The sequence below is a fragment of the Lacerta agilis genome, chromosome 6 (genome assembly GCF_009819535.1).
Source record: "Lacerta agilis isolate rLacAgi1 chromosome 6, rLacAgi1.pri, whole genome shotgun sequence".
In the NCBI taxonomy this organism is placed as follows: Eukaryota; Metazoa; Chordata; class Lepidosauria; order Squamata; family Lacertidae; genus Lacerta; species Lacerta agilis.
The window spans coordinates 24,184,421-24,256,509 of NC_046317.1; the positions used below are offsets into that span (position 1 = coordinate 24,184,421).

Below are 72,089 nucleotides of genomic sequence, written 5' to 3' on the forward strand. Positions count from 1 at the left end.
TGCTTTCCTACTGCTAGAGCTGAGCATGCTTGTCTGATGTTTATTGTTCACTGCTTATTGCAGAGAAGAAATAACATATAGCAGGGAACCAAATTTACATGATAAGTTGATTACGCTGCTCAGGAGTGAGCTTTTCGGTTTTGTTATTTCAGAAGCATCTCTCTCAAAATGAAGGATTTTGAACTAGATTTAATCTCTCTCTCTCTCTCTCTCTCTCTCTCTCTCTCTCTCTCTCTCTCTCTCTCTGGCAACGTTTCATGTCCAAAGAACTGGCGTTTAATCTCTGTTTAACTGAAATTTAGTCGGCAGTGTTGACACCTCTGCATCTGAGCACTGGGAATTCTTTGTGGGATGCAATCCTTTTCACTCTACTTAATATCCCATCTTGGTCTCTAAGGGAAAATAATTGAGTTTAGGCTAGTTTTAAATAGCGATAAGGACAGGGAACACAGATGGGTATTTCATTGATTAACACTAACACTGGCCTAAGGCCTCAGTGTCAGGCATTAGATTAGGACATTACAGAGAGAATGACAGAGTTTTGGCACTTTCTTCCTCCTCAATAACATTCTTTCACATATTAGGTTTATCCCACCCTAGGTAGCTACTTTATCATGCAGAAGGCCTTAATCCACTGATCTGACTCTATGTGCTCTCACTTTGATGCCGCCTCTGTTTACAAGAGTAATACAGCCAGTGTCAGACAAAGTACTCGTGACAAGAACAACTGAATAAGGCTTTTAGATGCACAGTGGCTTGACCTAAAAAAAAGGGGGGAAGATGAAGAAGGAGAAGGAGAAGACGGAGGAGGGGGGGACCTGAAGTTTTCTCTCTTTTTTTGTTTTTTTAAAAAATGAAGTTATGTTGTTTGCATCGTGAAGAAACAGACACCAGTTTTTTCATCAATAAGACTCAGCTTTGCTGATCTTCTTGTACGGCACTTTATTTCTTTCTTCACCTTTGACCTTCCTTTCAGTGCCTCCTCAAGGCATTGCAAACGTAAGCCTTGTGGTCTTCTTTCAGAAGTAGAAATGCTGCTATCCCCTCCGGTGAATTTAAGGCAGCTGTTGGAGTCAGCGACAAGGTTGGCTTCGGAATCGGGCGGCTGGCTGGGAAAGAGATTATGGGTCAGTCCCCAGTGCCGGGAGACAAAAGATTCAAGCAGTTCAGGATTTTTTGGATATCCGAAAAAGATTTCATGATATTTGTAAAGATCTAACAGTGTATTGCAGGTTTCATGTGGCCTTAACAGCTTATAGCAAGTAAAACTCTAGGCAGTCAGTAAGTGGTGTTTTAGCTACGCCCCCCCCCCCGCACCACCATATCTTTTTTGGATAATGCAATTCCTTAAAACTGTGCGGCTCACTTGGAGAACAGGTGGCTTTTGGACCTCGCAGGAATTACACATGGCTTCAGAGCCAAAACATGGTTTTAACTCTTTTTCCTAGGCAATCCATCCATCCATCCATCCATCCATCCATCCATCCATCCATCGGGCTTGGTTAGGGCTACAGTCAATGAAGATGTGGCCCCAGTGGCACAGCATCCCCTTGTGCAGTAGAACTTCCCCCCTTCTCCTCCCCCCAACCTGCCCCCCCCTCAATCAGTTCTGGGGATTCCTCCAAACCTCTGGAGCAGAATTGGAGTGGTGAAGCAGGTGCAACCAAGGGAGGGGGCGATGGGAGAGGGAGGGGAAGTTCCGTCGCATGAGTGGTAGCTGTTCTGCATATGCAGTGACTTCACCGGATTCAACCTCATCACCATTCTAAATGGAAAATGCTGGCCTGCGTTCAGAAACGTCAAAAAAGCACATCTCAAGTTTTGTTTCGGCTCTCAATCAAAGCCATGTGCAACTGGGCCACACTCCCACCTACATTCCTCATGAAAACAGAGGCGTTCTATTGCTTTAGAAGAATGTCCCTATTTTCATGTAGAATGTGATGCACATGCATGTCCAAATGAAACTTTTTCCTGTGTATCTCTGATCACACACTTAATGATTAAGGACAGTGCTCTTTTTCTGGGGGGGACTCAGGGGTAAGCGTACCCCTAAACAGTTTGTGAATCTAACGGTAGAAGAAAGGTTTTTTTTTTTTTTTTTTAAATAGTTTCTTCTCTAGCACAGTGAATTGTCAGTTCCATTGCTACCCCCAATGGCGGCCTCATTTCCTGTCACGGTGTTTCCTGAGTCTCAGATGGAAGCGAGCGTTTAATGTGTGAAGGAGGAGTTGGAATCTAGCACAGTGATTGGTCAGTTTCGTTGTTACCACCTCCGATGGTGGCTTCATTTCCTGAGTCTCGGACAACCTCATGCCAATGTGGTAGTTACTGTGAGCTGTCAGCTGTATAATATGAGGCAATGTATGTTCTTTGTACTTTTGTCCATTTACTGCATTTATTTTTCCCAATTTGAACTATAAAATGGTGATTTTCTTGAGTCAAAATGTGAGTACCCCTAAATATTTTTACAAAGGAATTTAATGGACTGCAGTTTAGGCTCTACAACAAACACAAATTGATTCCAGGTTAAAGAAGGTGTAATTGTGGAAGCGTGTGCCTTCCTATCTTCCTAGGGAGAAGCAATGCAAACAGAGGCACCATGACTTTAAAAGCTCCACAGCATTGAGCTGAGTTAGTCATTCTCTTTATCTGATGCATTCTTTCTGCCAGAGAGAAATATTTGCAGTTGGGTACTCATGATGCCCAAAGCAGGGTGAAACTGCTTAGGAGTCTTTCCTGACTAGAGGGAGAAATGAACAAACCAGGGAAACATATTCAAAGCATTCACTGATTCAGGTCCTGAGACCAAGAGCAGGAGGTGTGGGGGGCATCTTACTACAAGCTTTTCTACTTTTAGGTTTGCTAACTTAAGGTCAGTGTTGACACATTTAATCCCAGCAAATCATAGGTTTCGTGAGTTTCTAAAGATTTTGGCCGCACAGTATTTAATTTGCTCTCCCACGCATACTTAATTGCAGGTGTGTGAGAACCACAAAGCTTGGTTGAGTAAAGGAAATGGGATTCTGTTCCCACTTGGAAGAGAAATATGGAACAGGCATTACAAGCTGTGAAGGATCCTTGTCTCCCCAAGTCCCCAAGCAAAGGGACTTAAGTCATCCTCTCTAAGTTAGAACTTTGCCTCCCATGATTTGGAAGATGATGGAAGGGATGTGGAGCTAATATTCCCACTGTCCCCCTTGCATTTTTACCTTACCCTAATTGTTATGCCTTAAGAGGATGTTGGAATCCAAAGAAGAGGTCCAGTCTCGAGATTCCCATGTAACTGCTTTCTTTTGATTCCTTCTGAGCAACAGGTTAGACCTCTTCTTTTTTAACTGCTTTTCATCTATCCTTTATCTCCTTTGATAGTTTAAATCTTGGCTTGAAACTGGTTGGAAGATGAAGAATGGAGACATGGTGGCCAACTTTGGGGGAAGGGAGTCTCACACTTTACACAGGAGGCAGTCTTCCACCACCACTACCATCACCCCGAAGGACTTAGGTTTGGGATCTCTAGCTCTCCCAGGGAATGAAGATCAGGTTGGTAAAAGCTTGAAAGGACCTGGTTGTGCTTTGAAGTGCTAAGATAAGGACAGATAGAAGCTCATTTGTGCTGGTCCGGGGAGCAATAAGACTCATTTGGATGCAGAGCTTCATGAGGTCATGTGATACCATCTGGCTCAGGATATGACTGTCCCTGGAGAATGGAATGGTTAGAGCCATTTGGTTACATATCTAACCCATCTTTTTATAAAACACTCAGGATGGGGTGTTGTTTGAACACTGAACATCTGAACACGGGCCATTGCCCCTGCTGTGATTGACAACAGAAGATGAAAATCCACATACCACACTTGCAGACATATCCCACCCCACCCCCAATTTTAGCCATTCCGGTGAAATGGACTATCTGAAAGCCCTATGAGAAAGGAGTTTGAAGAGGTGGTATAATGCCTACAGCCTTTGCTTTGCATTGGAAGGAGCAACAAGCTACCATATTGGAGAATGTTAAAGAGGTTTTCCTACTGGGTTTGAAGCATGGCTCATGTGCTAAAACAACCCTGTTGCTGATCTGGAAAGCAATGCAAATTTGACATGGGTAGCTATGCTGCATATATGCAAGTTTATCCAACTTGGCAGGACCTAGAGTAAGTTGTGGTGGTGCAATTTTGGCCCAAATGTATATCACATGCACTGAATAATAAGAGATAGGGCATGGAACAAAAAAATTCAGTTGCTTATATCACTGATCTGGTTTGCACATAACTCTAAACCATGGCTTATTAAACCATGGTTTATTAAAACCTGTGTTAGCATTATAGCATTACCCATGCCAGTATCTTAACTGTGGTTTGTTGACTTGAAGATTTCTTGTTAATCAAGGTTTATAAAACTTACAAACCTGGTTTATAAAACTTAGTCAACATTAACCATAGCTTAGCATTATGTGCAAACCTTGCTCAAAAAAGCTGTAGAGATAAGTGGCAAAATATCCTAACCACCCTCAAGGCTCAGCTACTCTTGCTGGTGCTTTTAAGTATTCTGTGATGTCATAAACCAAGGCTTGAGTGATTGTCCTGTCAGATGCCTCAACTTTAACTGTGCATTATTAACTAAAGTTAACTTTAACCACGGTTTACTGTTATGTGTGAACCAGCCAATGTGCTAAACTTTAATCAGAGTACTATTCTTGGTCTTAATCAGGCCCTCATAGTAAATGATTGTTTTTCTTTTTCTTTAAAGCTCTCACCTTACTTCTTAGAAGTGCTGTTGTCTGACATCAATTCTAAAAATAGCAGAAATGTCGGGATTTTCCATTTTTGCCTACCTGGCATGCATTAACATGTGGGTCAAATTGGTTTTTTTTGGGGGGGGCAGATCATGGAGAAAGTTTACAGAATAAAAAAACAGAAAAGGCTACGATCCTAATGCAAATGGATGCCAGGGCTGATGGAATGGTTTGAGAATTGGGCTGACAGCTCCTTAATCTGATTGTATGTGCCTGTATAATTTGGACAAATTGGAGAACAATGTACCTGTATCTTAAAGTAGAAGAGCTGTTTTTGAAATTATAGTCCCCCTTTCGTGGTTTGCGATATGTTCCCTGCAACTGAATTAAGCTCTAGGAAATCCCCGGGGCCTCTGTGCAGTGCTGACCAGTTAAATTCCCGGCAAGGGTACGATTTTAACAAACTCTTTTTTGATGCCTTTTGGCAATTGGCAGATGTTCTCTATATCGAGGGATAAGCTGGGACTATGACTTAGGCCACTTGCAAAGGGTGTGGGACACTCCCCTGTGGGTATCTTTAAAAGGCCATAAGCTTGAGTAGCAAAAATGAAAAGGACCAGGGCTGGTGTTAATTACTCAGAAACCACACAGAAAGTGCTCGCTGTCACGGAGTTGAGAGGTTGTGCATCTCTTCTTCCACAGATAAAAGACCTGGTATGAAAACATTTTGCAGTGGACAATGAAGACGGGATTAGCATAATCTTTTGCAGGATCCCCAGTAAGCTATCCAAGAGTGAGCTGCTTTTTTCTCATTGCTTTCCCCTTCTCCCCCTCCACCCGCCTTCTTCTCTAATATCTGGATTTAAGGAACGGCATTGTAAAGAATAGACTTTGTCCTGTTTGAAGCAGAACTGTTGTGTTTTCCCGCCTTCATCTGATCATCCCAGTTGCTCGTATGCTACTTTTCAAGGTGCCAACAAAGGAGGGAAAATGAAGTGTCAGTTCATTGACAGAACCATAGTCTTCTCCCCCCCCCCTCCTGTCCCTTTTTTGGGGGTCTTAATCCAGACTTATCAGGTCTCTCTCATCCCCATCTATTATTTCTTCTAAGGAAGAATTGAACAAGTCACTGGGGGGGGGGGGGAGCAAGCCTTTGTGAACTTAGAAATTCATTTCCAGAAGTCTTCTTCCACCTCAAAATAAATTTCGTTACCTTGTGGTAAATTAAATATGTAGTACAAATTGGTACAAATTTATCCAACCTTAAAGAAATCAGCCCTGAGTGCTCACTGGAAGGGCAGATCCTGAAGTTGAGGCTCCAATACTTTGGCCACCTCATGAGAAGAGAAGACTCCCTGGAAAAGACCCTGATGTTGGGAAAGATGGAGGGCACAAGGAGAAGGGGACGACAGAGGATGAGATGTTTGGACAGTGTTCTCGAAGCGACTGGCATGAGTTTGGCCAAACTGCGGGAGGCAGTGGAGGATAGAGGTGGCTGGCATGCTCTGGTCCATGGGGTCACGAAGAGTCGGCCACGACTAAATGACTGAACAACAACAAATTGGTATGACATATATGGGATATGTGGGGTGTGTAAAGGTGAAAAATGGTGGTCTTTTGCTCCAAACAATTTGCACATTGTATTGTCCTCACCATCATATGGATCTCCTCAGTGACTGAGATTTTGTGGAGAGGCCTTGTTCCGTGTTCCTCCTTTTACTCCGGTTAGAACAGGGGTCCCCAAACTAAGGCCCGGGTGCAGGATGTGGCCCAATCACCTTCTAAATCCGGCCCACAGACAGTCTGGGAATCAGTGTGTTTTTACATGAGTAGAATGTGTCATTTTATTTAAAATGCATCTCTGGGTTATTTGTGTGGCATAAGAATTCATTCATTCCCCCCCCCCCTAAATATAGTCTGGCCCACCAAATGGTCTGAGGGACAGTGAACCGGCCCCCTGCTGAAAAAGTTTGCTGACCCCTGGGTTAAAAGAACTGAAGGCACCAAGCACAGTTTTTCTTGCTTGGCACCCACTTTTGGGTACTCCTTCACCCCCTCAGCAGAGTGGTTCCTTCTTCATACGGTTTTCACTTTCTGTTTGCAGAGACGTAGAAAGCAACCTTATAGGTAAAAGGTAAAGGTAAAGGATCCCTGGACAGTTAAATCCAGTCAAAGGCGACTATCGGGTGTGGCGCTCATTTTTCTTTTCAGGCCAAGGGAGTCGGCATTTGTCCACAGACAGCTTTCCGGGTCATGTGGCCAGCATGACTAAACTGCTTCTGGCGCAATGGAACACCATGATGGAAACCAGAGCATACGTGCTTTCGAACTGCAAGGTTGGCAAGAGCTGGGACAGAGCAATGGGAACTCACACTATCGCACAGATTTGACCCGCCGACCTTCTGTAGTTTAGACCACAGCATCACCTGTGTCAGTGATGCTCAGATACAGAGGCTCAGTAGTTTAGACCACAGCATCACCTGTGTCATTATACCTGATGGCAAAGGCACTCAGAAAATGCAGACAGAATCAAAGAGAAAATAAATCCTAACTGAAGACAAGTGAAGGGAAAAACAGTGCATAATTAGAGGAGAAAGGAACAGAGAGGCTTTGTCATTCTTAGTTCAGGCCTTGTACACAGCAGGCAGACATTCAACCAAATACACAGAGGAAAACTCCATCAGAACTGCATAGCCAATATGGGCATGTGCTACCTCAGCTTGTCTGGTTGCTAAGCAACATTTCCACCCACCCCACTCATGGCCGTTGGCTTCAAGACTAACAGAAATAACCCTTAAGCAGGGGCGTAGCAAAGGGGGGGGCAGTCCGCCCCAGGTTCCATAATGGAGGGGGTGACAAATTATGAAGGAAATGTTTTTTGAAAAAAGATAATTTATGATTTTTTTTTTTGGAAAATGCCTGCTCCGAAGGTCTTATCTTACTATACTAGGGATTATATAGCTATATATGAAATTTCATGCATATCGGTTAATATCTTGACCCTCCTCCACCAAAATAGCTGTTCACTTGGCTGTTTTCCTATAAAGGCTGAAATTTCCGTTCAGAGAACACTTTACTGTTCCCAACCCTAACCCTGTGGAAAGCCATCTAATTAGACTTTAATTTGATTTTGAGATGTTTTTAGGGGGTAATTTAATTATTGTTTGATTTTATACCAATGTTATGTATCTGATGTTAGCCACCCTGAGCCCGACTTTGGCCGGGGAGGGTGGGATATAAATAAAAGATTTTTTTTATTATTACTTGTTATTATTCCTTTGTAAGAAAATATGAAATAATGTAAAACCATTTTTTGCAGAGGGAGGGGATCAATGGGGGGGGGGTTGACAAGAAATTTTCTGCACCAGGTACCACCTGACCTTCCCATGCCCGGGGGGGTGACAATTTTTTTTTGCCCCCGGGTACCAATTTACCTTGCTACGCCCCTCCCCTTAAGTTAAAAAGGTAAAGGGACACCTGACCATCAGGTCCAGTCCTGTCCGACTCTGGGGTTGCGGCGCTCATCTCGCTCTATAGGCCAAAGGAGCCGGCATTTGTCCGCAGATAGCTTCCGGGTCATGTGGCCGCTTCTGGCGAACCAGAGCAGCACATGGAAACACCGTTACCTTCCTGCTGGAGCGGTCCCTATTTATCTACATGCACTTTGACGTGCTTTCGAATTGCTAGGTGGGCAGGAGCTGGAACCAAGCAACGGGAGCTCACCTCGTGGCAGGGATTCGAACCGCCGACCTTCTGATCAGCAAGCCCTAGACTCTGTGGTTTAACCCACAGCGCCACCTGGGTCCCCAACCCTTAAGTTACAAAGTGTGATATCCCTGCTGCTGCACTTCCGACAAGGCTATGTCAGACCATTGGTCCATGTAGCTTAGTATTGTCTACAGTGTCTGGTAGTGGTTCTCCAGAGTTTCAGGCAAGGGTGTTTCTTCCAATTCTACCTAGAGATGCCAGGGTTTGAACCTGGGATCTTTGGCATGAAAAAAAACCAAAAGTGTTCTACCACAGATCTGTGGGCCCCTTCTAGCATTTGCTGGGCTTGATGGTACTGTGTTGTGGTGAATGTTTTGACTGGTTTTTAGTTTGTTGGGTTGAAAAGTTTATTTTTCTATTACTTTGGGCATTTTTAACAGACAGGATATGCAACTCATATGCTGCCCATGTTCTCAATTTCATAGTTATAATCTCCAACCTTGTTGCACAGTTATTTGGGAAAAGGAAGTACGTTTTCTTCCACCTAGATGTTTAGAAACGCGTCCTGTGAATGGCAAGGCTGGTGTTGGCCCTGAAAGTGATAATAGTGGGAGGTGGGGAAGTACCCAACCTTACAGAGGACCATCCTCTATTGGAAGTCACCTTCATTGGAAGTCATCTTTCCATTGTCATAGCTCAGTTGGTAGAGCATGAGATCCTTAATCTCAGGGTTGTGGGTTTGAGCTCCACGTTGGGCAAAAGAGTGCTGCATTGCAGGGGATTGGCCTAGATGACCCCCATGGTCCCTTCCAACTCAACAATTCTATGATTTTATTACCTACTTGAAATCTGGTTTAAGGATGAAGAACCTTAAGAAGGGAAGAGCAAGGACTCTGAAGTTGCCCATTAGCACAGATGGTATACTGGCACACATCTCACCTGGTCATTCTTTCACACTATGGTGAGATGTGCAAATACCGGTACCTCTGTTTAAATTATAGTAACCGTGAATGTGTGTTATGCACACACAACACACATTAAAGTATGCAAATTATGTTAAATAAATAATAAATACAAGCATTACACAAAGCAATAACCCTCTTTATCTTTGGCTAAGTATGGGATTACATCTATTCCCCCCCTCATATTATACTTAAACACTGTTAAGTGATGAATGTGCAGTTTTCCTCGTATTCCATCATGTGTTCCCATCCTTAGTGTTTTCTCCATGCCTATTTCTGCCACTGCTCCTGCTATCTGCGTGTAGTGTGGCTGGGCAGGGGACCAGCAAAGTCCATAACTTGAAATGGTTAGATTGGCACATCCATCTAAAACAACATTGTTGATGCTCTCTTAAGGCTACTGAAGGAACGTCTCCACCCCCATCGTTGAGCCCGGATAATGAGGTCCAGCTCCAGGGGCCTTCTGGTGGTTCTCTCACTGTGAGGTTACAGGGAACCAGGCAGAGGGCCTTCTTGGTAGTGGCACCCACCCTGTGGAACGCCCGCCCTGTGGAACGCCCTCCCATCAGAAATAAACAACTACCTGACTTTTAGAAAACATCTGAAAGCAGCCCTGTTTAGGGAAGTTTTAAATGTTTGATATTTTGCAATGAAGGAACCGCCAGAAGGCCCTTGGTGCCAGACCTCCAGGCCTGGGCTGAACGATGGTGGGTGGAGACACTCCTTCAGGTATACTGGGCCGAGGCCATTTAGGGCCTTTGAATTGTGCTCGGAAACTTACTGGGAGACATTGTAGCCCATTATCCCTCATGCCAACTGAAGCTGATTGGGCATTGCGGTTCAGCAGAATCTGGAGGTCACCATGTTGGCATCTCCTGCCTTAACCATTCTTATGGATGTCGCCACATCAGCACCAGCCCATGGAGAAACAGAAGCCTGGATCAGGTCCTCGACGGATGCTGCTTTTTGCAACTTCTGCCATCGCGCGAGATGCTTCCCCTGGCCGCTGCAGTGGCCGCGAAATGACAGGCTACGAAAATGTCTCTAACATCTGGACAGGCCACATTACAAAAGTATGCAACGGTGAGCCCGAGGGCGGCTGTGTGGAGAAAAAGCTGCTCCTACAGGAGAGTGACAATTGGCCCTGGGTCAAAAGGGTAAAAGCTCTGGAGGCAGCTCTGTAGAACAATTCAAAGGGGTTGAAGCGGGGGGGGGGGGAGGGACCCCCACCCATCCTTGCTGGAAGCTGTTTTGCATTTATCAATTTGGAACAGCCTCCTTTATTAACATTTTAAACAAGCCATCTTTTTTTTCAGCTGGGGGGAGGAGGGGGAAGCCCTATATGGTTCAGTTATCTTGCTCCCAAAGAACCTGGATGTTTAGATCTGGTGTTTTGCTTTTGTATTTAAAAAGTGGGCGAACACTGCTATATTCCTGGTGCAGTTTAATGTGGCTCTCTCTGGGCTGACACAATGGCTAATGCTCTATTTTGTTAGGCACTTTGATCCTGAGTGGCCTGTTTTAAGTCTTGCTACTACCGGTTAAGCTAGCGCTTTGTTACCGCAGGGATAACTGGAGGATTCTGAAAGTTGGGCAGCTCCCTCCCCAAGATCAAAATACAAAAATAGGTCTGGGGTCAAGGAACTGTATAGACCCCCAGAAGCTTTCCAGTCTTACAGCTGGAGATTGTCTCTTATGTATATATAAATCGTCATTAGGATTCTGACAAAGAAGTACAGGATGAGATTGCTGCAGGGCAACTCTTTGAATCTTATTTCTGTTTTTTTTTTTAATTTATTTTTTTAAAAAACACTTCTGGCTGGCTCACAGAAGACAAGGCAACTTCAAGGAAGGCATTAAAATCATTTAAAGGTTTTTTTGTTTTTTAAAGTGGTCTTCCAGACTCTATAGTTGCATTTTATCTGATGCATTTTCTTGTATTGTAATTATTTTGGCTTGTTCTTAACTTGCAAGCCATATAGGGAAACCTATCACTTTTATAAATGAAGAAAAATATCGTAAATCGATTGATGGGCAGCTGAAGCATTGGGATGAATAGTTTGGAATTAAGGCAAAGACCTTTGAGCGTGACGGTGTGGTGCAAAGGATTGGAGACCTCCTACCATTTTGTTTTTTTTAAAGGACTATAAAGGAAAATCCTTGGAGAGTATCACATGATAATTTACAAAACGCCGCACAAAGGAGAACAGAACTATTGTTACAGGAAGGTACTGTAAAAAATTATACAGCTCGCTGTCATAGTCTGGTCTGAAAGAACATGTCTGGAACTGCATCCAGCCTCTCAAAATAGATAGATAGATAGATAGATAGATAGATAGATAGATAGATAGATAGATAGATAAAGACTTGACTACAAGGGAGTTTAGGGTCAAGGTGCAAATGTAAATGTGTTTGTTAATTTGTGCAAAATTAGCCTTTCCATTTTGGAAAGGTGAGCAGAAAGTGGGCTGCAGTTCAGAATGAGAATCAGTGGCAGTTATGAGATCAGTTTTGATGAAGCCAAATCAGCCCTGTTGGAACTGTTCAGTTTAGCAATATGAAATTTAGGCTTTGTGGTTTCTTTCCCAGTCATTCTCTTTCCTATATCTAACCTTCTTCGGGCATCTAAAGCAGAAGGTCTCAAATAATGTTCCACAACCCCTCTCTCTCTCTCTCTCTATTTTTTTTGGGGGGGGGGGAGGTGTTGTCCATAGGAAAGTTGTAGAACAGTTTGTAGCTGGTCCTGCATTTGTAGCTGGTCCTGCATTTGATTTCAACAATGCATACCCTCCAGTATTTCTCTGATGAAATAGGGATGTCCTATATAATAATAATAATAATAATAATAATAATAATAATAATAAATATTTGTTTGTTTGTTTGTTTGTTTGTTTATACCCCACCCAACTGTGTTGCCCCACCCACTCTGGGTGGCTTCCAACATATATAAAAACATAATTAAACATTAAACATTATAAAAAAGCTTCCCTATACAGGATTGCCTTCAGAAGGCTTGGGGGTTGGATAACTCCATACACTCCAACATTTCTCCAATGAAAATAGGGACATCCTAAGGAAAAGGGGGACATGTGCTCTCCCCACTGCTTTTTTCTTTATACACAAATGACTGCACTTCAACTGACCCATCGGTTAAGATCTTGAAATTTGCGGATGATACGACAGTCATTGGGCTTATCCGGGAGGACGATGAATCTGCATATAGGCGGATCTTGTATTGTGGTGTAGCAGGAATAACTTGGTGCTAAATGCCCAAAGGACGGTGGAAATGATAATCGATTTTAGAAAGCACCCTCCCATCTCGCTGCCACTTTCCATTCTTGGTAACATGGTTGTAGTGGTAGAGTCCTTTAAATTCCTGGGCTCTATAATTTCTCAAAACTTAAATTGGTCAGGCAACATCAATACTATTATTAAAAAGGTCCACCAGAGATTGTATTTCTTGTGACAACTAAGAAAATTTAAGTTGCCCCAGGAATTGTTGATCCAATTTTACAGAGGTACCATTGAAACTGTTCTCTGTAATTCTATTACTGCCTGGTATGGCACAGCCTCTAAGCTGGATAAGAAGAGACTCCAACGAGCAGTAAGAATTGCAGAGAGGGTAATTGTTGTTAGTTTGCCTCCAATAGAGACACTTTATGCTGCTCGAGCCAGGAAGAGAGCAGAGAGAATTGTCGCAGATCCTTTGCATCCTGGACATTACCTGTTTGATTTACTTCCATCCGGATGTCGTTAACAGGACTCTATACACCAAAACGTCTAGGCGCAGGAATAGTTTTTTTCCTTGTGCCATCAAACTGTTGAATTTGTAGTTGTGTGCGGAAGGGAGGTCAGTTGGTGGTATGGGGTTCCTTTGTTGTGCTGTTGTATCGTGAGGGGAATAGTGTTTTTATGAGGTATGTTTTCTTTACATTGCAATGTAGTTGAAGTAAAATTCAAAGTATGATAGATACATGGCCAATAAAATTATTCCTTATTCCTTATTCCAGGGTCAAATCAGAAACCAGGTGGCTCCTGTAAATCTGGGACTGTCCCTGGAAAATAGGGGCGCTTGGAGGGTTTTCCACTTTCTATGTTGTTGGTTTTGTGTTGCTGCAAACCATTATATTATTTTTCGTTAAGCCCATGGGCTACATAGAGCATGATTGCTGCCTTTACATTTCTTCTAAAAGGTTGTATAGTTACTTGTCTCCTTGGCTCTGGGGTCACATAACTCCATACCCACCATCTTTTCTCCAATGAAAATAGGGATGTTCTAAGGGAAAGCGGGACATTCCAGGATCAAATCAGAAACTGGGACGGCTTCTGTAATTCTGGGACTGTCCCTGGAAAATAGGGACACTTGGAGGATCTGTCAGAGTTGATATTTCAGGAGCTTGTTTTGCCATTTGCAGGGATAATGGGTGAACTGAAATGGCCACCTAAGATGAGGAATACGGTGTCCATAGGTCTTTCTGTCAGGAAACACATTCCAGGATTTCCGGGCAGGTGGCGAGGTTACACAGATTCATGAGAGGATCCTCTTTTTTGAAATTAAAGGAAGAATGTTCACACTCCTCAGCAGCCTCATAATATTGGTGAGGTAAGCACCACACCAAAGCCATGCATCCCTGAGATTTCCCCAGGATTTCCAGACACCCTTCCCACTCCTTATGATAGGCAGAAAAACAACTGCCTCTTTTGTGGGCTGGGAGTGAAAAATGGCCCCTTCTTTCAGACATTGACTGTCAGTCTAGCAAGATTTCCTATTTGGAATGAAGGTGGATGGTGGAGTCATCTTGTGCTTCAGCGCAGACAGCAAAATATCTTGAACCAGTGATGGGTCTGAAGTCCACCATCTTCTCTACTGTCTCATTCCTATCTCATGTCATTCTCATGTACGTATTGATCCAGCTTAATACAGAGCCGACCTTACCAATGGCAGAGTGAGACAACTATCCTGCAAATTATTTTGGATGTTGGTTGTCATTATGGCCTACTGCTATTGGACTGTGACACATTGAAGAGTATTTGTGGTAGGCAGCAGCAGTGCTGCAATCAGTGATAGCTGGCTGGGCACCGCCATTTAAATCCCCCACAATGCCCTGCTGTGACACTATATCAGGGGCATTGTGGAAAATTAAAATGGTTGCTCCAAGCTACCTTGCACAGGGAACCCAGGGTTGGGGGCCTAGCTGCAGGTTTGAGAGGGCAGCGGTTGGTGTGGCAGTGGGCCTTGCCAATGTGCTGGATGCCCAAGAATGCCATGCACTAACTCTGGGCCAGATATAAGTGTGCAAACGTATTTCTCCTTGTGCAATGGAACGCTCCCCTCCTCTCTCCAACCAAGTCCCCTAAATATATTCTAGAGTTTTTTCCCAATCCTCCAGAGCAGATCTAAGAATGGTGCAGGGTATTTATGGGGGAATAGGAAGGGATGAAATCCTATTGTGCTAATCTTTGCACGAGTGCAATAATTTATCTGAATACTGCCCTTAGTTTCCAGTCCTGAAACATACAGTCATCAACTGATAAACCCCAAAGCATCAACCAGGCCTCCGATGGGTTGACATATTTTTTAAAATTCATTTCTGGAGGGGATATTTTGAATCCCGCAGGCTGACTCCATTCTTACATTCCTGGCCAAAGGTCCCTGGTTCGGCCTGGTGACACAACAGTTTCATGTTTAGAGCGTTCTTCTGAGCAAAGAGAGACTGCCATCGGGCCTCTTGTGAAGGCACAAAAACAACAACGCCATTTGTACTGGTTGCAAAAAGATGGCCCAGCCTAATGTAAGTGGACAGGTTCAGCGCTACCTCAAATTAATTTGCCTAGTCAGTGGTCTGTAGCATTTGCCCACTTTAAAGCACTGTGGACACCTTATCCTCTGCTCTACTGCCAGCTGACAGAAAAAATTGAATCAGCTCCTCACTATATCTAAGTTGTTGTCAGATATCGGATACAAAAATAAATGTGTTTCCCCCCATTGTGCTTTAGCTATCATGTTGGGTTATGTCAGCTCTCCGCGAATCACGTTATGGTTGATGGTGTCTTTCAGAGACAAGCACGAGCTGCCTGTAATTTATGCTCGTATTAATGGAGGATGGAGCCGGTGCTAGGCAGGTAAGCCAAATCCTGCTTAGGCATTATTCTGTGCAAGCCACCCCTCAGCCTGCACGCCGCTGGATTTACATAATTGTTTAAGCCATTGAACGGAATTGTTACATTTAATTATGCCTTATTGTGGGAGATTTATTGCAATATTTGATTATATCCGAGAGAGTGTTAACTGAGGTACAAATGGCTGGACCTGCTGAGGAACGGGAAGAGGGCCTCCAAAGAGCTCATTATACCCTGACTAAATAAAAACAATTATCCCCCCCCCTTCAGAAGCAGCTCATAATAAGGTGCACTTAAAGGGTCAGGAATAATGAACAGTCAAACCTCGCTAAAGGATGTTAGGGAGCAAAGATTCGTGTCGGGCAAGGTAAGGAGAGTAGGACAGAAATGTCTGTAGCTAGTCTCCCAGCTAGGTACGGACTAGACTTGAAAGCAAGGTGGTGGCTTTCGGATCAGGCTTCCAGAGGAACCAACGTAGTTCCTTCCAGATGCTATTGGACTCAGCCAGTGTACTAAAAGACAAAGGTGACGGGTGTTGCAATCAAACAAAAGATGGAAGGCATCGTGATGGCTACCCCTGACATATATGATGAATGTCATGTGGAGGAAGCGATGTTGGTACTCTGGTTCTTGTTTTCTTTCCCTCCATACAAAACGACATTTAAACACAATTAGGGACATGATCTGGCAAAAATAAAAAAAAACTTTTCTTTCCCTTTGCCAAGAGGTAGGTGGTGACGTGGATCAGGGGCAAGGAAACTCATCTAATCACATTACCATGATGACATAAAAGGTAAAGGTAAAGGGACCCCAGGCAGTTAAGTCCAGTTGTGAACGACTCTCGGGTTGCGGTGCTCATCTTGCTTTACAGGCCGAGGGAGCCGGCTTCTGCAGACAGTTTTTCTGGGTCAAGTGGCCAGCATGACTAAGCCACTTCTGGCAAAGCCAGAGCAGCACACGGAAATGCCGTTTACCTTCACGCCGGAGTGGTACCTACTTATCTACTTGCACTACGTGCTTTTGAACTGCTAGGTTGGCAGGAGCTGGGACAGAGCAACGGGAGCTCACCCCGTCGTAGGGATTCGAACCGCCGACCTTCCGATCAGCAAGCCCAAGCGGTACAGTGGTTTAAACCACAGTGCTACCCGTATCCTTATGATGACATAAGGACTATGCTATAATGAGATGCTCTTCACCAGGGATGCAAGAAGGCATCTTTGTCTGTTCCTCCCTGTATTTGTTGCATGCAGCCCTGTTTCTATTCTGCTGCAGTTTGTCTTCTGCCCAAAAGGATGCTAATCACCTTGCTGTCTGCTGTGGCGAAATTATCTAATTTATGTAATTCTTTATGTAAAGTTTGTGAATTGTGTAAATTGCACTGTCATTGTATTTTCCCGCCCTACACATTTCAGTACAAAAGAAACAGTGCAGATGCTTCAGGGATGTAGACAATTAGATATCATTTGCAGATTGAGAACAACAACATTCAGTACTGATCGTACTGATTTCCATTATCGACAGTGGACAAATAAGCAAACACTGGCAATTTCTGTTTTTGTCAGAATTCTCCAACACTCAGGCTACATATACCAACCTTTCCCCTCTTAACATCCTATTGTGGGCAGGAGCTGCCGGTGCTGCCAGCATCCCCTGCTCTCCAGCATCAGAACTGGAAAGTCCTCCTAAAATATCTTTGAAAAGAATTCTAGGGATTAGGGCACCTGGCCAGTCTGTGTTTAGGAAGTGATATTCAAGGATCTATTAAGGTTTATCCTCCATATCCACAAAGATGTGTGGCTTGTGGTCAACTTTGGCTAAATGGATTATATATTTAACATGAGGTTCATAACTGTTTTGAATGGGCTTTCCAGTATCAATACAAATATGATCCACCATGTATCCCAGTTCTGGGCACCACAATTTAAGAAGGATATTGACAAGCTGGACTGTGCAGAAGGCAACCAAGATGAGAAAGGCTCTGGAATTCAAGCCTTCTGAGGGAGTTGGGTTTGTTTTGCCTGGTAAAGAGGAGACTGAGGAGATATGAAAGCCCTCTGCAAATATCTAAAGGGCTGTCACATGGAGGATGGAGCAAGCTTGTTCTTTTCTGCTCCAGAGACTAGGACCCAAACCAACAGATTCAAGTTACAAGAAAGGAGGTTCTAACTAAACCTAAGAAAGAACTTTCTGACAATAAGAGCTGTTTAACTGTGTAACAGACTCCTATGAGAGGTGGTGGACTCTCCTTCCTTGGTGGTTTTTAAGTGGGGAATGGCTGGTCATCTGTCATGTATGATCTACATGAGATTCCTGCATTGCAGGAGGTTGGACTAGATGACCATCAGGGTCCCTTCCAACTCTATGATTCTATTATTCTAATAAGGGTGATTAATTCAGGAGGTCAAACTTTGTAACCCATTCTTAAATGGAACTCAGGTTGGACAGTTAGCCATGCAGGGACATATCTATGCACGTATTTTATGTACCAAATACAACAAGCAATCCCATCGTAATGCCAACAACAAACTGTTGACAAACTAGCCAGCAAGGCGGAGCCTTCTCATCTAAATACGTTGGCAAATATTCTCCAAGTAATGAACTGCACTCGCTGATGTCGGGAGCTGTTTCTGAATGATTCATGAACTGAAAAGGGGGCTCAATTAATTGGATAATTTATTCGCAATGAATAATTTGCACAAAGCTCTGTTCCTGAAAGCCTTCCTGCCCTTGAATAAAACTGATTTGCTAGCTTGGGCTGCCTCTTGTTCCGAATGCGGTTAAGGCTTCAATTAGACTTGGCTATGTTCAAACTTGACATTCTCAGCGTCTTCCTGCATATTTGTAGATGCAGAAGTGAGCCGGTGTTTGGGTTGAATTTGCGTGCGTATGCCTGGTTTGAAGTCAAAGGGCTCACAAAAACAACAACCGAGTGGCTAAGGACACGGGCTCCAGTTCTTCCTTTCAGTTTTTATGTGCAAAATCAAAAACATGCAAAGTTTGGTAGTATCAGTGCCTCAGCTGATAAGGCATACATTAAGGAGCAGAAAAAGAAAGCAAAGGCATGAGAGACCTGTCAGTCTGAATGTTATTTAAATAAGTACATAAGAAAAACAGTTCAAGGAGGGTTATGTAGCTGAATTTTCAATCATGGTGAACCAAAGGCTGTCAGAACAACATCTTGCATTAGCCAGATTTGTTGCCCAAATAGGCAGGCAAGGGAACCAATCAGCCAGGTACTACTGCTGTGAAACCTGGTAGATTGCATTCAAGGCTTACATAGGGGACTCTCATAGCCTGAAGATCTATTTTCAATGTATCATGATAAATAAACACAATAGTCACTTCGTCACTGATTAACCCTGCAGTTTGCTCCATACAGGGAGTCGCTGTCACAGACCAAGGGGTGATAGAGCAGAGTGAATATTCTACTACTGCTCAGACCTAGTTCTTGGGGTGAACCTTAAAAATAATAATCAGTGCTTTTTTCTGGGGGGGTTAATCAGGGGTACGCATACCCCTAAACATTTTGTGAATCTAAGTTTGGCCTCATTGAGGGGCGGTATTTCAATATGAGTAGGATAATGAGAGTACCCCAAAACATTCTTTTTAGAAAAAAAAAGCACTGATCATAATTATGATAGATTTTATTTCCATCCTGTATCTTATGGCTCTAATTTTTACTTGCAGGTAAAGGACCCCTGGGTGATCGACTGGACTTTGGGGTGCAGCACTCATCTCACTTTTCAGGCCGAGGGAGCCGGCGTTTGTCCACAGGCAGCTTTCCACGTCATGTGGCCAGCATGACTAAACCACTTCTGGCGCAACGGCACACCGTGACAGAAACCAGAGTGCATGGAAATGCCGTTTACCTTCCCGCCGCAGCAGTACCTAGTTACCTACTCGCACTATGCTTTCAAACTGCTAGGTTGGCAGGAGCTGGGACACAGCATTGGGAGCTCACCCCGTCACACAAACCGCTGACCTTCCAATCGGCAAGCCCAAGAGGCTCGGTAGTTTAGACCACAGTGCCACCTGCGTCCCTTACAAACTTGTAAACTGCACTGCAAGCTTGTATTACTAGGTGGGATATAAAACATAAATAAATAAATACTTTTGGTTGTCCTTAATAATCAATAATGACTATACCTTCACACACGTGAATGACCATGGATGATGATAGGGGTGTGCCAAACATTTCCCAGTTTAATTTTTTGTTACCAAACTAGTAATTTTGGAGGGTGGTGTTTTTTTTGGAAAATATTTCCTGAAAATATCTCTCTCTCTCTCTCTCTCTCTCTCTCTCACACACACACACACACACACACACACAATTATGTATATGTATATGTAGTGTTTTTTTCCAGGGAGATGCAGGGGTACATATACCCCTAAACATTTTGTGAATCTAAACATATATATAGAAAAAAGCACTGTGTACTGTATATATTTTTCAACATCATTGTTTTCACTGTCAGCTACTGTTTAGGCACTGTTCTCCACCTGGTTGCTGATTCCTAGATTAGTCTCACATGTGATCCCAACCAGTTAGGGATCAATTAGCGAGTGGGATGGCATTACCATGGTACACAGCCAATCAGATTTGCCGATGACATTACGGAGAGCATATGAAAACAATTAAAAGGGGGGGGGGGAAAGGAGCGAGACAACAAGAGAAAGGCAAGATAAAATGTGCAAGTGAGAAAGACGCCAAGAATTTATGGAAAACCCAAACTAAACATGAAGCAAAAGGGAGAGAGCTTTCCCATCACCACTCATCAAGGGTGTTTCCAGACGCGTGTTTATTGTAGGGTGGTTGCGTCTCATGCATGCATATTTCCCCCCCATGCATCAAAATGCCGGATTGTATTTCCATATTTTCCTTCATTCCTTCCAGATATTCCTCTTCTGGGAAAAATCTCATAAAACAAAATTTAACAAAATCTGCTGCCAATGACCCATTTTTGATATTTGAACGTCCCATTGACAATATAAGTCCCCGTTTGGAAGCACCAGAACATTACCATAAGCAAATGAGGACTCAGGTACCTCTACTAAGTGTGTTGGGTAGAAGAAGCTATTTTATCTCTCTCCTTCTTTCACCAGGGCATAAGCTGCGACCGTTCTGTCTTTTACACATGTATCAAAGATACAAGAGCCCTTTCCTAGTTTGCATCTAGGAACATGGCAGGCTGCCTGACATCAAATGAGGCCATTGTCCATCTAGCTCAATATTGTCTCCACTGACTGGCAGCAGCTTTCAGAATTTCAGACAGGAATCTTTTCCAGCCCTACCTAGAGATGCTGGGGATTGAACCTAGGACCTGCCTGAAGGTGTCCTACCGCTGAGTTTTGGCCCTTACATCAACTATCTTACTAGCACCGTTCTGCAAGGTAAGCAAATGTTTTTGGCTTTTTCTCATGTATGCTTTGTTTGGAATATATTACACAGAGAGAGAGAGAGAGAGAGAGAAAGGGGGGGGTGAAAGGGAGGGGAGGAGAAAAGGAGACATTTCCTCTGGTGCTAATGTATTTTTTTCCTGGGAAATGTGTAAATAGATATGAGCAAACTGTCTAAAAGTTATTCAGCTACTCAGTGAACCATGTAATCTGTTGGCTCATACAGACAACAGATAATAGAGTGAGATATTTCCTTTACATTGCCTGGGTAGAATCTCAGCACAAAGAGTCAATTTGTGTCCTGTCAGGGCATGTTACAACACACTATATTATCACTTCGGGAACAGGCAATTTGGATAATGAATATATGATTTAGAGAGCAAAAATGAAAAGACTATTTAGCAGATTAGATATCTGTGAAGTGGAAAGTTTGCATTATGATTTTTCTTCCATATATATGTGCTCCCTGCTTAATTTTGATTCCCTGGATCTACTTATTGCTCACAGTTTCTTTTCCTCCTTGCAATACTCATCAGAAATCTTTTTTTAAAATTAACTTTATTATTTAATACATAATATAAGTGTAGACTAGCTGCATTTTTTATAATGGTTCCACTTGTGAAGTCCCTTCCAATAATAAGATTCCCTACAATACCATTTCAGTGTTAAAATCTCATTGTCTTATCTTGGGACAGTATGCCACAATGCCTTTTTATGTTAATGATGAAATCTGTTCTTGTACACTGTCGTAAACAGGAAGGAGCATGGCAGAAAAACTGATCTTTCCCTGATACAGAAAGACATAAATAAATATGAGTTCATATTATTTGGTACATAAAATCAATTTAAAGTTAACTATATCCACCAGGCTTTACCTAGCTTAAAGAAGTCAAACAACAACAACAACAACAACAACAACAACAACATAATAATAATAATAATAATAATAATAATAATAATAATAATAATAATAATAATAATAATTTATTTGTACCCCGCCCATCTGGCTGAGCTTAACCAGCCACAACAACAACAACAACAACAACAGCAGCAGCAGCAGCAGCAGCAGCAGCAATGCAGATCCATGGGAATACTTTGTTCCCATTAAAATCAATGAGACTTAAATCAGTTATGACTACTTTGTTGTAATAGGACAAAAGCACAACTTAGGCCCTCTGGATCCAACCCACTGCGGCTGTCTTCCGTCTCAAACAAAAATAATATGAGTATTATCATTTGTTATACTGCAAATCTTGAGAAGATGAAGAATTCGTTCAACCCATAGTGTAAAAACCATGCAATCAGAACTACCACCAAACACAGCCACAGTTCCCCCAACCTGATATTAAGGAGTCAGGGCATTTTTTCTACATACTTCAACAGTGCCAACTCTGTTCGGCAGCATGACTTCAAAGCCTTGGGCTGAAATCAATCTGTATGAGCAAGGGCACAGCACTTTGCAAGTACCAGCAATCAGTTGATTCACAGTGCTCAACAGTGTTGCAAGCCTCAATGCTCACTTCATTGTTGGTTCCTGCACTGCAGCCCACTTTGTGGCCCAGCCACCTCTTGACCAGACGAAAACCTGATGGTGTCATATATGGGACTCAGCTATACAGCTGCAAATGAAACATTTTAAGTGTGTTGTAAAGTGCAATATACAAACATGACACTAGGTGGTGACAGTGAGCTATGCCAAATTCAATGTATTTTTAAAACCAATTTTTTTAAAAAGCATTTTCACAGCGTTTTTTAAATGTGTGTAGATTCCACCATGATGTCAGGCACAGGGCAGGTGGGGGTGGGTTGGCTGAAACAGACTCACAGACCAAATGGGAAGGGCTGGTAGATTTAATTTATGCTGCAGGCCAGAGATTTACTTACTTACTTATTTCACAAAAGTTATACACCACTTGGTTGATAAAAACAACAACAACAACCCAAGTGGTTTGCAAAAGAGAAAACAGTATAATCCAGAAAAATTCACAAACCTACTTTAAAATATACAAAAGTTAAAATACTAAAACGGATTAAAAGTATCTCAACTTTCTAAGCATCTGGGTAAGAACATGTTTAGCAGGTGCCCAAAAGACTGCAGTGAAGGCCCATGCTTGATTTCAATAGGCAGGGAGTTCCAAAGTATAAGCTCTGCCACACTGACAAAATTCTTACAAATACGGAAGGGGTATTATGTGGCAGCTATAGTAGTCATGCCAATTCCACCAATCGAAGCAAACAAGTGGGCACATGTGGGGTAAGGTGATCTCGTTGGTAAGCCAGGAGGTGGATGCCCACCACTACATTAGATTCTCTCATATATCCCTCATCCAGTGGCACTTTCCTGTGTAACTGGATCCTATTTTTCATTTTTCCCACAGACAGCTCAGACTATGTTGTTGTAGCTAAGCTGTAGAGCTACCCCTGATACAGATGTAAGAGCAGATTCCAGCTTACTCCAAAGCTGCTTCTTTTTAAAGAAACCATTCTGTCCACTTCCTCTCTCTGAAACTCTTTTTGCTAAAATGTTACCATACATTCGCTAATTTATTCGTTTTTTGGAGGGGCGGAGTATTAAGGATGGGCAAACCCCCGCTGAAAACTCCCCCCTCCACTTACTGAAATTCTTACAGCTTCTCACGAGAAATTTCGCTTTTGGCAAATCAGATGTTTTGCCATAGTTGCAAAAGTGGGTCTTGCGGGTTGAAATGCTACAAAGCAAAGGAGGAGTAGAATATGCCCAGCATATATTTCATGATATAAAATACTGTTGTTGTTTCACACCGCCTCTTCTGCTCATCTTCCATCCCTGTGTCTGGAGGTAGCTTAGCCCTTGTGACTGGACTGCACAGAAAAGAGCATGAATACATTCCCATAAGTATTGGGACCCGTATGGAAGCGAAGGGGCCCTTAGTGACCTCCGTCGTCTTCTGCTGATCACTTGCGTTTGTTGTAGTAGGAAGGCAAACACAAGCATAGAAGTGTCATTGAACAGCAAACCCTTCAAAAATTTCCCCAGTCTTTTGTATTCAAGTTACAGAGCGGTAGGGGGTGCCCCTTTTCAGAGAGACATACTTATGCAAGTATTAAGAACTGGCTGAGATAAGAAGTGAAGCTTAAGAGACCTTCATCATTAGCCGCTAGTGGCGGAGATTAGTGATCCTACTATGGGATTACGGAGGGAAAGGGTGCTGCTGCTGGCTAATTGTTCATTAATGCTTGTAAAATAAGATAGTGGTAGTCAAAACTCGCCATTGTCTGTTCCTTCAAAGTAAACCAGAAATTGGATATGGCCATCAGTAATGGTGCTGGTGTTTGAAAGGAATGCATTTAATGGATCGTTTACAGTGCAAATGGTTTCCTTGGATGTGCTTCAAACATTTAATTGGATGACTTTGGTGCTAAAAAGAAGCATTTCGCTTCTAGCTGCCAATGGTAAGGAGCCAACCTATCAGGCTTTTAATACTTCACAGTTAATATATATATATACTTCACAATAGAGGTGTGCCTGCCGGTTGAGAAAAATACCCCACTAACTTAAGGTTATAGATTACTCAAAGTAGACCTATTGAAATTAATGAACATGACTGACTTGGGGCCATCGGTGGGTTTGCTCTGAGAAGACTTTTGTAAGATACAACCCCTAGAGTGGAATTTGATGGCCCAGATGTGCATGGACCTGGGAGACCAGGGTTCAAATCCCCACTCAGCAATGAACCTTGGGACATTCATCAACTGTTAGCCTAATCTACCTTTCAGATTTGCTGTGGGGATTAAATAAAGAGGGGAAAGAAAGATGTACACTAACTTGAGCTCCTTGGAGGAAACGTGGAATACAAAAAGAAATAAAGAAATAAAGAAATAACAGAATAAACTGTGCATGCATTAGGGATGGAGTAGAAATTCATTTTGTTCACATGTGCATGTGAATTTACCTAATTTGCGCTTCCTGAATCAATGCCTGAACTGAAACTCAGTTTCGCTTAAAAAGTCACACTGCACTGAATTTTGCAATGCAGTTCTCCACCCAAAGAATGCCTACAAAAATGCATGTTTGCAAAAGCCGCTTACAAGAATGTGTATATTCATGAACATAATAAATAAATAAAAACTCTATTAAGGGAAAATAGCTTACAAAAATGAATTTACTAGGCCTACACAATTGCATACAAAAAAATCATTTATTAGGAAAACTGAAGGTGAAAAAACTTAGGAGTTTTCATGAGCACTTCATTTTTGAAAACCTGTAAAACATTTCTGGAAATGGAATGAACCAAACTTTAGATTTGAAAAATGAGAAACTAGCATGCACAAGACCAATCACTCCTCGATTTATGTACTTATTTTATTTAGTATGTATATCGGACATAGCTGTCAACTTTTCCCTTTTCTTGCGAGGAATCCTATTTGGAATAAGGGAATTTCCCTTTTAAAAAAGGGAAAAGTTGACAGCTATGATGTCAGAGCTGTTTCCCTGATTCTTTTCATCCCACTTTTCATCTTCACAACAACCCTGTGAGGTTGAGATGCTGGTTGAGAATGCTCCTTTAGCACCGTTTAGAGCATGATCACTGAGAGAGAAACAGGTGCTATGCACACTGCAGGGTCTACAGCCCAAAGGGCTGCTTCTAAATTGTGAGGCCTTGCCTGCCTGATGCTATATTATGTTGTTGGCTGAAGCCAAACTATTGTTATCATATTCTGTGATCACAGATGAACAAGGTTCAAAGGCAGATACCCCTGGGTACCCCTAAAATATTGCAGTGGGGATTAGGATTGGGGGGAAAATCTGTCCATTTCAATACTCTCGGTTTCTAATTTTTCCAGTTTTAAATTCAGCTCTCCATGTATCTTCAGAAATGTGCAGATTTGCTTCTCAAATGTTGTCATGAAAATTCATCAGCATTTTAATAATAGACACCTCATCATGCAATGTTGCCTAACAGACAACTGCAAGGCAATTCCCCCCAAAAGAATCTTTTCTATGTTATGTTCACCGTTAAATGTATTTTTATTAACATTTCCACCCAGTATATGTATTTATTTACACATTATTTGAATGGAGAACTGCACCACAAAATTCAGAGAAGGAAGCGTCTTGGAGGATGGCTGTGTTTCGGTCTGCATAGTGTTTCGAAAGAGTGCGAACTCATCGAAAGGGAAACAGAAATGAATTTCTCTCCCAACCCCTAGTGGGAATCCATCTTCAATAAAATGCACGTCTTCGTCTTGGTTTTCACTTGGCAGCCGATTCTGTAAGCTAAATTTTAGAGCAAATTTCAAGGAAATAGCTTGAACTGTCTGTTAGCTTTTGCTTTCCCCCGACACCGAATAGTTCCTAATCCTTGCAGTCCTTTTACCGGTTTTAAAAATGTTTACAACGAGTCTTTACTGGTGCACAAGGTGATCTGCTTCCCTTTGTTTCCCCCAAGGGAGACGGCGTGCCAAATGCAAGGGCAAGCTCAGCACAAAAAGAGGCGCTTTAAGCTCAAAAGAGCAAAACATCTGCATCCCATGAAAAGACATGCTGGTGTTTTAAGCTAACAATCAGTGACAGGTCTAATATTTTCTTGGGCTGTTTATGTAGACTCTTATTCAATACCTTTCACTGAGCTAGGGAATTAACCATGGAATTAACCTATGGGAAACCCAACCAGATGGGCGGGGTATAAATAAATAAATAAATAAATTATTATTATTATTATTATTATTATTATTATTATTCAGACACAGAGCACCTTCAGTGGTTCTCTTACAGCAGTGGTAGATTGGGTTCTACTGCTAGATCTCTGTGTGATTTGTAGTGGATCTGGGAGGGTTTACAACTCCCAGTGATAATGTTTGTTATATAAACCATCAGAAGTAAATTTATGCAGCTATGAATTATAGAAAGTGGCACCAAGTCTTGGCACTGCCACACTGTGTAACATAGTTTTAGTTATCCACAGCACTAGTACAGTAAGATATGTTTCTATTTAAAGGCATGCAGGAAGGAGTTTATTGCACTCTGTATTTTTCCTTCAGCTCAACTTCTTTTTAAGTATATGCTTTCATTGCATCTTCTTTGGACATTCTTTTGAAATCAAGCATCCCAGGACATTCTGTATTTACATCTCCGACTGTGGCCTGCTTGTAATGGCTGTAGATAGCCAGCATTTCTGTATCGGTTGGTTGGGTCTTCAGCTTCTTGACTTCTTCTGCAGTTTTACTAAACTGTTCCTGTGTTGTCATTGCAGAAGAAGAAGAAGAAGAAGAAGAAGAAGAAGAAGAGGAGGAGTTTGGATTTGATATCCCGCTTTATCACTACCCGAAGGAGTCTCAAAGCGGCTAACAATTTCCTTAACGCAGCAACTTCCTCCTGGTGCTAACTCAGAGAAAACAAAGCAGGGGGCAGCAGTTACGAGTTACGGGTCTTTCTGCAGCTACAGCAGGCGCTGAGATTCTCCAACAGTTTGTCTTCACCCCTGGAGGTGCCTCTTGGGACAATGGATGCCAACTATGGCTGTGCTGGTTGGGGATGGTGGGAGCTGTAGTCTTGAGGAGACTTGGAAAGGCTATAATAGAGCACTGGTGTTTCCAGCTGTTCCCAGAAAATGTGAGTTTTGAGGGGGGATTTGAAAGGAAGAAGGGAGGTGGTGTCACAGCTGCATTCTGGGAGGCAGTTCCAGGCCTGGAAGGCAGGAAGAGAAAAGGTGCGGAGTTGTTTTAGGGAGAGGCAAGGAGGAAAGTCATAGCTTGGTGGAAAATCACCTCCAATTTGGACTGGGAGAGACCTCCAGTGGAATCCTGGAGATCTACTACCAGAAGCCTTTGAGGTTGGTGTAGCTGGATAAGTACAGTGGTACCTCAGGTTACAAACACCTCGGGTTGCAAACACTTTGGGTTACAGACTCTGCTAACCTAGAAGTAGTATCTCAGGTTAAGAACTTTGCCCCAGGATGAGAACAGAAATCACATGCTGGTGGCGTGGCGGCAGCAGGAGGCCCCATTAGCTAAAGTGGTACCTCAGGTTAAGAACAGTTTCAGGTTAAGAGCAGACCACCAGAACGAATTAAGTTCGTAACCAGAGGTATCACTGTAATGGCCACAAGAAGGGATGGGTTGAGATGTAAGAGTGAAGAGATGGCTAATGGGCAAGACTATAACCCTCTGAGAGTGGAGATCAGGCAGTCCTGAGATACTCAAACCAAGCTTCAGGACACTGTGCAAAAAAACTTATGTACAATGAATACAGTGGCAACAATTGCCAATGGGCTTGTTATCAAAGCACAAATCCTGCTGCAGACCCTCCAAGTGCCCCTATTTTCCAGGCATGTCCCTGATTTAGAGAAGCTGTCCCTGTTTCTGATTTGTTCCCAGAATGTCCCACTTTTACTTAGGGTGTCCCAATTTTCCTTGGTGAAATGTTGGAGGGTATGGAGTTATCCGACCCCCGAGCTGCCTGAAGGCAATCCTCTATAGGGAAGATTTTTCTTAATGTTTAATGTTCTGTTGTGTTTTTATATATGTTGGAAGCTGCCCAGAGTGGCTGGGGCAACCCAGTAAGATGTGTGGGGTATAAATAGTATAATTATGATTCTGGATGAATCATAGCATGAGTTTGGCCAAACTATGGGAGGCAGTGAAAGATAGGCGTGCTCTGGTCCATGGGGTCATGAAGAGTTGGACACGACTGAATGACTAAACAACAACAACAACAACAACAACAACAACAACAACAACAACATGATTGTGGAATGGGACGTCCCTATTTTTATTGCAAAACTGCTGGAAGCTATGCTGCTGTATATTGCCCCCCCCCAGTGACTATGTTGGCCAGTGCCAGATTTACGTATAAGATAAACAAGCATTAGCTTAGAGCCCCACTCTCTTGGGGGCCCCCAAAAAATTAAAGGAAAAGAAACTGGATGTACATTTCCAAAATTTAAGATAAAAAACAAATAAAATAAAACCTACATACCGTAACAGTGTTTTGTGTTGTGTATGGACTTATTAGGTCCATAAATTACCACAAAGCATATATTCAACACAAAAAACAGTGAGAATTTGTTGTTGACAAAGGACAACTGGACATAGAAAGGGCCCCATTACCTTCAGAAGCTTATTGCCTCATCAAACCTAAATCTGGCCCTGATCTTGGCATGCATCTTAAACCAAGAATGAATTACTGATCTGATTGCAAGATATGTAATGTGAGCTGAAATAAAAAATATGCTGTGATTTATAATTATTAACAGGTTTAAGTTTTTTAAAAAAAAAAAAAAAAAAAGACTGCAGGAAAATAGGGGAGTGAAAACATTTTTAAAGCCAGTTACATTTTTAAAGCCAGTGAAAACATTTTTAAAGCGCACTGTTTCTAAACACGCTCCATAATAATAGGCCCCACTGATTCCAGTGGCTTTTAATTAGTTCCATGTAAATCTGCTTAGGACTGTAGTGTAGGTGTGATCAATGTAACATTTCCTTCCCCATAGCATTATAAAGAATTGAGTTCAACATGGGAAGTGGTGTGAACAAGTCAGCATTAAACCGCACACAAACTTTTCTCACAATGGATCGTAGGAGCACCCCCCCCCACCTCCTCAAAAGTACAGCTTCGTATCTCCATGGGCAAATAATTTGTTGTGTTGTGATGAGCATATTTAAGAGAGGGAAGAAAAAAATCAACAAGGTTATTAAGAGAATAAAACAAAGACGGTGTTCGTTTAGGATAAATGGGCCAGGCTTGTCAGCTTCAGTTTGAGAAATCAAAGCTGCTTCCACAATCTGGTTGTTTTGCTTAGAATGGCTAAGTATTAACTCTTTTGCCCATCCAGTATAGTTTTTCCTTTTTAAACAACTATGTGTTAGGTGTAAGTTATTGATGAATCAAATATTTTTAGCTGGGGTCCCCCACCCCTGTCTTTGACCCATGCCCAGATTCACCTGGCTTCGTCAGCTGACCAGATAAAATCCATCAGGCTTTGCCTCCTGAGCCACTCAAACTCACTAGATTCTGTTTCTTGACCAATTAATTTGAAGTCCACCTCTGGCTCTCCCCACTGATCCACACTGTCTCTTGCTCACTGGTCAGGTGCTTTTTAAAAAAATTGCAAGCTGCTAACTCTCACTTTAGTAGGGATGAAAACAAAATAAAAAATAAAAAAATCCTTCCAGTAGCACCTTAGAGACCAACTAAGTTTGTTCTTGGTATGAGCTTTTGTGTTCATGCACACTTCTTCAGATACCTGGCAGACCAACATGGCTACCTACCTGCACTGGAACTTTAGTAGGGATGGTTAGCATTCTTTTGCCTCTTGAAGATGTACTTTTTCAGGCAAGCCCTCCCCTGAATTTGAACTTCTTTACTATCCAACTGATTTATTATTATTAACTTTAATTGTTATTCTTTGATGACCTTGTTTTGTTGTATTTTTAAAATATGGGAGGTTTTTTTTTTTACTGTTTTGATGGAATTGTTTTATTGTGAATGTAATTACGTATGAATTTCATAGTTGTTGTTGTTTTGCTTGTAAACCACTTTGCAGCCACTATGGCAATAAGCAGTATATTAATGATGTTATTGTTATTGCTACTGTTGTTATTAATAAAATAATAGAGATAAGTGAACAATAAAATCCCATTGCAGCTGGGTAATATGAAATTTCTGAAAGAGGTGTCTTGGCATTCATTCTACCTTTCTTGCAACTGTGTGACTCGTAACAGCAATACTTCCCAGCATTGCAGCTCATTTGCAACAGAAGCCTCTGACATTAACTAAAATGTTGATATATGTAACTGGCGGTGTGAAGACTAATTTGTATTGTCAGGTAAGTTTTATCATTCCAAACTTTGTGTTTCATTTCATGTAATCAGCTCACCAAGTGACTATTACATGGGTAAGATGGTGTTCAGCACTCCCACAAAGGTACTTTTGGGCCAATACAGGTGTACCTTGGAAGTCAACGAGAATCCTTTCCAGAAGTCTGTTCAACTTCGAAATGTTCGACTTCCAAAGCGCTGCTTCTGATTGGCTGCAGGAAGCTCCTGCAGCCAATCAGAACCATGGAAGCCCCATCGAACGTTTGGCCTCTGAAAGAAAGTTAGATTTTTTGGGTGCTGGAACGTTCGACTCCCTAGGCGTTTGGGAGCCCAGGTACGACTCTACATAGTATGAAATGCCTTGCTGCGGTCTGTTGCATGTTACCCAAAATCCATCTACAGTCATACCTTGGGTTGTGAACGCTTCAGGTTGCATACTTTCGGGTTGCGTACTCTGCAAAACTGGAAGTAAAGATTGCTGCGTCGTGCATGCGCAGAGCGTTCTGCGCAGTCTGTGCATGCACAGAAGCATTCTGCGCAGTTCATGCATGCACAAAAGCGCGATGTCGCACTTTCACACATGCGCAAAATGGACACTCAGATTGCATACTTTTCGGGACCCGGAACGGATCAGGTACATAACCTAAGGTACCACTGTATTTGCCATCCCGTTGATAACTTTGAAATCTTATCTGCGGTTAGAAACGTAAAGAATGATAATATTGCCTTAAACTGGCTTGCTATCAAAATCTTCCCCAAGAGAGGTGTAAAGTTGGGAGGATACACAGCTGGATTTGTGGAGTGAAATAGCAAGAGGGTCCTTTGAAAAGATGCCACAGCAGAACCTTCCAAATTCTGTGGGAAAATTGCTCCTGGTGGACAAGATACTATATTCCCTCTATCACTGCCACCAAAAAAAAGAAGCTTTTTTAACTGACAGGGCTTAGGGTGGTAGGAAGGCAGAGCGAGTACATCCAAGATGCTTCCCAGAGCAGTTACTTTTTGATTACACCATCCCACCTGAGAGTACTTTCAAATCCAAAACATCACAGTTGGAGAGCGCTATCTAGGAAGTCTTTTTGATGCCTGTTCCTTCCTTGCTCTCCATCACTGCAGATATTGCAGCCAGCTTTCACCCCTGACATGTTTAAGGACAACCACCCTTGAAAGGTAAGTGATGGGCGAACTCCACTTGGCTTTTGACTTTTTTCGGAGAAAATTCAAGGGAAGCTTCAGTTTTCTTACCATTTTCTCCAGGAGCTTAATGCCATGCAAGCATATTGATGCTACTGCAAACATACTCATTACGGCACTTCCCTCTTGGGAACTGTAGTTTTCGTTTCACTTGCCCTGCACTGTCCTCAGTGGCTCCCAAGTTATTACGTTGTCGAGTTCCCTATGTGTCCCCTGAACATTCAGTTGCACAAATATTTGCTTGAGCGCATACACAGGCAATGTGTTGGATTTAAAAGCCCCCTTGACATCCTGACCCACCCACCAAGTTCAGTCTGTTTGGTGCTTCTGGTGCCCTCTCCAAAGACTCCCTGGCAGAAGTGTGAGCTCCCATGCACCCTGACCATACACATGAAATAGACCAGTGTTTCCCAAACTTGGGTCTTCAGCTGTTTTTGGACTACAACTCCCATCATCCCTAGCTAGCAGGACCAGTGGTCAGGGATGATGGGAATTGTAGTCCAAAAACAGCTGGAGACCCAAGTTTGGGAAACACTGAAATAGACATCACAACGCTGGTTCATAACACCCATTTGCTGTGGAGCCTCCCTATTTGCAATTACTTTCTTATTCATTTGTATGGAGAAATCTAGCCCACATACCGCACACTGGGTCTTTTTTAATGGAAACCCTACACAGGAGCTAGATTTGATGCACAGGTGTATGCCCTGAGTCAAATTAATTTGCTATAAACTCTTGTTTTCAGTTGTGCTTCCAGTTTTACGTCATGATCCACATGGCCTAGCTGAAAGTGTCCTGACTGTTCTCTAAATCCTGCATGTTAGCAAGTGACAGAACTTGGCAGAACCCGTGCAGAAAAGCGGAAACACCTTTAAAATGAGACAGCCAATGCGGCGTGTGCCTCACAATGAGGATCTGAAGTCATTACACATAGGAGCTCCCATCCCGAAGATGGAAGACTTGACAATAATAATGGAGGAAACTCTTAATTGCCAGTGTTGGGGCCAAAACTCAGGTCATTTTTCACTTCACAACGTAAGCTATTGTAGCTCTTTTAAAATGAAGATTAGGGCATCAGTTAGAATCCTGGGAAGAGCAATCCCTCCAGTTTTCTGAAGCTAAACCCAATATAATAACCACCAGAGATTATCCATAGCCCTACCAAGGCACCTTTCATGGTTTCTGGAGGTGGCTTTCTCAACTTGTAAGTGTCCTACTATGGGAAGTCTGGATAGTGACAGACAACGGCAAAATATAGTATAGCCTTTGCTACTCAGCTGTCAACAAAAAACATGATGACTCTCAGATCATTCTCCAGTATTTATTTGAGATGTTGAAAGGGATATAAGACACACACATTTCATTTGCTTGTTTCAAAATCAGCATTATGAAACCCCAGTGACCTGAATTTACTGCCAGCGCTTCTGTTTTTCCTCAGAGTCACATTGTAGAAAAATATCCCAAGGAGTGTCTCACCTTCCCTGAGAATCCACTTAGGACTGCAGATTTTCTATGATGTCCCCACTCTTTCCCTTGCTCTAGGAGCCCAGGACTAGCTTTGCTGCAGTTCTGTGAAGACACTGATACTTCTACCTGCTTTGTTCCCTATCTTTAAAATCAACACGACAAAGAAGATGATTTTTTAAAAATTCTCTGGATTGTGTAAGGTGGTGGGGGTTTTTTTAAACCCAAACATGTAAAATAATCAGTTATAGGCTGCTGAACCTTTAAAGGGGATTAATTCAGTGGGATAAACTGCAGTTAAGTAACTTTTATCAAGCAAACTGGGTTAGATGGTTAAAAGCGAGTACAAAAAAAATCCTAAAAACATACAGTAGGTAGCAGTTTATATGTCAAGAAAAACTGAGCGAAATTTTGACACTCTGATGTCTAGCAGATAGTACTTAAATCATTTTTCTCCAAACTTCAGTCATAAAATCTTCAAAGAGTTTTAGCCATAATACAAATTTTTAGACTAAGAAGTGGTGTTTGAAGTTATTTTATAGGATTTTGCTGTAAGGGCTCCAATTGATTTGTAGTAAGATAAAAGAAGAAAACTTTATTTTCGAAGCTTTGTCGGAAAAAGCTTAGCTTCCATTGGTCGTTTTGCCAATATGCCTGGAGGGGAGGATGATGTCGACATGGATATTATATGCCTTTCCGAACTGAACTGAGTTTACACCTCCTGCTGTTTGTGTTATGGTTAAAATCTGTCACAAAACTGGCAGTGATTTATTAAATGTTTAATGAAGTAAGACAAAAACTTCAAGAACTACAAACAGAAAAGTAGAACATCGCATTAAAATATAATAATATAGGTTATATATCTGATTTTTTTGGTATTTCTTTTGCTAAAAATGTGCAAAACACAATTAGAAATCAAGGAAGTATCAAAAGATAATGGGGAGCCACACATCATTCTAACCAACACTTGCCTTTAAAAAAGAAAATGCTTGTGTTTCCTTTCCCCAAACGGAGAAAAAGGAAAGGAAAGAAAAACTGAAATAAAATAAAATACCTGCATTCTCTAAAGAAGGTACCTTGAAAAGATATCTGATAGGTTTTTATTTTTGTAGCAAGACTTTGCTAGATTGGCTACCACCGTTTTATAACTGAGCATTATTCACTTCAGAATATTTCCCCTTTAGCAATAGCAGGTTAGATGCACATTCTGGTCTAATTCTCAGCGAATTAATCGAATATTTCATGGTATTTGAATTTAAATACTCAAATCAGAAATCTAGGGCACAAGCAACAAGAAAAATTTCCCAGAAAAGCACCACTTAATTCAATGGGTGTGGCAGTTTGGTTTCATTTCCTATAAGGGTTACAGAGGGTGTTTTCTTGATGGAATGTCTTTTCATTGTGGTTTGTTAATTTGTCCTCCTGATTCTGAGCATATATATATATATATATATATATATATATATATATATATATATATATATATGTACAGATATGCATATAGATGCCACAGTTTCCAGGATATTTCACAAGATAAAATAACAATTTATACCAATAAATCAAGTCAAGATCAAACATAAAGGAAATTATAAACTCAAACATCAAAGCAAAACAATTAAAACCCAAAAGAACTTTGGAAGTTCTTTTCCTGGAATCAAAAACTTTTGCAATGTTTGCACCAGGAATTCTGTAAAAGGAGGGAATTCCATTCATGTCGGGGGCAGATTCCACAAATAGAGAACTACTACCTGAAAGACCTTCTCTACATTTGCCACCCAATACACCTCAGAAGATGGTGGCATCTGGTTGAGACTATGCAAGCTTTTGTCTGATCTAGTAGGGCTCTGTCTTTACATTCTAATGTCCTTTAGCAGATCAACCTTCACTTCTCTGTTCCTGTGAATATTTGGTTTCTATCGGTAGGCCAATCACTAACTCTAGAGAGCCAGTGTGGTGTAGTGGTTAAGAGCGGTAGACTCGTTATCTGGGGAACCGGGTTCGCGTCTCCACTCCTCCACATGCAGCTGCTGGGTGACCTTGGGCTAGTCACACTTCTCTAAAGTCTCTGAGCCCCACTCACCTCACAGAGTGTTTGTTGTGGGGGAGGAAGGGAAAGGAGAATGTTAGCCGCTTTGAGACTCCTTCGGGTAGTGAAAAGCGGGATATCAAATCCAAACTCTTCTTCTTCTTCTTCTTCTTCTTCTTCTTCTTCTTCTTCTTCTTCTTCTTCTTCTTCTTCTAGACTTGGGTCTGTCTTCTGCAAATCCCCAGATCTCCCCTCCTAGTGGTTTCCTGCAAAAGAATATGGGAGAACAAGATGGAATCTTGTGGAAATACAGAAAATAATGTCATAGGGCTGAGCTGAAATCCCCCAGAATTGCACTCATGGCCTCACTAAGTATGGACACTCTGCTGAAAATAAGTTTGCAGATGCAGTATATTGGCAGTAAGATATCCAATGTAAATTTCTGGTTTCTAAAAAAATTACTCCAAGTCTTTTTTTAAAAAGTGTCAACATGGGATCCGCCCCACCTTTTTCTGAAGTACAAAAACAGCTGTTATCAACTTGTACACATAAACAACTCAAATTCTTCCAGAATTTTGAAAGGAATTTGCCAAAACTTGTAGACTGGGTGAACAGTTGCATTTCGACTTGGGACATAAAGTAGGGTTGCCATGTGTCCTCTTTTTCCAGGACACACCCTCTTTTTCATGGGTAGAGTCGTCATAGCGATCCATAGTTAAAAGTAGAAGTCGGCAAATGTGTCCTCTTTTTTGCTCTTCAAAATATGGCAGCCCTAAAGTAACTTGATTCTATTGTCTCTTGGTGTCTAGAGATATTTTAGAAAGCTCACATTTGCATCTCTTGGGGAAAGCTGGAAAATGCCCCTAGTATAAAAGTTTATATTCTAACTTGTTTTCCTGAAACGTTTGTCTGAATATTTTACTTCTTAAATGTTGTGCAAATGTTCTACAGTATTTGCACAACATATTAACCACAGAATGCCAGGAAAATGAGATCATTGGAGGGGATGGAAGTTGGTGAAGTGGAGAGCATACCTTTCTACCAATATCTCTGTTGAAAGAAATGTCACTGATTTAAAATTTACAGAGTGCTTTTCGTGGAAAGAAAATTATATGAAAACGATGTATAGATGGTATTTAACACCAGTAAAATTGGCAAAGACATATAAAACTGGTTTTAATGTATGTTGGAAATGAAAAGAAAAAGAAAGCATGTTCTACCACATGTGGTGGACGTGCAAGGTAACAAAAGCATTTTGGGAAATGATATATAATGAGCTGAAAAAAATGTTTAAAATAACATTTGTGAAAAAACCAAAGGCTTTTTTTGTTAGGCATTATAGGTATAGAGATTACAAAAGAGCAGAAAAGACTGTTTATGTATGTGACAACAGCGGCAAGAATATTACTGTCCCAGAAATAGAAAGAAGACGAAGTTCCAACCAGAGAAGAATAGCTGATGAAAATGATGGACTATGCCGAAATGGCGAAATTGACCTGGAGAATCAGAGACCAGGATGACAAGAAGTTTAGGAGAGAATGGGAAAAAATTATAGTTTACTTAAGAGAACATTGTAAACAGTTAAAAACTTTTGCAGGATTAGAATAATACTTGTAAAAGACAAAATATAATGGAAAAGTAAATAATAGGTATAACAAATGTGGGGGGGGGGGGGAGATAAGCTGAATAAAAAGGGGTGGACAATGGAAACCAGAGAAGGGCGGAGGGAAGTCAAGGGGTTCTGAGAATCCTAAATGTAAAGGTGATTGATAGTTTAAATGGAAATATGTTATGTAAAATTTAATAAAAAAAATTAAAGAAATATTAGGGAATGCTGTGTGGTTGGTATTCAAGTTCACTTCAAAAAGTCCTCTCTACATTCGTCCAACAGAATGCTTAGACCCAAAATATAATTTATCATTATCTAGTTTCAGCTATTACAGTTTTCAGAATTCCAGAACTTAATGAGCTGGTTCACACAATTGTTGTTATGTTACACACAAACCACCCTAACCTATTCTTGGGCACATATCAGTGTAGAAAAACATATTGTCATAACTAGCGGATAAGGCTGATAACAATTTCTAGCCATCACAGAGCTGCTTTTTACTGACATCCCAATTTTGAGAATCACACCTGGCCATATCTATGATTGGCCAATTCACACAATACTTTTTGCCCTGCAAGTACTTGCCCAGAGAGAGTTCACATCTGTTGTGTGAACAAGCCCAATATGCACTAACAATATTGTTCAGTCGGTTCTCATTGAAAGAAAGCTGGCAATCTAGCAGCCCAGTTGGGCCATTTGAGGATGTGATATTTTATTTGGTATGGATTTAGTACATGTTAGCAACCTGTACACATAGTGATAAATTGGATGTGATACCTATTCACAAGGTATAGCTAGAGGGGGAAAGAAAGAGTGTTACCTATGGATCTGGAGAACTTCTCTTCAAATGGTTGCTCTGATAAAGTTCACTGGGTGATCTTGGATGAATCTTCTTCTTCTTCTTCTTCTTCTTCTTCTTCTTCTTCTTCTTCTTCTTCTTCTTCTTCTTCTTCTTCTTCTTCTTCCTACCACTGGGAATCAAATTTGTGGCGATGCTGGTAGTCAGCTATTTTTCATTATTCACATCTGCTATTTTTGCTTATTCACATTCAAGTGAAAACCAAGTGCCCAGGGTCTTCTTTTTATGGCAAAATGCGAATGAGGATTTACCTCACAACTTCTGTTGTTTAGTCACTTTACTCCCAGGCTGACTCAATTCTGATCTCAGGACTGGCTTGTGAGAAAAATGACAGCACACAATAAGGGCTAGAGCTGGTGGGGTGTGTGTGTTCAGCTCCCCTCAGCCACACACACATTTTCTTGTAGTTGTTAGGTTCCCTTCCTCTGTTTTATACTTGAATGGGACTAACAGCAAATATTGCTGCTCCAGTGCTGATATGGGAAAATATAGGGGGCCCTTAATGAATTCCGCAAGTGCCACCTGTGACTCTCCCAAAACATTGCTCCCAGTCCATATTCTTCTAAATACAGTAGCTAAGGGGGCAATAACAGAAGATAACTTGGAGAAGGGGTTGGATTCTGTGCTTCTACAACATCTAGTTCCTCCCTGGCTGAAAGGGTGAGGTATTTATAGCTAGATGAAAGGCTTTGCATGTGTAGACCAACATGTACTGTGTCCTGTCCCTGGGGTTAAAAACGAAGACCTGCTCTCAGTGTATATGAAGCCACAGCTGTATGTTACCACATGCAGGCAAACTGAGCAGTCATTTCGGCAGAGCTGTGGATCCATTGGATTGTACGTGCATGAATAGAAACCATTCCATTTGAAGTCTTGAAGGGCAACGCCAGCATATGTAAAGGCAATCAGGGGTGTCATCATGGGTGGCGCTGTGGTCTAAACTACTGAGCCTCTTGGCTTGCCAATCAGAAGGTCGGCGGTTCGAATCCCTGCGACGGGGTGAGCTCCTGTTGCTCTGTCCTAGCTCCTGCCAACCTAGCAGTTTGAACGCATGCCAGTGCAAGTAGATAAATAGGTGCCGCTTCAGCGAGAAGGTAAACGGCGTTTCCATGCGCTCTGGCACTCGTCACAGTGTCCTGTTGCACCAGAAGTGGTTTAGTCATGCTGGCCACATGACCCAGAAAAGCTGTCTGCAGACAAATGCCGGATCCCTCAACCTGAAAAGCAACATGAGCTGTGTACACACCATAGGAGCCAATTCCTAGGGCCTGAGGTCCCTTTGCCCCCCCTAAAATATTTGAGAGGGCCAGGCACCCCAAACGTGATGGGCATTGCCATTCAAATGGTGCATCTTGTGATTAATTATGTGGGGTGGGGCTTACCTGCCCCCCTCAATATTTTATTCATGTTGGCACCTCTGGTACACATGATACATTTAAAGCACATTTGAAGCACACCCCCTGCAAAGAATTCTGGGTGCTGTAGTTCACACCTCACAAAGTTGCAGCTCCCAACAGCCTTTCACAAACTACAGTGCCCAGAATTCTTTGAGGGAGGAAATGTGTTCTGACTGTGTTTTAAAGATGCAGTGTATATGCATCCAGAGTGGGATCTAAGGACCTGGGCATCCCTCATACTGCGTTAAAAGCATTTAAATGGTTAAGCATCACCTTGAATTTTATGTATAGGCAGAGGGTTCAACTAGATGACCTGCGAGGTGCCTGCCAACTCTATTGATCTATGATTCTTTAATAGACTTACCCCAGTCCTGAAATTTATCATACAAATACAGTTGGGGCCTTTCTCCCTTCCACTCTGTTGCCTTTCCCCATAGCTTAAGGCATATCCTCAAGACGTTTGGGCTGAGTTTTTCCTTTTTTGCATTTATTCTCGCAGTGTAGAAACATTTAAATGTGTCCAGTTTTTTAGGTCTACTTTTCTCTCCTTGAGGACGGGAGGAAGCGAAGAGCATCAAGTATGATTAAAAGTAACAGTAGATCTGCAAAGTCCTCTTGGGAAAAAGAAGAAGTTAACTCTTCAGGTGCCACCATTGCCTTTTCTTCTGCTTTGCTGGTTAAAGAATCGTGGGAAGAGATTGCCCACAAGTGCCCATGGCAGCCTGAGGGTTATTCTTTTGCTAAAGAAGAAGCATTTCTTGAGATACTTATCAGTTAGGTTTAGAAGCAATGTGAAAAGCTTACACTTGATCATTTTTGCCCTCCTTGGTATATGACACTGCCTGTAGCTATTGCAGATATATTCAAGGGTGCCTTAACTCAGCAAACCAAGATGGCAAATGACATTGGATATATCCTTAATCCCTGGCCTCATATAAACTAATGGTTATTTTAACAGGGGTGATTTCTTCCCTCTCCCCCCACAATATTTGATCACATATGAAGCATGCTAGCTCAAAGAGTATAAAGAGATTATTTTATGCTTAAGGACTTAAGGGGTGCATTTGTGATGTCTTAACATAGTTGCTCATGTTGAAGGGCGTCCCCCCCCTTTTGTGCATATGTGATCTCCACTTACTGTACAATGTACTATTTTGTTATTTTGAATATAAGCAACCGGCTGTGTTCACACATGCTTTTTTCACAGAGGGGAATTTTTTCCTCTGGAATTAAATGGATTGATTTGTTTTCCTGCAGCCCACAAGGCAGACATTGCAGAACTGATCAGCCCTAGATTTCAGCAATGTCTGTGCTGAATGTCGGAAGCAATTCTGTACCCCAAATTTAGGGTCAGCAGAGAGAGAAGGGAATTTTTTTTAAGGGCTCCCTAGCTACACATTTATGTCCTGGATGACTTTAACTACCTCATCCATGCAGACTCAGAGACCATTCATCTTAGAATTGTAGAGTTGGAGAACACCTCGAGGGTCATCTAGCCCAAGCCCCTGCAATGCATCCAATTTGCATCCAACCCCCCATCCAGTTTGAAACTAAACCAGACCCAGCTTAGATTTTCAAATGTTCTAGCAGTTTTATTGCTACACCACTAGGAAGGATTTGTTGTTGTAAAACAAAACAAACAAAAAAAACCTTCCTTGTTAATTCTGAAGCATCTCAAGAGAGGATAACTAGTGTGACATTTTCATCATTTGTTAAAATGGAGATGCTGTACATTTGGAAATGAGCATGTCTGAATTCCTCAGGACAAATGGAAGTTTTAAATGTGGCATTAAAAGCAACTTAGTTGTGATGGGCAGCCCCTTGTGTGTATATTAGGCAAAATTGCAAACAAAACTGTGTTTATTAGGAGAAATTCACACTGATGGTAATAATGATGTTGGTAATAATAATAATAATAATAATAATAATAATAATAATAATAATAATAATAATAATTATTTATTTATTTATTTATACCCCATCCACTCAGGGCGGCTTCCAACAGAACATTAAAATACAATAATCTATTAAACATTAAAAGCCTCCCTAAACAGGGCTGCAACCCAACTAGGGAGACACAGAAATTTTCTCAATCGATACAAAATCAAAATGGAGAGACATAATGACATATAAAACACAATGCATTTTTCATGCGGACTTTAAATAAATCAATAAATCACAAACTGATTGTGAAATGTGGAGGACTGAGCTACATACTTGGAATACCCACCCACCAACTCACACATTTTATTTTACTGTGTTCTGTTGGTTAAAGCAATTTCCCTCCTCCTGTCCAGTTCACTTTGGTAGCAGAGCAGGGCCGGATAGGGCTGCCATATATGTATCTGGATATTACCGGGATTTCAAAGGCAATGGGGAGCTTTGTCCTGGATCTAAGGCAAGGCAATTGAAAAATTGCGTTTTTGTCCTGCACACCTGCCTTATTTGCGACCTCCCCTTTAAGTACAAACAGGATAGACACATATTGCATGGCTGCCCTCCTTGTTGGACCCCAAGAGATGGGAGCAAATGCTCCATTTGTAAGCCAAAAAGCTGCCCTTGGCTTGCCATTTTACATTGTTCCAGCAGCCAGAGCTCCCAGCTCCATGGGATAATGGTTCAGTGCCACCGAGAGCGCTCCTAGCACCTTCTATTTTCATTCTAAACCGAAACCTGAATGCTTTCTTTTTGCATCAACAGATGTCAAGCGTTTTCTCCTTGTTCTTTTTCTTCTTCTGACTTTGTGAAAAGTGCTTGGAGACACTTCAGCGGAAGAAGCACTCTCAAAATTTAAGTTGTTTTTTTCTCTTCAGGGACATCAACGTCGAAAAATGAATTCAGGAATCCCAAGGTGCAGCTTTTTTCTGAAAGGCAAAAATTTCAAGAAGACACTTGCTAGCATCATACTTTTTTATTTTTAAGTGCAGGATTCATGCTGGAATCTGCAGGTTGAGACACTTAAGTAAAAGTCAATTGTGATTTGTCATTGTACTCACAAAGCTTGGGGCAGCAAATATATTTAAACTATTATCAATAGGGTTCCACTAAGAAATTGCGGAGGCCTTTAGTATTTGTATGCTATATTCCCGCCCACATCACTCTTTTATTTCACCTGGGTGGGGTTGGAGGGATAAAGTGCCCCACCAGGTAGACAAATTAAAGATAACATTAGAAATTTTCCATGCACTCATTCAGGAGTGCATTCCATCCCATGTTTGCATTGATCTGTGCATTATTATATTTTGGAAAAAAGATACATATGGAAGTTCATATTCATATATAGAAATACATTTAAATAGTATATATTAAAAAATGTGTATTGAATGAGTGCATGGAAAATAGCCAGGGACCTGAAGTAGACTGATCTGCCTGCCCCTAAGGGATAGATTCCTGGGATTGCCTCCCACAAGAAAACCACCATTGGTATCCTTTAGAGAAGACATTTTGGTTCTATCAACCTCTTTTTTTTTTTTAAATATAATTTTTATTATTTTTATACTAAAATACTACAATAATCCTTAAACAAACATTTTCATACATTTTCCATTTGGCTATCAAGCCGTGACTTCCGTCAGTCCCTTCAAATGGTTTTCTGAATTTTAACTTAGCATTATACTTCTTTGATCAACCATTGCTTACATTTTCAAAAAAAAATTCCCTTACTTTACTGTCCTACTTACAATAATAATTCTACACATTCACTACAAAACTTCTTGAAGTCCTATTAACGTATTTAAATGTAAATTGTCTTTCAAATAATTCGTAAATTTTAACCAGTCTTTGATGAATTTCTGGTCCCGCTGCTCTCGAATTCTTCCCGTTAGTTTGTCCATTTCTGCGTATTCAGTCAATTTCACTGTCCATTCCTCTTTCGTCGGTAATTCTTCTTGTTTCCATTTTTGTGCTAGAAGAATTCTAGCTGCCGCCGTTGCGTATTGGAAAAGTCTAATATCCTTTTTTTCAATGTCTGTACCTACAATACCTAACAAAAAGGCTTCAGGTTTCTTAGCAAAGTTATATCTCAACATTTTTCTTAACTCATGATAAATCATATCCCAATACACTCTCACCTTTTTACATTCCCACCACATATGAAAAAAAGTACTGACATTTTGTTTACATTTCCAACACTTATTATCTGACTTGTACATCTGGTTCTATCAACCTCTATCCATGTCAGAATTGTCAAAGGTCAGCACTGGGACATAGACACACACGCACAAACACACTTTGTCTTGACCAAGAGGCAAAGGTTCTGCTCTTCCTTATGCATGAAGGAGAGATGGAGCTTAGATTGCTTCATTTTTGTTGTCCTATTTAATGAATGCTTGTTTCACGATAATATTTAATTAAAGAACTATCAGCTACGACACATGCTTATTTAAACAGTTCCTTTGGAGCAGGGTTGCCATATTTCAAAAATCTGGACACAAAAGTTTGTTTGTTTTTTTAAATAAATCTCCCATCTTCCCCCCAAAATGAAGTTTCTGAGCTAGTTTTTAGGAAAAATTCACTAAAAAAAGAAGAAGACACTTTTCCCAGACACTATTTACGGACATATGGCAGCCCTATTTGGGAGGCATGTTCAAATATCTGTTTGATCATACTATACAGATATGATCACCATGTGTCTTTATCTTCGATAATATGGAATGTATCCTAATGTTTTGCATCCAGTGCTTGCTAAGTGTGAGTCTGTATGCTGTAGCTGGAAAACACTCCTGGGCTTATACTGAAATGCAAATGTATTCATTCAGATTTTCTAGCTTACTCCACAGGACATCTAGTGGCGAAGTTTCCAATTGCACTTTCATTCGCAATCCGTTTAAATTCAAATTACTTGCATTTACGTTGCCTTAAATCCCAATACAGTGGTACCTTGGTTTACAACCATAATCCGTTCTGGAGCTCTGGTTGTAAACTAAAACAGGTTGTAACCCAATGTGCGCTTTTGCCAATGGGGCCTCCCTAAAAAAAAAAGTGGTTGTAATCCAAAAAAACAAACAAAAAAACAAAATGGGTTGTAATCCAAAAAAGGGACATGCACTTCAATGTTTGATGTGGTTGTATTCCAAAATGGTTGTAATCCAAAGCGGCTGCAAACCAAGGTACCACTGTATTTCCATTTAAATTGTGGTGAATTGGTGGTCCCAGTGGGTGGCGCTGTGGGTTAAACCACAGAGTCTAGGGCTTGCTGATCAGAAGGTTGGCGGTTCGAATCCCCGCGATGGGGTGAGCTCCTGTTGCTTGGTCCCAGCTCCTGCCCACCTAGCAGTTCGAAAGCACATCAAAGTGCAAGTAGATAAATAGGTACCGCTCTGGCGGGAAGGTAAACGGCGTTTCTGTGTGCTGCTCTGGTTCGCCAGAAGCGGCTTTGTCATGCTGCCCACATACGTGTGGGGCAGCCCTAAGTGAAGATGGAGGCAAATGCAGGGTCTGGGGTGGTTTATGTGGAGAGAGGTGGTCCTTGAGGTATTGGGGTCCTGAGCAGTTTATGGCTTTGTAGGTCAAAACCAGCATCTTGAATTGGGCCTGGAAAATAATTTGTAAAATCTCCAAAAAAAAACAAACCAAAAAAAAACCAACACCAAAGTTTTTGAGCTTTTTTAAAAATGAAATTCAACAAGAAGCGTGCACCTCCAACATGGGTTGCCATACACCCGGGTTTCCTGGCACATTTTGCTGATCTTCAGCCCTACAGAGGAGGAGGTGAAATTTAACATTGTGCTAAGGAGATTGTTGTGTCGGTGCAAGCATTTTTGCTCACCAGATGGAACAATCTCCTTTCTCTCCCTCCATGCTGTTCTGGTGGTTCACCTGACCCCCCCCCTGAGCAGATCTGAGGAGCACATGGAGGGCATGCGATAGAGAAGAAGGGGAAAATCCCACTGTGTTAGTGGGATTTGTGTTGTATTCCACTAGCACAACAACTTAATTTAATCCAGCCCAGGGTCCTTTTCTTTTTTATGTAAATCACCTAGTTTTTCTAGGCAATAATACATAAACAAGTAATAAAATTGTGGGAATTTGGACTATTAAAGACTTCCACTTCAGTAATTTTGTTTCTTGGTGTGTAAAAACAACCAAATATTTTTAGGCTACAATCCTATGACAACTTACCTGTGAGTAAGTTCCAGATGAACTCATGGGGACTGATTTCTGAGTAGAGAGGTATGCATTGGTAGCCTTCTATCCAAGATTCATGATGCATCTCAAAGCTAATCTGGAATCTGCAGTATATGTTTACATGGCAAATTAGAAGCCAATGCAAAGAGCATTCTCTTTAAAAAAGCAAAGCTCAGGAAAAAAAATGTCATCTTTAATCATGTCCACATTCCTTTCACTTCTTTAAAGCAACGCATCTGAGGTAATTACAGCCATGAGACCATTCATGGCTACATTATCACATTAACTAGGTAATAATGAGAGAGATGCCATAGGTTATCACAGACTCAGTGCAATAGGATTTGCTTCAGCATGAAATGAAGTTGAGTGTTAAGAGGAAATCTTCACATGCCAGATTACATGGGCTCACCTTATTAATTACTGCTTCAACCCACCCCCATCTGTTCCTCCATGTTAACAATCAGATACATCGGGGAAAGACTTTGGTCTGTAAGTGTCCACACAAATTAAGGGGATGAAATCTGCACAATGCATGAAGAAATTGCTCAGAATCACTAAAGACTGTGTGAGCCAACAAACACTAATAATTTAGGCTTATTTAAATACCACTTAAGCCTGCTCCAGGTGTCCCCTTCCCACACTAACTCCATCCTCTGAAAACCCAACACTATCCACAAGTTGGGGGATTGCCTGCAATGGGGAAGGTTGCTGAATAATGCATTTAGGCTCTCCCATAATCCAAAACCTGGTGTGATTGTCTTGCAACCCACAGTCCCCTAAATCAGAGGTGGGGAACCTGTGACCCTTTGCATGTTGCTGAATCGCAACTCCCATCATACCAGACCATTGGCCATGCTGGCTGAAACTGACAACATATCAGGTGCTTGCATGCATCTCCATAGTGATGTGATATAGTTTCCAGTGTCGTCCTTTCCTAGTCCATTTCTCCCTTATGAATTGTATTTTAAAATCCACTGATTTATGTGGCTGTTGCATTTCTATGCTACTTTTGAAGGTCACTCCTGAGGGTTTTTTTTTTCTAAAAAGAGAGACACAAATTTCAAGGGGGGTGGGGGAGAGAACCAACAAGATGGTTGCAGAAGAAGCAAGTTAGATGACTTTCCTGATCTTGCTCTACCTTGAAATCAATGGATTTTACGTAAATGGTTGTGACCAAATTCTAACGTCCAATTTCCAAGTCCTGATTTGCAACTGGAATCTCTGGAATTAATGGATGGTTTGATGATGACCAAAAGGCATCTTATCTAACTTCATGGGCCATTAGGCTTAGTGATTGCCCCTAACACCCTACAGACCATACCCAAGTCCCTAACTAATGCTCCATAGATCAGACCCCAATGCACCAAATAACTATACAGTTACATATACAAAAGATACTTCCATAGAAAGAGTGTCAGATAACCCAAGCAAAGCAAAGTCACATCACAACCCCAGAAGACTTGGGCCCAATTATCTGAGAGAATGCCTTAAGAAGGAACATAGAAAACTGCAGTTGATCCATTTAGTTCTGTATGGTTCACACTGACTGACTGTGGCTTGCTAGGGTTTTCCTCTTGTCCCAGTTCTTTGGGTAGGAGGAAATCTAACAGTGTCTGTGGGATGTGTGCTATTTGCTTCCTGCTGCCATGCACTTTTCATTGAGATTATATTGGCAACCAATTTACTCTGCTCTTAGCTGAAATATTATTAGAATGATTTTAATATAAGAACGCCACCAGAACATTTTGCAATAGGGAAAGCCACAAAATATATGAAAGTACTTCTTTGTGGGACTCCATGGGACACTTGGGGCATTCCTATCAAATATTCAAACAGATACAGTGTTGAACAAGGAGTTATCCAGACACTCTAGATGCTACCGTTTAGATGAAATAAAACTGAGACAAAACTTGAGGCTAATTTTCTGTCCCGCTTAGCATGAAAAACGAATGACCAGTGAATAGAGACGGATTCGGGAGATGTCTGTTTACCGATTTTTGCACTAGTAGCCAGACCTCAGCAAAGCGCAATAACTAAAATCACCTTCACCTTCTTGTCCGTGAAGCCATTAAGTCTAGAGGCATGCTGGTTTTGGCAACAGAGGAATCAAAGTGCTAGCGCAGCGCTGAAGATCTGTGTTAAAGAACAAAAATCCACAGGCTGCTTCAAATATCAACAAGGAACCCTGAAATTTTCTATCAATTTCTTTTCACGGCCTCCTGACATTTTCAACTTAAAACTATATTGCTTAACATCAAGGCACTTTGAGCAAGCTGTAGTTGGGAAAGGTAATTTTGGAGGGAGATTCAGCAGGAAAAGGTAATTTTTCAGAGAGGTTCACTGGAAAAAGGTAATTTCAGAACCAATTGCCACATTCTTTTTTTGCTGTTCTTTTGTGTCTTTTCTAAATAGCCCTAATGTCATTCATGGCCACACTGTGTCAATACATCAGTCCTGGCTAAGTCGTTTGTGCAAAGTAAGTTTACAGAAACTGTAGCTTTAGGCTATGTTATTCCAGGACTGTGAAGATCAAACAATGCAATTTCACTTGGAAGTTTCATCAATTTTGCATCAATGTTGATACTAGAGCAAGAGGGCCACATACAGAATCATAATTTCGTCGGACTAAAATTTGGTTTTTGATAGGAGACCGTCATCTCGTATGATAATGCATCCTGAAGCAAGCTTTTCTCTCCATAATGTAACTCGGCCAGCACTAGGCCGCCTTGCTGCAAATTAACGTGAAAGCAACTTTGAATGGCTGATCTGCAGTGCATCTGTTGATACTGTTTTAAGGTACTAAGGGCAAAATAACTGCCTTTCAAATGAATCTTATTATATGTTATTTGTTCAGCAGAAGAACAAGAACAGAGCTTTCATCTGCTTATTTTCCTGAGAGCTTTCGAAAGGGAATGATGTTTTTCTTTCTTCTTTTTAATGGTCTCAAATAAAGTCTCCGAAAATTACCAGCCATCTTCTGTTTGCAGCCTTTGATTGTGACTCCACAGAGAAAATGGGTGGTTTTGAGAGGCTCCTACAAAGCGCAAGCGAAAGTTGAAGCAGAAATAAATAAATCCTTGAACTCTAATACAATGCCACTGAATTGTTGCCTTTTTAAAAAAGGGAAGAACTGTAGCTCAGTGACGGAATATACACTTTGCAGGCAGTAGGTCTGAGATCCATCCCTGAGTCATCTCTAGATAGTGCTGGAAAATGCGGGTGGCACTGTGGTGTAAACCACTGAGCCTCTTGGGCTTGCCGATCGGAAGGTCGCCCATTCAAATCCCCACAATGGAGTGAGCTCCCGTTGCTCTGTCCCAGCTTCTGCCAACCTAGCAGTTTGAAAGCATGCCAGTGCAAGTAGATAAATAGGTACCGCTGTGGCAGGAAGGTAAACAGTGTTTCCGTGTGCTCTGGTTTCTGTCACAGTGTTCCGTTGCACCAGAAGTGGTTCAGTCATGCTGGCCACATGACTTGGAAAGCTGTCTGTGGACAAACACCAGCTCCCTTGGCCTGAAAGCTAAATGAGCGCTGCAATCCCATAGCCAGTCGCCTTTGACTGGACTTAACCACCTTTACCTTTACCTTCAGTGCTGGAAAAGACTGCTGGACAAAACTAGTCCATATGGACAACTCTGAGCTAGATGGACTAATGATATAGCATGATATATGGCAGTTTCTGAGATTCCCAAGATGAACTACAAATATCAACAGAGGTTTGCGTCCAGCATTATTGTTTAGTGAACTGAAGATGGTTCTTGGCTGCTTCTCTGGGCTGTGGGAAAGGAGGTGGGAAGCCCTGTTAGATAGTGAATCTACATTATCAGAGAGCAGAAGTAGCCAACACAGTGATGCCACCTGATGGGCAGGTGATCATGGTTTGGGAGAAATGGCCTTGTGGGCCACATTGGGACTCTTGCAGGCCCAGATTGGCCAATGGGCAGTAGGTCTTGCTTTTCATGTTGACATGGAATAGTATGAAGTTTTTACTTTTATCCCTGAGCGTGTGGAAGAAGGGTGCTCTTTTTCTTTATATCCCAGATGGAAAAATGAATAAAGCTCGCATGACGCTACCCTTTCTCAAGAATATTGCATCAGATTAGCTTGGAAGAGAACTGTTTTAAAGTGCAGACATCAGAACTATAGTGATAACACTAATTATTCTCAGTGACAAGACTCTTTGTGTAATTGCATAGCAAGCTTCACTCCAATTCTGATCAGGGATTTAGTAGTAGTAGTAGTAGTAATAGTAATAGTAGTAGTAATAAATTTATTTATACCCCGCTCATCTGGCTGGGTTTCCCCAGCCACTCTGGGTGGCTTCCAACAAAATATTACAAATACATTGAAACATCAGTCATTAAGAACTTCCCTAAACAGGGCTGCCTTCGGATGTCTTCTAAAAGTCAGATAGTTGTTTATCTCCTTGACATCTGATGGGAGGGCATTCCACAGGGCGGGTGCCACTACCGAGAAGGCCCTCTGCCAGGTTCCCTGTAACCTCACTTCTTGCAGTGAGGGAACTGCCAGAAGGCCCTGGGTGCTGGACTTCAGTGTCTGGGCTGAATGATGGGGGGGGGGAGACGCTCCTTCAGGTACGTGAAGGGAAGGATCATATTCAAACAAGTGTATGATATAAGTGGAAGTCCTGAAAGGGCTCTTGTTCAGTAGGAGAACTCATCCATTGCATACAAAAGGTCTCAGGTTCAATCCTCAGTATCTAAGGATATACTACCTGAAACCCCGGAAAGCTTCTGCTGATCATTGTATACAATGCTGAGCTAGATGAACCCAAGACCTGACATGACGAAATGCACCTTTCTCATCCTGTGCACATTTATCACTGAATACAGCAGGGCTTATTTCTGAGTAAACATGCATGGGGTTACATTGATAATAATAATAATAATAATAATAATAATAATAATAATAATAATAATAATAATAATAATAATAATAATAATAAATTTGTACCCCGCCCATCTGGCTGGGTCTCCCCGGCCACTCTGGGCGGCTTCCAACAAATATTAAAATACAATACAAAGTCACAGATTAAAAACTTCCCTAAACATTAGGTTTAATGTTCTATGGCAGTGTTTTTCAACCACTGTTCCGCGGCACACTAGTGTGCCGCGAGATGTTGCCTGGTGTGCCGTGGGAAAAATTGAAAAATTCAAGAGAATTACTTTATATATAGTCAATATAGGCACAGAGTTAATTTTTTTAACATTTTCTAATGGTGGTGTGCCTCGTGATTTTTTTCATGAAACAAGTGTGCCTTTGCCCAAAAAAGGTTGAAAAACACTGTTCTATGGAGTGAAACAACCTTGCTGGAAAAGGGTGGTCCTCTGAATGCACTTAAATCCCTCAAATATATATGTTTCCGGGTTTGAGCATTCTGGCTAATTAATAGCACTTGATTTTACAATTCAACCCTTTATTCAAATGGATCTCATTTAGATATGCTGTAAATTTTTCAATGTAATTTTTGCAGTCTTAGCGTAGCCCCTGGCTTTCTGAGGGAGGGAAGTAAAGCACATATGGATTTTAAAACCACAACACTGCTGGTGCTTTCCTGTCCCCCCCTCCCCCTTTAACAACTCTCACCCTTGTGCTGGTTTCTTCTGGTTTTTCTTTTCTTTCCCCCTCTCTTTTCCAGTATTCTTCTATCTTGGAATTCCAAGGCTTTATATGTTAACAACAAGACCTTGAACATAGCTCGGTGGGTGATGGGAGCCAGTTCAGCTCCCTCAGCACAGGTGTAATATGTGCACATCCATCACAAAGTCTCTGGATAGGCAGAGATTTCTGACCTGCTCTGCTTTCCAGGTCCTAGGAATGAAATGCACCCGTTTTAGGTGAGGATTTGGGTGCAGACTTCCATAGACTCCAGAACCAGGGCTCTTCTGATTTTTATGCATTCTAGTAATTGCTCAGCTCCAGGCCATTCGTAGGTGTGTTCTGTGTTGTTTTGGCAGTGTCAGAACATGGTTGCCTTGTTGACCAACCAAGATCAAGATCAAGCGGAGTTCTTCATACTCACCTTAGCTTTGATTTTGGAACCTTTGTCAAGATATGGAAGGAATCCTTCGAATGTTGTTTCAAGTGGTGAAATCAGCCCGAGTTGACTTCAATGTGTGGTCCCAACTTCACGCAGCACCGCCTTTTTCTGGGTTGAACTCCTCCCAGTGTTCCCTCTCCATACTTGACTCTGCATTTGAAGCTGCTGTGCCATTTGTGTCTATCTGCAGATTTCTCTAGATGCCAATTGCTTGATTGAGAATGATGGGGGAGATGATCGATAAATGGGACAGGGAGGAGGGAGAGTCTGCAGCACAGACTTAGGGCATTTTCTTTTCTTCTTGCTGTTCCCTTTTTAACTCTCCTTTTTATGTGGCTGACTGTTTTCCCTTTATTCGGTTCTTGTGGTGCTGAATGCTGATGACATGTTGGTGCATGCAACCCCAGGCGGGAGATTTTAGATAATAAATTCAGGGAGCTAACCATCAGAACCTGTCTGATAAGGAGGTGGGCCTGGGCTCTGGAATCCAGAGAGCTGTTGAAGACTATTTGAATTTTTCAAAATCCCTACCAAAATGCAAAATCATTCTAATGGGATACTTTGATAGAAGAGAAGTGTGGAGAGTCCCCTCAAAAGGAGAGCTATATATAACCTGCATAATTATTGCATTCTAGGCCAGATAATGGGTTGTATCAAATCCTGCTGACTTCCTCTTGTGAAATGGGGCTCCCCTCGCCTGTCCTTTGACTTGCATCCCCCACAATCATCCTTAAAATTTGCTACAAAGCATTTGAGGAATCCTTACAAGCAGATTTTGGGGGAACACAAGGAGTGGAGGGGAAGATAAAGGCCTGTTGTGAAAGCAGAACTCCACTTCTGGAGAACCCTGGAATCCTAAAATCATGACAGAGTAGATTCAGTCAAGTTATTGGGAGTCTTCTCCCCATCCCAAGTATCTTGCAGCACACTTCTATAATGTCTACTCAGAAGTAAGTCCCATTGAATTCAGTCCCAGGAAACCTGGCAATGGATCGCAACCTTAGGCAGTCAACACTGTTCTTTTATTTGCTCATATCTTTCTTAAGAAAGAATGGTTATAGTCCACCCACCCCGGCAATAGTCTAGTTAGCCACATTTATTATTTACAGAGACCTGTAAATGGGAATCTCTCTGTAGCTGGCTCCCCTTGATTGTTGTGATTTTGGCCCATTTGAAATCAAATATGATCAAATTCTATCAAACTTTTGCTGTAATTTTTGGTAGTTTTAAAAAATTGCTTTGAAAGCTGGATATGCTTAAACAATGATGGGACGGGTTTAATAAAATAAATCTGATATGCCAGTGGTGTTTTTGGGGGTATCTCAATGAGGGGGGGAGTAGTTTGACCACTATTACTGAACCTCCTCTGCAATGCTGAGTCAAAGGAGAATGTTGGTGGAGTCAGGTGCATTCTCAGTTCACAGACAATGATCTTGAGGCCAATCTGAATTCAGCGTGCACCTTGGGAAAATGGCCCAGGATTGTCAGCAATGCAATTGTTCTGTAGCAGGCAAGTCAATCCAGAAAGGGTTTCCTGAAAACAGAAAGTATGGCAACCATGACGACAAATCCAGGCATATTTTTGTCAAACACAAAATATCAACTCTTGGGTGGGTGATTCTTCCATGTATCAACAGTCTGATATCTAACACTGGGGGGGCAGGGTATGTGTGTGCTAGATATAGATATAGATATCAAATATTTGATAAATATTTGGTGAATTAGAATATGGGGCACCAGCATGTTCAGAGCAGGAATTCTGGAGGTGAAATGAATGTCAGCTTTAAATTATATGTGTTTTCTTTCAGCTGCCTTGGCAGAGCTTGCAAGCTTCAGTTGGTTGGCCTTCTACCCACAGACAACCAAGGGGCCATTCATCTGCCACATCCATTGACCTTTCACAAATGAAAAATGCAAAATTATTTTAAAATCACCCTTTACCCCCACCCCACCCCTCATATTACAAAACAATGGCATGGCCAAGAGATAGTTCCCCGGATTGTGGTTCCCATGAAATGCCTGTTCTATTAACATTTATGTATATAATTATCCTGGAGTTTTAGCTGGGTTCATTTGAACATAGGCAAAACATGGCACTTTTCTCACAGATCCAAGCAGCTGATGGGCAAAGGTTAATTTGTCAGTACATGGACACATTAGCTTGTCACATCTGCTATTAATTGCAAACAGATATATTAGTCTAATTAAACATTGCAAGGAACTGACCTAAATTGTGCATTGGTCTGCTGCTACATATATTCTCCTATTAACACACTTCATGTTTCATGTTTGCCTTTTGTATACTGATGAGAAGTTACATTCTTAATTGTAAAGCTAGTTACGCGCCTTGCAAATCACCACTTACTGCTGGTACATTTAATGTGTTCCAAATGTAAAAATAAAGCACATGTGACGCAGCCATGTGAATTTTCTGTCAAATTTGCAGCCATTCCTTCTCTGTTGTCTTCATTGGTCCTGTAGCGAAATGATTATTTTTCTTGGCAGCTGTCTAAATGGCTCGCTGCAGTCTAATATCAAAACTCATTATTAGGACAAACTGTTGCAGTGCATCAATAGCCCATCAGGATTAATTAAACTGGGAATCAGCAGCTGACTGCTAATCAGATGATTTGCAATTGATCACTGCCGAGACTGTCGTTGGGATATTACTGGAATCAAGTTTTATTGTGTATCTAGAATTTGCAACGAACTGAATCAGGGCATTCGTTCTGCTAACTGGGCATGCACTTGGTGACTGCAACAATTATTCCAGGAACTGTCTCCTCGAAATAGAAATCAAGTGTCCCTGTGAATGTAAGTTATTGGGGGTCAGAAGTGGGGAGAGCGATGTTGCATGCAGTTTCTATTTGAGGGCTTCCCGCTGGCATCTGGTTGGCTGCTGTGAGAACAGGTTGCTAGACTAGATGGGCCTTCAGCCTGATCCAGCAGGATTCTTCCTGTGCTCTTATGCCAAATGGAAAAAGTTGTGGCAGGGCAAACAAGCTGGTGGGAGGTGAGACAGCAAGGGGGTGCAAAGGAGGAGGGTGCCTTCAATATTGCTTGCTATCTGATTGGATAGCACAGGACCCAAATCTGCCTACAAGAGATTAAAAGAAGTATCTGGGTGGGTGAGCAAAGAAATGGCGTGGCCTAATCTTAAATCAAAACATAAAAAACCAATGTCAACAGCTCATCAGATCACACGAGCAACTGGAACAGACCTCAAGGGATTTAAGAAGCAAGCAACATTCTTCACATGGTGGTAAACTAGTGATATGAAAGGGGTGATTTGTTGAACCACATTATCTCACCATGAAGCTGTCTTTGTGGTTTTCTTGTGAAGACCTCATTTCCACATGCAAAAGATGACCAGAGTGGCAACTGAACAACAGCAACAACATATGTACCCTGCCCACCTGACTGGGTTGTCCAGCCACTCTGGGTGGCTTTCAGCATATACAAAAACATAAAACATTAAACATAAAAACTCCCCTATACAGGTGTCTTCTAAAGGTTGTATAGTTCCTTATCTCCTTGACCTGTGATGGGAGGGCGTTCCACAGGGTGGGCTCCACTACCAAGAAGGCCCTCTGCCTGGTTCCCAGTAACTTCGCTTCTGGAGGTGAGGGAACTGCCAGAAGGCCCTCGGAGTTGGACCTCTGTGTCTGGGCTGAACGATGGGGGTGGAGACGCTCCTTCAGGTATATAGGGCCGAGGCTGTTTAGGTAAAATAAAGGCTGTTTAGGGCTTTAATGGTCAGCACCAACACTTTGAACTGTGCTCAGAAATGTAGTGGGAGCCAATGTACTGGTGGGTCTTTCTTCAGTACAGGAAAACAGATGGGGAGCTGCCCTTTCTGCCCCACCCTCCCAGCATTTTCTACCTGATGCTGTTGCTTCCCTGAGTTTAACAGTAAGGCATAAGAAACATTGTGTGGTGATTACTTTACATTTAATGAGCATTCCATTCAAACTCCTGAAACAAAATGGAAAATGGATAGCACATGGTACAAGGTGCAGGCCACTCGGGCTTTTCATAGTATGGTCAATTGCAAATTGCACAACAAATGTCTGCTGCAGACACACCCTAGTCATTAAGAGTCACCTATACATTTATCTTATTTAACATGGCTCATCAATTGGAGATGGGATGCAAGTGGGTTAGGAACTATGGCAGCCTGTTGAGTTGATGGGTCCTCACTCCAGTTCCATGTCTCCAAATCCCATCACTTTCATCAAGGTTGTCTGCTGAGCCACTGTCTGTCACCTGCAAAACATTGTTCATCTGCTGGGCATGTGTTGATAGACCAGATATGCTAGGCTTTTATATATGAAATGAACAAACATGCATTCCTCTAGTCTAGGGCTGCCATATGTTGGGAATTTCTGGGACATAGCTGGGATTTGTCCATCAAAAATGGCGTCTGGGAGGAATTTTTGAAAAGCGGCTAAAATGTCTGGGGAAACCCGGGCATATTGCAGCCCATATCAGAAGTGTTGAATTTTTGGTGATTTTCCTTAAAAAAAATAATAGGTAAAAAACATCAATTTTTTCTTCAGATTTTGCCCACCCCCCAAAAAAGAGCTCAACAATTGTTGTGTCCAGATTTTCACTTTTTGAAATATACCAACCCTACTGTGGTCCAAGGACGTAAAGCCCAGTCAGACTTACTTCCAAGTAGACACATGCAGGAATTCACTTACCTAACTCTCCTTAATTTACTTCATTCACCTATGTCAGCTAAATGGCATAATGGCTGCATTTTATTACAAAGAAAGAAGAAATGTTCAGAATAGGAATGGGGCCAGACCAATTTGGCACGGCAGCTTCCTATTTCAATTATATGAAGAGGTCTCAATAAAATGGCATATTTTACTTTGTTTAGCCAAGAGAAAATGCCCCACGGGAACAGAAAGGGGACGAGGGATGTGTCATCACTTAATGACATCAAGGGAGAAAAGGGAATCTGGTTCAAATAAGAGAGGAATCTAGGCTTTTCTTCTTTTTGCCACCCTACCCATCTTGTAGCCTTGGGCACACGAATGGTCTGTCTGTACGGTAGGACTGGCCTGAACTAAATGGTTATGAAAGAGACCTCAGCACATCCCTTGGGCTGTATAGTTTTACAGTGATGACTGGGTCTGTTTCTAAAGCCATGCGATGGGTTCCTTAAGCTCTACACCCCCTCGCCCCCCCCTCCCAAATGTGTCTTACCGGGCTTCACTTGAGATGCACAAAAGAAGATGCTTGACAAAATGTGCTTCATCCTTTAAAATATACGACACACATCTTCTCCTTAATGATAATTGCTGGAGGATCTGTGGAGGCTGAGCTACGGTGACTAACGTTTTTGCCCATATGCTCTTGATTTGCCCAGCAGTGCAATGGTTTTGGTATAGAAGGCTCTGATAAGCATTTGATGCTGATGAAATGGAAATTAAATTTTGCATGCTCTAATGGCATTGGGTGGATATACAAGCAGAGAAGAGCAGCAAGGACGCTCTTGCCACAAAGCCTATGCTAAATGCATATTTTTTTCTTTACTGCCTGAAAACCAACATGCATGACTGGTAAAGTATTTTTGTTTTGTTTTTTAAGGAAGGCATTCCTGAACCCACATCCTGTTCCACCAAGTACAAAGGAACAATAATTGCTTGCCAAATACATACATATATATTCAGGATTATAACCAGATGGCCATGCATGCAAAAGGTGGGCGTGTGAATAATATACATGTGTAAGATACCTGTTCTCCAACTTTGTGGATGATGGGGAACGCTATCGCTTGGTATATTAACTGTTAAGTTTGTAGATTCTGTCTGTTAAAATCTGATTCCTTCATTTCTGCTTTTTTCATTACTTCAGTTGTGTTGAAACGGGCATGGGATTGTAGATCATAGTCTCAATTATTCTAAATGAGTTCTTTCGTGCGCTGTGAAAAGGAAATAGCAAAAGTGCTCTAAGCACATACAGACTCCCCAAGTCTTGTGTAAATTTACATCTGCCTTTTTGCCCTCCCACCTTCACTTTGTGCAAGCCAATGAACTATGAGGAAGCAGCTCAGCCCTAATTTCCACAGCTCATTGATATAGCAGTATTTAATGTGGCCATCACAATGGGGCCTCTGTCAAGATACTACTGAGGAGACTGCAGTGGTGTAAATCTATAAGGCCGGGGCACTGACGCGCAGCACAATTTATGGGTGCCCAGCACGCACGATGTGATGTTATGACATCATGCACCCGGCGGCCTCAGAACCTGACTTCTGGAGGCTCTGGAGGTCTCACAAGGCCTCAGACTGCATCTTCAAGATCTTGCAAGGCCTCAGATGTGACTTCTGGTGCTTCACGAGGCACCAGAAGTTGTGTCAGGAGCCCTGTGGTGTGGGTTCCAAGCAATCAGTTCAGACTTCTGAAAAGACCATTATGCTTTTCTCTCAGAAGTCTGCTCAGTGAGGGGAGAGAGAGACAGACAGGCATACGGTGAGGTCCCACCCATCTTTGGCTCTGACTCCATCCATTATTGGCTTCAGCCTGTCCACCGTTGCCATGACAGATGATGCCTGAGTGAATGGAGTCTTCAATAAGAGAAAAAGGTTGCCTAGCCTTATAGAAGGGCCATCACCCACCATCACTTTTCTCTTGCTTAAAATCCTTCTCCAAACTGAATGCTACTGCCCTTAACTTGAAGGCAAGTTCCATTGTAATTATTCCTAAGTAACTGCCCTCAGCCGTTGCAAAATAAAATGGTTACGAGACAGGTTTTTCCAAAATAGTTTATTGCATGTTGTCTGCCGCATATAGGTGCTACATTATGCTGGATGCTCCACCAGAGGCCAGCACTGGCTAGTGAAATGATTCCGTGAGATTAAAGCAATTCCTTTCTACCCAACCCAACCCCCGTTTTGAAACCTTGATAGATTATTGCATCCATGCCATCTATCTATCTATCTATCTATCTATCTATCTATCTATCTATCTTGTAAAAATAGGCATGCTTCTATGCATCACATTCTTTGTTAATATGTCTTGGGAATGAGTCCTCCATGCAGAGTATGGAGATCCACTGGAAGCTAATTTTCCAGGTTGTGTTAAATCTCAGAGCCTACCATGTGGTGGGATCATTCAGAAGATACACTCTCCAGGCTACTAAGTTGGGCAGAAATCATATCACAGAGCATATACTACATTAAAAAGTGAGTGCTATACCCTTGGTTTTCTAAAGTTAAGTTTCCCCTGTGTTGTGAGTGTCAGTGTCATTGGATATAAACAATACTGAATCTATTTGAAAGTCCACAGATCCAAACATGTTAGATGGCCCTGTTCTCCTAAGGCCTTCCAGATGAAATCTGTTGTGGGATTTGTTTCAGGAACACCAGCACTGCAGAATAGGTGGGTCTATATGTAATGTACCCAATGGCTTTGCAAGTATTGCCCAACCAATAATGGTGCCAAAGGAAAGCACCGCTAGGCACCGCCAGACCCAATAAATGTTCTGCTTTTCCTGGAAGCAGGTAACGTAACTTAAATGGTAAAACCTGGTGCATTACTGACCTTTTAAAAACGCCTCTCTCCTATCCTGCCACCACAGTTAGCTTGTGCTCCCTCACAACAAAATGTAAATTTTTATGACAGTTTTACAAGGGGTGTTACAATCAGCAAGATGGTTGTTAAAACGCCCCCATTTATACCACTTACAGCCTCTTTCTCTGTGTCTTTTGAGTCTCATTTGGTAAACAGGGAATTTGAAAGAAGAGCACATGAGTTTTACTTTTGTTTTTGTTTTTTTATAAGATTTTTATTATTTTCCATTAAAACAGAAGAAAAACATAACATAAGCACCAACATTAACACCATAAAAACACACTACATAAACACATCAAACAATAACAATAAAAAGAAAAAGAAACTTATACAAACCTTAAGATAACACTAATCTTCATACTTTCCTTGTTTCTATCTTCTCTATTTGGGGACTTCCCCCATTCCCTCCACTGTCTTCAAAATCATATATATCTTCTAGGTAGCTTTATATCTTATTCCATTAACATTTGCCCAAGTTTTTAATATGCTTAGCTTTACTTAATCAAATACCTGATCAACTATAAATCTTATCTTAGCATCAAATCTTAACACATTTTAACAAATACATCATTCGCATAAAAAATTTCCTCTTAGCAATTTTATCTAACATAAGTCTACTAAAGCCGATTCTATTTAATTCTGCTCAAATGTTCAATTTAACTGATTTAACTAAATAATCTTTAATTTTTTTCCAATCCTGTGACACCTTCTCCTCTCTCTGGTCCCGGATTCTGGCGGTCAGTTCTGCGAGTTCCATGTATTCCATCATCTTCTGTTTTACTTTTGAGCCAGGACAACTATTGGAGAATTAGTGGCCTTCCATTGTACCTCGAGGATCTATCTCCTCATTGTTATGGATTCTGATTAAGGCTGCAATCGTAACCCCACTTACCTGAAAGTAAAACCCATTGAATTCAGTAGAACTGACCTCTGCGTAGACATGGTGAGGGTCGTATTGTTGGTAGAATTTAGGTGTCATTGAAGTCAATGGAACAGCTTAGTCATGATTTAACTGAAAGTCCAACTAATTTAATTGGGCTCCGACCCATTGAAGAAGAAGAAGAAGAGTTTGGATTTGATATCCCGCTTTTCACTACCCGAAGGAGTCTCAAAGCGGCTAACATTCTCCTTTCCCTTCCTCCCCCACAACAAACACTCTGTGAGGTGAGTGGGGCTGAGAGACTTCAGAGAAGTGTGACTAGCCCAAGGTCACCCAGCAGCTGCATGTGGAGGAGTGCAGACACGAACCCAGTTCCCCAGATTACGAGTCTGTCGCTCTTAACCACTACACCAAACTGGCTCTCAGTGGTGGGAAGTGGTGGGAAGCATCCTGGTTCAAGATAATTTAGCCTTTTAATGTAGCCTTCTGCTGCAAAGTAGAACGTGGCTATCATTCAATTCTAGTTATGAATAACCAGTCCTACTGGTGGCTCTGGATACAAATGGGCAACTCCATGCATATCAATGTGTATCAGGATATCAGGAGACACAGCCAGCCAATCCAGTTCTGAGTGAGCAATGCACATTGGACAATGCACAGAAGGTTGGTGATGCTTGTGCATCTCTCACACTGGATTGGGGTGATGGAGATTTCATTCAACCGGGAAACTGTGTGTTGCCTGAGGTGATTTTAAAACGAAAATATCAAAAGGGGGCACATCTTTCGAATTAGCACTGGTTCTAAAAGTCCAATAGGGCAGATTCACAGGACAATTATATATTATATTCCAGCCACTGCAATATTCAGTGGAGGAGATGGTGCTTCCGGGGGGGGGGGGAGAAGGCCTGAAAAAGATTTGTGCCTTCGATTGCAAGTACAAAACATGCAAAGGAATAAGGCCCTCCTGTGCGGCGCCCCTGCACGAAAACGTGCGAAATGATGGACATTTAATAACCAAAAGCCCTTTAAAACGCTGGGGGGGGGGTGGAAGCACCCCGCATTATCCGTGCGCTTTCATGCTTCTTAACACTTTTAGGGCGACGCTTATCCCCTGTCAAGAAAATGTTTTCCAGTGGATGCAGCGTACATAATGCAACAAATAAATAAATAATGCGAGCGCACGTAACGAGGAAAGCAAACAAATAAATAAATAACAGCCAGAGCGCACTAAAACGACTACTGCCACCAGTACTAGTTGTTGCGTGTGTGTGTGTGTGTGTGTGCGCGCGCGCGCATTTTAACTGACCAGTGCACCTTCCAGCGCTTCCCCCTGGATTCTTTCACACAAAGAACATATTGTTATCGGGCCCATTATAAAGCTGTTCTGCTTTGCTACACTCCACAGGACTCTGGGGAAATGGCTATAGATTGCAGCGGAAGAGTCCATCAGGCAGATCGCGTATGACCCCACTGTGTCTCAAGAAGAATGCACCAGAACACTCCAGCTGAATAGACAGATTTTCCAAATGTTTTAAATCAGTTTTGAGACAAAAAAGAGAAGATGCTAAGAAATGGATTTGGCCTATAAACATTAGGCAACACGATGCCCATTTCTTTAGAAAGCCGACATTAGGAGCTTTCTTGTTGATGGCGAGCCCCCCCCCCCGCAAGGAACGGGGGGGGGTTATACAGAACAACAACAACAACAACGAAAAAAAAACCCCTTGCAACAATTAAGCAGCAATTGAAGAAAAGCAGTCAAGGAATCACAGCAATGTATTAGTACAATAGCTCAGAGGCTTTTCATTTTGGGATACAAAGAGGGAGCAGAGAATGCTGTTTTCCTTTAAAAACCCTTTTAAAAATGGTAACTGCATCCTGCTCTTGTAGATGTATTACTTATGACATCCCAGTTTTCATCCGTTCATGATTTTACATTAGAGCTAAATCTCTGCAGCTTGAATCTCACGGCTGAGTTAGCCAGAGCCCATAAAATATTGAAACCTTTAGAGCAGCAGCCAGCCAGGTTGAGAGAAGTTCATGTCCAAAGCTGAGCTTTAGATTCTGAGACATCCCAATTGGAGTGTAGTACAGGAAAAAAAAGAGGGAGAGAGAGAGAGAGGGAGAGAGAGGACTGATAAAATTTTCATAAAAATGAGCTGAGGATATTGCTAGCATGCTTCCCAGCATCTATATGAAAACTTAATCTGAGCTAATGGAAAGGATATGAAAGCCATTCTCAATTCAAACACAGTCAGTGCATAATTCATAAATTATTGTCAGAGAAGTGATTCTGCTCTGAGATTTATTCTCTCATGGATAGATGCAATGAGAGGGAAACTGGGTCTTTTTGACCTTTAATGCCAGCAAATTTTACAGTAGAGCTGTCAATATAACCAAGTAAACTGGTCATTTCACCAAACAGCAACAAAGTACGGGTTACGTGCTCACTGCAGGCTAATATTAACACAGCCCTTCAGGTTCCTTGCTAAGCCACTTCAACCTAAAACATTTAAGTGACTATAGTTTTACAGAGAAGAGAATGAAATTTCCATGTTTTCCATGACAGACACTAAAAGGTTCATTAAGTTAAGAAATGGGGGGGGGGGGGATCACATGGAAACCTCACTTTGTGCAACCCTCAGCTCGTGATCACCTTTAAAACCCCATTTCCCAATTAAAAACCTATGCACCATTCCAATGGAAAATGAACAGTGACAGATTTTTTTTTTTGTTCTTCCCATACTGCTCACTTCTAAACAACACAGAATAAAGTAAGGGAACGTTTATCCGTGGGTAGTGATTACATATTTCAACTCCGAGTGAGGTTGCTGCACAGTCAGTGCACAATCTGTGGTGACTGAAAAGCAAACCTGACAGAAATACTTTGGATTTTTAAGGAAATTGTAGATGCAATTAAGTACTGCATGCTCAATAGGCAGCGGTAGCTGGGTAATGCGTAATAATACACTCTCTTTTTCCTCCTAGCCGAACATTAACTTGAGTCTGGTGGCTTGCTACTCACTTATATTTTTAAGATCCAAATAAACATATACACGTGAGCCTTTAAAGCTGCAGTTTCTGGTGCCAGTTTATTGAGACAGGCCTGGATTTCTTATGCTTTTTGAACCTTAGTAGATACAATTCTATTTTTATTCATCAATTCATTAATTCATTAATAATAATACTGTGATAGGCAACAGGCACTGCTTGTTTTCAGGTGAGTCCCCGGTGTCACACCTCAGAACCTGGTCCCATTGGCTGTGTGCCATTTGGCAGGCTGAAGAGTTATCTGGCACCAAAGAGGTGGTCTCCTAAAGAGTAACTGGCCAGTGTGTTTAGTCAAATATTCAAGATATGTTGAGAAAAAACACCACTTGGAAAGTGGGATGAGAATTGTCCATTAAAACTATGCTGTATTGTGACTCCCCAGTAAACCATAACCCTGATGGAACCAGTCATTTCTTTCTCAAATATCTAGGGGTCCATGCATATCACCTCCAAAGTGATGTTACCTAACTATCTCCTAAAAAGGAAATGCTGTCAAAAGCCAGCTGCAACGAAACTGGGAACAGGGTTAAAAAGAGACAGTAAGAGGGATGCAAAGTGTATGCAGTTTTTAAAAACAGACTTCTATCCTTTTGACTTTCATGGCTGAGGAAGGGCTCCCATCTGAAGTCATACCAGAGCATCTTTCCTTCCAGCGGCCTTATTCCATAGGCTATAGCAATCAGAACCTGTTTTTTTTTTCATTTTATTTTCAAAGGATAGTAAACTATAGCTAGAATGAAAAGGGTGAAAACAGAGTGAGATTGGTGGAGAAATTTGATTCACTTCACATTTAAAGAGGACACCCTACCTCATTCACAGCTTCTAAAACGTTGCATGAATTGAAACGCAGCCATCCTCTGAAATTCGCATTTTCTGAATTTTGCAATGTGGTCCTCCAGTCAAGTAATATGTACAAAAAGGCGTACACTAGGGTAAGGCAGACATAAAAATGCAAAATACTGGAGAAAATTGCTTAGAAAAATGCATTATATTATGGAAAGTGGTTTTGAAAAATGTGCCCATTAGGAGAAATTCTCACTAAAATGCTGGTAATTTTCATGAAGATATTATTATTATTATTATTATTATTATTATTATTATTATTATTATTATTATTAATCCACAAACTGATGTGGAAATGGAGCAACCTGAAGTTAAGAGTGGAAAAAATGACAAACTGGAATAGAGATATTCACCCACTCCTAAGGCAGAGGTCAGTTCCTTTTATGGTTGGGGGGGCAACTAGACCAACCTTCATCAACCTGGTGTCCTCCAAGTGTTTTGGACTACAACTTCCATCAGCCCCAGCCAGCATGAGCAATTTATGAGCGCAGAGCCCCAATACATTACACTGGTAGGTGGCATTGTCATGTAGTGAATTGGTTGAATTCCGGAATCCAGGTTGGGACAGAATTTGCTGTGTCTTGCCTTGGTGAGTCGCTCTGGCTGAGTTCTCCAAGCTAACCTAGACTATGTGAACCCTGGCTGAATATAAGGGAAAGCAAAGCCTTGATTTGGATTCAAAATAATGGGGCACTTTTTGCATCCCGCTTCGGGTGGGCAAAAGCTTTCTAGATGCTGTAGATAAATGCAGTCCATTTAGAATGTGGTTTAGCAAGGACCATTGCTTTCTACTGCATTGCATCAACGCCTTTCCCACAGCAGGGATGATAGGGCCATTTGGGTCCCCAATGGTCCATAAGCATCAATTGAAGTTTGAATGCACCACAGACGTGAGCGAGATAGGAGTCTCAGAGATAGGAGTCTCAGAGCAAGTTTTCTTTTGCATACTAGGTAGTTAAAATAGTGGTGAAGTTGGTTCCTCCTCCCCCCAATATAGCATTTCACTTTTCCATAGGCTTTGAATAGATGTGAGTAAATGGGAACTAATTGACCTTCTGTCCTACTTGAGCTGAATATTGGGGATTTCTATCCTTATTCTTTTTGTCATTTTCAAACAGAGACCCGCACAAAATAATGCACTGCTACCACCTCCCTATATCTCGATAATATCGTTGAGTCTGTGGTGTTGCAACAATAATAAGAGTAATACCTGCCAATACAGAATGATAAAAGGTAAAGGCTGTTTTTAATTTAAAAACCAGAAGGGACCCTTGTACGCCTAAACCCATGGCTACTCTATTTGGATATATTGCATCACTTTTAATGACATTTCCCCCCTCCACAGCAGTTAAAAAACAATCTTGCATTAAAAGGCTAACCTCCTGCAATATTTTCCGTGTTGTCTTGAAAGAGAGGATAACCCTACAAACCCAACCCCCCAGCTTCTTTGTTTATTATTAAGATATGTATTACTTGCTGGCATTTCCATTTGGATTATTTGGGCGAGGAAAGAAGAATGAAAACAACGAGGATTTTTTTTTTATCATACGCAGCTAGTATTTTATTTCCATTCCATTATTTTGTTTCACTATTTCACATTAAAATTTGCTGTGATAATAATAATAATAATAATAATAATAATAATAATAATGACAACAGAGGAGGAGAATTCAGATTGCATAGAAAATGCTCACCCCTTCCTTGTTGTTGTTTTATTTCCTTTGACTGCTGGTTAGCCATAGTGAAGAAAAAGAGTGTGGGCAAGGAGAGGCCTCTTACAGCTGGAAAAGTTAACACACATAACTGGTGTGTGTGTGTGTGTGTGTGTGTGTGTGTGTGAGAGAGAGAGAGAGAGAGAGAGAGAGAGATGTGATTTAAAGCAAAGGCAACGCAGCATGCAAAGGGAGCAATTTTCTGCCCCTCCGACATTACTTCAGGTGATGTTGTTCATCTTTTCCTGACTTGCTATGTCAAAGCCCAGAGCTGAGGTGTTCAGGGACTCCACATGCTGTAAGTGTCCAGCTGAAAAAAAAGCACACACACACACACACCTCTAGGAGATATCCCAGGGCTCACTTTTTCAGTTGCTCTGATTTACTTCAGACTGCACCTTTGGGGAATTTATGTCCTCCATTGCTTAAGTTTCCCATTTCCTTTCTTGTCATCTTTAAAAATCCATTAAAGATTGCGGAGGCAGCTTCCACCGGCTTCCATTTACAAGGGTTTGAATTGGCCTAATAAAGTGTTCACTTTCTGAGGTGATCTGACTGGAGTCCCTCGCAGCGCTGTGCTGCAGCTCAGCCGACATTTTAATTAGGCAAGGTGGCCGCCGCTCGAGAAAGCCAGGCCGAATCCAGCAGGGACACGGAGCAAATTTCCCTCCCACAAAGTTTATGATCGTTGTATTGGTGTCCCCAGTTGTGAAGACAGACGAAAGAAAGAAAGAAAGAAAGAAAGAAAGAAAGAAAGAAAGAAAGAAAGAAAGACCATGATCCAGAAATAGTAAGAATAAAAAGGGATGAAGTAAACATCTGAAAATAGGTTTTTATTTAAAAAAAATACCTCATGTTATTTTGGCTCTTACATCTAAAGTAAAATGGCCAGGGTTAAATGCTGGCTAGCCTAGCTACTCAAGTTAAAATAATATAATAACCCCCTAATTTGCTCAATGACCATAGGATTACTGACCTACTAATAGCTCAAATATAAATACCAATATATCCATCATCCTAATTTCTTTTTATTCCAAATCAGCTTCTTGCCCTGTATGTTTCCCCTGAACCGAGTACTGTAGAATTCACACAACTTTATCTTGCAATTCAGCTTGCATTAAAATGCCACCTCACCCATCATATCACATTAATTCAAATTTGTCCATCATTTTTGCATGGTTACTGCTTTGCCTCAGGTATTAGAACTATAGCTTACCTGTCATTTCCTGCTAACATCGAACCACTTCTCTGTTTTAATGTTCCTGCAACAATTCTCTCCCCCCACCAATACCTGTTAACATTTTTGCCTGTGTTTGTGTACACACACACACACACACATATTTTTGTTACATGCATCTGAGCAATAATCATCCATTTGCATTAAAAGCAAATGGAATCATTGCAAGGTCTACTATAATTTTTCAGGCAGGAGACAGCTTTTGCACCTCTTAAACATGATTCCTGTTTGTAACGTACTGCTCCAAGACAGGCAGGTGACTTACATCATATTACATGTCTGTGTACTTGTGTGTAGTTAAGAAATGCAAGTTGCAAATTCTTAAATGCTTTAAGAAACGCTTTTTTTCTTGCACGGTTTCACCAGGATTTCAATTTCCGTATGTATCTTTTATAATATTCAATTGCCTTTTTCATAAAGAAGAGTTGGTTTAAAAACAAGCTGCATACATGTTTATCACAGCAAGCTTCGAAGGGCAGAGATGCTACGGCCCTGATCCAATGAGGACATGTATGTGCATGAATTGGGATCCGGACTGGCGAAAGGTGCAATGAAATGCATGTTTGATGCTCCTGTCCCATATCATGTACCCAAAGGAAACTGGTTGGATAACCTTGGTGGATTGTTTAGATATTGAGAGGACTGCAGTAGCTGCTGCACAGCCCACTGTTACAACGGAATATTTCTGGATTGAATGTTTCTGGTGTCTTCTCGTGATCTACACGTGAGAGCCAGTTTGGTGTAGTGGTTAGGAGCGGCAGACTCATAATCTGGGGAACCGGGTTCGTGTCTGCACTCCTCCACATGCAGCTGCTGGGTGACCTTGGGCTAGTCACACTTCTCTGAAGTCTCTCAGCCCCACTCACCTCACAGAGTGTTTGTTGTGGGGGAGGAAGGGAAAGGAGAATGTTAGCCGCTTTGAGACTCCTTCGGGTAGTAAAAAGCGGGATATCAAATCCAAACTCTTCTTCTTCTTCTTCTTCTTCTACAATTGCCTCCTGCAGAAGCCATTCCTTACAAGAAGCAAAGGGCTACTCACATTATATATTTCAAAGGACAAAATGCTCCCCCACCCCCATGCTATCATTTGCTTTCTTGAATGTCTGAGAAATACAATCAGGCCTAGATATAGATACGAAATATTTCATGTGCATGTATCCATGTATGAATATGCGTTGTGATGCTTGCTGGGGCTGATGGGAGTTGTAGTTCAGCAACATCTGGAGGACCAAAGGTTCCCCAAACCTGCACTTTAGCTTCACTGGGTTGTGGACTGATTTGGTGAGGCAGTCATAAGCCTTCCACACATTTAGTAGGGGTCCAGTCTTATACATGTATAATGATCTTTAGTCCTGTGCAACTGTGTGAAGGGTTACACTTATGCAGCAAAATTCCAGACCTGTTTACTCAGAAGTAAGTTCATCTAACAACACAGTCTTCTCCATGTTTACCCAGAAATAATTCTGTGGAGTTTATTGCAGTCGTACCTTGGTTCTTGAACACCTTGTGACTCAAATGTTTTGGCTCCCAAACACTGCAAACCCAGACGTGAGTGTTCCAGTTTGCGAAAGTTTTTGGGAAGCCAAATGTCCAACGTGGCTTCTGATTGAGTGCAGGAAGCTCCTGCTGCCAACTGGAAGCTGTGCCTTGGTTTTCGAACATTTTTGGAAGTCGAACGGACTTCCGGAACAGATTCCGTTCGAGAACCAAGGTACGACTGTACAAGGTTTATTATGTAAGTTCAGTGGGACTTTGTAACTCAGAAAGGTGTTTCAGATGACAGCCTTAGAACCTGGGACTAGCCTCTGAGTAAACAGCATGCACTGTTAGTCTCATAATTCAGAGTATGAAGTAGAACAAAGGATGGCACTGGTTAAAGACTATAGCTGAGTGGTAGGTAGAGCACATGCTTTGCATTTGAAAAGTCCCAGAGTTCAATCCCAGAGTTAATCTTCAATTAAACCATCAGGTTGTAGGAAATGAAGGAAGTGCCTGCTCGAGATGCTGGGGAGATGCCAGTCAGAGTAGACAATAGTGGCCCAGATGGATCAATGGTATGATTCAACTTGTGGCAGCTTTGCATGGCTATGATTGAGGGAATGCCCCTACTGGGACTCGGACTTGGGTCTCTCAAATGACAACAATGCTTCCTGCGGCAAACTTCCCTCGATACTCAGGGGAGTTTCCACGACAGGCTTTGATACACCCAGAGTTTGCGTGTGTGCAAGTGTGAGAGAGGTGAGAGCTGTCAAAAGTCCCACTGGGCAATCACAAGCCCTTGGGATATCTAAAGCATATGCATTGTGGCCTTTGAGTTTCTGTGTTGAATCAAAAGGAAATTCTCCTCTGTAATCTGATACCTTGTAGTTAGATCAGTCTATGACTCCTCTTTTGCACCCCCCCCCAAAAAAACAGTGGAATGTTTTGCAGTGGTTTTCTGCACGATGCCTTTTCAGCGAAATGAGAATCAGGGGTCAGAATTTACATGGCAACATTTGTATCACAACCAGAATTTTTGTGCACATACCAGGACCAAGTCCAGAAGGTGGCATTGTCGCGCATAGGTCAGGTTGGCCTCGGGACAAACGAAGACCACTTCCAATTTGCAGAGTGACCAAAGGGATTGGATCCCAAGCGAATCCTCAGTTTCCATGCCATACTCTTTCAAGTTTGGGGCGCCCACTTAGGGTGCCGTGTCTGAGTGACCCCGGAATCCTCACACAAAGTCAGGGAACAAAAAATCCCGGAGATAACATACTTGTGCATTTGTTCAAATAAGCAGGATTCGATATTCATATACGTTTCTGTTTCAGCTCAAGTTTATGGTTCCAAATTCAACTTGAGACAGGGAAAAAATCAGAGCAAAGCTCCTCTTTCATCACTTTAAAGCTAATGACATATTGAAACATTCATCACAGCCTTGCAATATGTATTGCCTTTTATCCAGGGTTTTTAAACCTTCAGAAGCATCCCATCAGATAGCAAATCTCCAGTGTGATGTTTCCCCTATAATTAAAGTGGACAGAGTTTTTTTGGGGGGGGGGCACAGGGAAAGGCTAAAATATGTCACTAAACTGCAAATAATATTAAATGGCATTATCAATAGCAGAGTCCCAGAGTTTGCATATTAATTGGTGGAAGGTGTTAATTTCAGTGTTTTAAGCTTGCAATCACAAGCTTGTTTACATGCTCTGTTCCACCTGGACCTGTTTGGAGGTTTGTCAAAAACCTAACAAGCAGAAAAAGATTGCATTTGAAAATACGCATGCATGTTTAATTAAGCTAGGGCCACTGAACCTTCCTCAATATATTTAGCTGTTGAGATTTCAGCACCAGCAGAGCATCAGGCATTATCACCTTTTGAAGTATTGTGGAATCTTTAATATTTAAAGCACAAAGCAGACTTTTAATATAAAATTCTAGCAGACCATAGAAGATTAAAGATGCATTCTAAATGTGACAGTTTGTAAATGGCATGCCAAGTATTAAAAGGAAACCCCCCTGATATTTTACAGCATATTTTCCAGGTGTATGCTAAATTATGAATACAATTAAATAGCTGTAATTATTCTCAGGGAATGGGCTGCAATCTAAGTGCCCCACCCTCAGTAAAAAAAAAGAAAAGAAAAAGTGATTAACTCTTAATACGGGGAAGTAGCAATGTGTGTACTACCAGACTGTTTAAACATTCCTTCCTTACAGCAGAACCTGATGTTAATTTTTACTATCCACCCAGGACCCTACTCAACATAAACAGAGATGTGTTACACATGCAAAACTCGAGCGCAGGCTGTCAGATCAGTCCTGCAGTCTATTTGTTCACACCAGCGATTGCTTATCACACAGTACATCAAAAATTGCACTCAGTGCCACTGGTGGCGCATTTTATGCACCAGATAACATGGTGTACAAGGGTTGTATCCAGAGCTTTTGCAGGGGTGGAAAGGAAGCACAGGTATCTGGATAAAAGTGCCCACACAAAATGGCTATTATGGGAAGCAAAAGAAAAGAGGTGACTTTGTACCAATGCGCCATATATATAGTTCCACTGGTGCCATGTGACTTCTGTTTCCAGTCCTTCCCACATGCCCTAGAGGATCTGGCAACCCTGGGGAAGCTGCAGTGTTGAAAACAGGTTTAATTGTTTATGAGTCTTTGTGCAAGTCTCTTGTGGGTAGTGTTCTGTTAGTCTCCAACTTGTGAATCCACCTCTCATGCTTTAGCCATGCCCACGGCTTTCCCCCCCAGCCTGGACCTCACTGGAACTCAGTTCGGGCACCTCTCAGATGGGCGCCATTGCCATTATGAGAGAACAAGGGAGGTGTTTGAAACAAGGGAGGCCTTTGAAAACCCCACAGGCACCTCTCCTGGACACTGGCAGTAAAAACAAGACCGCAATAAATCAAATACCAATTTCCTTTTCTTTCATGGACCACAAAACCAGCTGCAGAATGGCTAACTCTGTCTAACGGTAGAGCCGGCCCTGACTGATCTGATAATTTACCATGAAGAACCCAGGTGATGAAGGAGAGAGCAGGGTAAACTTGTGTTGTTTCCCAAGTGCCACAAGTAGGCCTGGTCTGGACTTTTAGGTATTCTGAGAGCATCTCCTTTCTCCTCAATGTATCCTCTGCTCCCTCTGCTTCGGCAAAACGTGTCGCTCTTACTTATCCAGCAGGTGAGTTGAAATGCCAGAGGATAAAATCAAGTTGCCTTTCTGGTGCCCGTCCTGATGTTTTGGGCTGCAGCTCCCATCATCGGTGATGACTGGCCATGCTGATGAGAATAAACTGGAGGTGGAGTCAACAAGGTTAGCAAAGGCTAGACCAGGATGTGGTAGCAAACGGAGATGTAAGAGTGGGCATGGGAAGTAGTACGCCAATGAGATTCGCTTCAAGGTCCAGGACCAAGCTGTCTTTTGTGGAGTGAGCTGCCTATGCGCATTGCTGGGGATCTTGACAATTTGAGTAGGAGAAGTCAATTTGAGTAGAAGTCACTCATTTCATCTCATCCCGGAGTTCATGTTCTTTGTGAATGAACGGTAAACAGCATACAGTGGTACCTCTGGTTATGAACTTAATTTGTTCTTAACCTGAAACCGTTCTTAACCTGAGGTACCAATTTAGCTAATGGGGCCTCCCACTGCCGCCACGCCACCGCCACACGATTTCTGTTCTCATCCTGAGGTAAAGTTCCTAACCCGAGGTATTACTTCCGGGTTAGCAGAGTCTGTAACCCGAAGTGTTTGTAACCCGAAGTGTTTGTAACATGAGGTACCACATTTTCCTGTGTATAACAGGAAAGACTAACCCTATTTTTAAGACTAACCCTAG

General features: G+C 41.7%; 1 pseudogene; it reads right to left on the minus strand.

Annotated features, from left to right (window-relative positions):
- Positions 1–26,910: 26,910 nt before the first annotated feature.
- On the minus strand, positions 26,911–27,144 carry LOC117047872 (annotated as a pseudogene).
- Between the last annotated feature and the right edge of the window lie 44,945 nt (positions 27,145–72,089).